The sequence below is a fragment of the Spea bombifrons genome, chromosome 2, assembly GCF_027358695.1.
Source record: "Spea bombifrons isolate aSpeBom1 chromosome 2, aSpeBom1.2.pri, whole genome shotgun sequence".
NCBI classification, from domain to species: Eukaryota; Metazoa; Chordata; class Amphibia; order Anura; family Pelobatidae; genus Spea; species Spea bombifrons.
The window spans coordinates 116,811,607-116,883,695 of record NC_071088.1 but is presented as its reverse complement, the minus strand read 5'-3'; the positions used below and the strand labels follow the sequence as shown (position 1 = coordinate 116,883,695).

The 72,089-nt window shown below is 39.4% G+C and overlaps 2 protein-coding genes across 2 annotated transcripts in view; both read right to left on the bottom strand.

Moving 5' to 3' along the window:
- Positions 1-2,886, bottom strand: part of SLC48A1 (solute carrier family 48 member 1) — a 15,112-nt gene extending 12,226 nt beyond the window's left edge. Inside the window, exon 1 of the mRNA XM_053455910.1 lies at positions 2,667-2,886. Within this exon, the coding sequence (XP_053311885.1) occupies positions 2,667-2,799 (133 nt within the window). The 5' untranslated portion in view covers positions 2,800-2,886. The remainder of the gene's footprint in view (positions 1-2,666) is intronic.
- Positions 2,887-43,779: 40,893 nt separating this feature from the next.
- LOC128473654 (twist-related protein 2-like) lies at positions 43,780-71,583 on the bottom strand. The gene is made up of 2 exons (XM_053455906.1): positions 70,825-71,583; positions 43,780-44,666 (listed from the first exon to the last, which is right to left on the bottom strand). Exon 1 carries the CDS (start codon positions 71,348-71,350, stop codon positions 70,862-70,864), a length of 489 nt encoding a protein of 162 aa, XP_053311881.1. The 5' UTR covers positions 71,351-71,583; the 3' UTR covers positions 43,780-44,666; positions 70,825-70,861.
- Positions 71,584-72,089: the final 506 nt, after the last annotated feature.

Below are 72,089 nucleotides of genomic sequence, written 5' to 3'. Positions count from 1 at the left end.
AGATTTCTCAATCACTTATGTAATATACAGGGCCAACTCACCCCTACTCGCAGGATACGTCTGCCATTGTAGGCCCTTCATAACAAATAATATGAGAGAGTTAAAACCACCTACCACTTTATTGAATAGACCTCAATGCGCTCTCTCCTCAAAAGCAGACTTTGTACCCAGTAAGTAACATTTAAAAAGGGACCACTCCGCATGTGCTGGCATGTGTGTCCTCTTAAAGTACTGAAATGTGTATTCATGACTTAAAAAATGCCAACTTCCTGAAGATGCTGTATCTCCAAAGTGGCACTGTTTATACCCTCTCTTTTCTCTGCAGGTTATGCCAGTTTTGGTACCTAACAGCAACAAATCATTCACAAAAAGTCATTCAATTGAAATGAATGACCATGCTTGCTAAGCATTCTCACAGGGGGTCCCACTAGACACCTTGGTACTCTCTCATGAGCCAAGGGTGGAGCTGGCTGAAGAGAAGTTTGATAGAACACAAGTCCAAAATGGCAAATAGCTGGGGCTTGGGAAAGATAGAAACTGTATAGAAGGGGATTACAATGAATCTATCTATCTATGCATGAAAAAAAAAACAGTTCATGTAAAGATTAAACTAAATTTATTATATGCATTAAAGTGCATATGCGTTCTTGTGTACTTTCCCAGTGGAACATTAATCACAGTCTCTCTGGAAGATTAAAGGGCAAAGGCAGAAAGTTCTAACAAGAGATGCAAAACTTGGTTATCCCGAAAAAAGACATAATTAAAGCATTGGGATTTGTTTAAATTCACCCTAGTGATTAAACAGTGTTTTATTGGGGTCCATCCCAGCCTTTCTTGCAAGACTAATTTGCCAGGGGTGGCTCTTCATAATTATAAGCTGTAAAATTACTATGGAATCTGCAGGTGCCATACAAATGAATGTAAAGTTCAAACCACAACTCTCATGCCAAGGCATGCTTTTTTATGAGAAAGATTAAATGACACAATACTTTTAGGGTGTTATTTTATTGTGCTAAGTTTACAAGCAGTTTAGGGCAGTACTAGTAATCAGGTACGCTGAGATTACTCCTTTAACTTAATGGAGCATTTCATTCTCTTGAGATTTTAGCAGACAGAACAAGAAATACCATCACAGAGCTAGAATCAAATACCATAGCACAGAAAAAAATTGCCAAATCTAGATTGATTTCAATTCATTTAAAAACATCAGTTAGAAACACAGGACTTGACGGCAGATCAGAACCATTTGGCCCATCTAGTCTGCCCATTTTTTCTTATGGGAAGACTTAAACCTTAATTAGTCCTCAATCTTTATGCCGATCTCATGCACATTTAAACTGCCTTACTGTTTTAGCCTCTACCACATCTGCTGAGAGACTGTCGCATTTATACACCACTCCTTACATTGTATCTAAGTCTTTGGACCTCTATTTTCAGATTATGACCTTATATTCTGACATTTCCCCACACATTATATTGAGAGAACTGTCATCACCCGTCTTTAACGTTGTGTAGGGCAGTTTGGAGTATCCGTATTAGTCCAGTTTATAAGAACGCAAAAAAACAAACAAACTGAATGTTGCAGAATCTTGTAATACCTTTTTATCGGACTAACAGTATTTAAAATAATGGACGAGCTTTCGGGAAATGCTTTCAACTTGATAACGGGAGGACTCTCGAAAGCTTGTCTATTATTTTAAATACAGTTAGTCCGATAAAAAAGGTATTACAAGATTCGGCAACATTCAGGGTTTTTTTGCATGTTGTGTAGGGTAAACCAGCGCCTACATAAGCCTGTAACTTGCTTACTTTATAAGTGGGGCATGAGTGACATTCACAATACTGCTTTAATTTGCCTAGCTGCTATAGTGCCAGTCTTTGCAGCAGCAACAATACCTCTAGAATGTTAAACAGATATCATAAAAACAAGCAACTTTGTATAGGAATCAATTAGATGTACGGTACTTCCAGGATGCGTGTATTATATACACATATCACAGGGCGATTTCTTGCACTACAGTCTTACAATCTTGTATGTCATAAAATACTTTACAGCTGCACTTATTCGGTTATCAGGCGCCCTTAAGCCCCATGGTTTTTCACAGGAAAAAAAAAAGGTTAACGGCCATTGTTTATTAATGTTAAATATTTGTTAATACCAAATACTTGTGCTGTTTAGCAACATGTGAAACTTACATAATAAGATCCAGCTTGGCACCTAAAAGTACTGCAAAAAAAGGTACATTTTGTGATACCAATCTCTCTCCAGACATAAATTTGTTTACAGATACACACCAAAAAATGCCATGTATATATACACACACACATATATATATATATATATATATATATTATATGTGTACACACACACACACACACACACAGTAAGGCTGTACATTGGCACAGGGTCTGCTTGCTCTCTGTTTACACACATCCACTTACTTATCAATATCGTCTCTCCCCCCCCATGTATTGAATAGTTCACCCCACCGCTACTTCTTCCACCATCTTTCTCCCCCTCTAATTGATATCCACCCCCACCACAGCACCATAAACACCTAAACATACTAAACATCACCGGTCCTCTGTGGATGACGTAAGAATGTTTACTCGCCATCATAGCACACCTGCAAGTAATCATGTAACAGGTTAACACTGGCCTTTACCTGATAAACCCCCCATAGCCGCAGTCCATGGCTGCACGAAAGCGATATTCCACACCAGGAAGGCAGACAAGCCGAAAATGGTCCCCATGGCTGCATAGGCGACGCGAATCCAGAGCCTTGTAGTGACCGCCATGGTTAAACCCAACCAAACCGGAGGACTGTGAAAAACATACACCCGCCCAGCCAGTCACGAAGTCGGTTTACAAGTCCGCCAGCTATGCTCGGGCAGACCAATCAGCGCACGCGTAGTGGGATGGGCTACAAGGCGCAGCCAATAAGCGATCACAAAACGCTGACCTCAAGAATGACGACCGCCATACTTCTGTTACTAAGCGAGAGCCTGTACGCGTTGGGCAGGCTGGTGTCAGGTTGGGAGAGTGTGAGGGACCACCTGTATCTCTGAGCTGTAGCTACAGGGACTCGTGATTTATATGAGGAGAAGTCTATCTTTGGCGGTTGAGGGCGAAAATGTATAAATAAAGTATTTAATGGTGAATTCCTTATATGTATTGGTGAGAGATTGGGGAAGCTCAGCATTAGACGTTAAATTGTTCAACGGGCAAAGTCTGAGGTAACACCACAGGGCTGTAAATTCCTTCAGAGGTAGTAGGGAAATTGCTTTGTGAGAAAAGGCAATCGTGAAACCATTGGAAGCAATGGTTTGTTGTGGATTTTCATGAAATGGTCAAGCATGCAGATTATTTTAAATTGTATATTTCTAGTGGGAGGGATGTTGGGTTAGGATCTCATACATTCGATGGGGTGGAGGAGGTTTCTAGGCCCCAGAGCTGTTAGTATGGGTAATAGGTTCAGGGAGGCTAGGTCAGGGGTTTTTCAAACCAACATGTTTGTGTGAGGATGGCGGGAAGGTCACTTCAGATCTGGCAGTACTGGATCAGACCGATTCACCAAGCACCTGATGAGGGAGTGCTGTACTGGGGGGGGGGATTGGGGAGTGTTGAAGTAGATTTTAAGAAAGGATGTAGGGAGGAGGGAAGAGATAGAGTTAAAGGAGTAGCTGGTGTAGACTCATGGCAGGACTTAACTTTGGGAAATTGTGAAAGGAATGGTGGGTTCAGCATAGATTAGGAAATTGCTAAACCGTACCATGTTAAAAGTTTAACTAAAAGCAGATTAAAAAAGACTTGTGGTAACCTGGCATGCTAGGAAATGCAAGAGGCTTATCAAACAAAATGTGGAAATGTAAGTAACTGGCAAGTGATGAACAGCACGGCCTAATTTGTATCACAGACAAGAAGTGTATAAATTATACCTTTGCGACAATGGCTGATTTTATTTTTTGTACCCTTTGTGTCAATGACAATTCTCTTTAACATTTCTGCGGTGCTTGTGTTTAGCTGTAATTTTCTTTTTCGTCATTTACTCAACACACACAAGTTTTTATATATTTTGACAAGTAGGGCTTTCTTTAGATACCATTACTTTGATCGTATCATAATCTAAAAAAAGAAAAAACTTTGACTTTTACTTGAAAAATCTTTTAGTAATCTACAAAAGCTAATGAAAACTTTGTCCTCATTTTAGGAATGTTTTTTTTATAGGGATGCACCGAAATGAAAATGTAGCCTGCACTTGTCTAAAACTGAAAATCACTCCCCACCACCATCTTAAAAAAAAAAAAAATTGTCATCAGAAATCACACTCCTATCATGAGCAGCCAGTACATGCTGGAATCTGGGTTTGCCTGGGCATGATAGAAGTGTGATTGCTGTTGGCAGCTGATGCAAGCTAAAACCTGACTGGCTGCCCCCCCTTGGGTATCGATGCTGCCAGAACAGATAAAATGCTGCCTTACAGGATGGAGTCTGCACATCACTTACAGCCTCCCTGTGCCATGATTCCCCCCTTACACATCCATGCTATCACACACATATTCATTAATTTATTCATTCACCAACATTCATTCCCTCAATAACACATACTCATTCATACCTCCTCCCTGCAGATTTCCCAGTGCCGCTTGCAGACTTCCGCAGAGGCCGCTGCTTCCCTCTGTGTTCCTCACACTCTTGATAGATCCCTTTTAATAAAGAAGAAGATATACACTGTGTGCACAATTATTAGGCAAGTATTTTTACCATTTAACTTATGCATATTCTCCAACTCCAAGCTGTATAAACTTAAATACTTATTGTATGTAAGCATTTCAGGTGATGTGTATTTGTGTAATGAGGGAGGGTGTGGCCTAAGGAAATGAACACCCTGTGTCAAGGTGTGCCAAATTATTAGGCCGCTTCATTTTTTCTGGCAAAATGGGTAGAAAAACAGATTTAGCTGACTGAAAGGTCAAAAATTGTAAAAAGTCTTTCAGAGGGATGTAGCACTCTTGAAATTGCCAAGATATTGGAACTTGATCACAGAACCATCAAACGTTTTGTTGCAAATATTTAATAGTGTCGCAAGAAATGTGTTGAATAAGGCACAAATTAACTGCCAGAGATTTGAGAAGAATCAAACTGGAACTCATTATTCTTCACTGCTGTGCTTTTCCAGAACTAAATTTTACCTGCAGTATCCAGAAGTACACGGTGTTCAGTGCTCAGAGACATGGCCACGGTACAGAAGGCTGAAGCCCAAACACAACTGAACGCATAAATTGAAATGTCAAGACCGAGCCAAGACAGATTTTTCAACGGTTTTATGGACTGATGAGATGAATAACTCTTGACGATCCAGATGGATGGGCCCGTGGCTGGATCAGCAATGGGCATAGAGCTCTACTTCGAACCCCAGCAAGGTGGAGGAGGAACTGGTATGGGCTGGTATTATCAAAGATGGGCTAGTTGGACCTTTTCGGGTTGAAAATGAACTCAAACTCACAAACCCACAGTTTTTAACCCATTCACAACAATGTCCGTACATGTACTGGCTCACGATGTAATGCATTTGCGACAACGCCTGTGCATGTGCGGTTAAATACCTGCATCGCAGGTGGCTTTGCGGCATCCATGGAAGCCTCACAAGTGTATATTTTCCTGGCATATAGTGGCAGTACAGATGGGTGTTGCTCTTGCGTAGGGACAAGGTTCTGAAATACAAAAAGTTAAAACCCTTCCCTAACTCCTCCTTACCCATAAGAGCACACCGGACCAAACACAGACAATTCTTCCTTGTCCTTTGTCGGGGATGGATGTGTAGTTTGATGGGGGGCACACGGGTTGTGTCCAGGGGGATCCCTCCTTCGATTGCTCCCTGGGTGGTGAGCAGAGTGAGGTAGGAACATCCGCGTCGGCGGATTTTACGGAACAGAGTGAGAGTTTGCTTTTCAAGCCGGCAAGGAAATGAGCATGAGCGCAGCGGTGGAACGCACACCCAGGAGGTGTTGCGTTCCACCGAAGATCTGAAAGTGTTACAGAGCATGTGCGGATCCGATCTTCAGGACACAACTTTAAACGTTATTTAAGCTGTGCAGTCCAGTCTGACAACAGTGAGGCTTGTCAATACTGGATATCATGTGCCAACCTTCTAAAAGAATCAATCCCAATTGTCAGAAGTTTTCAGAGTGTTCCTGGTCGCGAACCAGATGGATCCTTCAGTCCACTTTAAAGATGGTCTAGGCCTGTATTCTATACAAGCATTTTAGAATAGAAACTATCCTCACAGTCACCCAACTACTGAACAAGGAGATTACATGATGAACATGGACCTGAGAGATGCTTATCTGCAGTTGCATCCAGTAAATTCCTCAAATTCACTATAAGGAACAGGGTGAGAGTTCTCCATTTCCAGTTTGGGGCTCTCAACTTTCAGAGAATAAGGTATCAGGGTCATCCCATACCTGGACGGCTGGCTTGTTGAAGCCATTTCAGCTCCGACCTTCGTTCTCATGAAGACAGCATTGTTTCCCCATTGGCAGAACTCATCGAGCACATGTCTAATGCAAGAGTGCGCTTCCCCAGGATAAGACGACCAGATAGAACAGGGGGTGCCCATATAAAACACCAGGCCTTTTCAGCATTTTTATAAGGCGCAGAATTTTTGTAGACAAAATGTTTCAGGAACACCCTAAGAAACAAGAACCTAGGCTAATTCTGATGGAATTGGTGGTCGGCTGCAATGGTTCATACAGACATGTCTTGATCATAAACTGAAAAGTCCAACCTTATTTTCCTGTCATACAGTGGCAGTACGACTGGGTAGTGTTCTCTCCTGTGGACAAGATGCTTAAAAGAATAGAAAGGGTTAAGTCACGGAGAACTCCTCTTAGTTTTCTTCTTGTCCTTTACAGGGACGGACTTGATGCTGTGCTGGGAAATTTTCCCCAAAGATCAGAAGTCTGGTGAGGCACACGGGTTGTTGCCTGGGGGTTTGCAGCCTCCGATTGCTCCCCGGGTGGTGAGCAGAGCGAGGTCCCCTCCGTAGCAATGGATGTTTCGGAGGGTTGTGTTGGAGTTTTCTTTTCTTCACGGCTGGAAGAGGAGCCTGCACAGTAGGTGGAACACACGCCCGGGTGGCGTTGCGTTCCACCGAAGATCCGATCGCGCTACTGAGCATGCGCGAATCGGATCTTCTGGAGGGCGCCAAATTCAAACCTATAAGGTTGTTTTTCGTTCCTGTCTGTCTGCATGGGCATTTCTCAGCACAGGATACCGTGTCACCAGCCCCCCCACACGGTTCTGAGGATTTGGAGGTAAGATTATTTTATCTTTTCCTTCAATATTCTCTTCCTCCAGAAGATATATATATATAAAAAAAAAAAAAAAAATTATATATTTTTTATTTACGCTTGTATTTTGTCTTTAACCAGATGTCTAGTCTGGTTTCACCTGGATGTAAAGACAAGAAATCTGCTCCCATTCCTAGAAGTCCACTTTTAAATCAAAGCATGTGGCTTGCTCTGAGTGTGCTACTCCTCTGCCAGATGGATGCAGAAAAAAGATGTGTAATGCCTGCTGGGCAGAGCAACTCACTAAAGACAAACAAAAGGACTTGCAATCCTTCCTGGGATGGTTTCAGGAAAACCTAGCATCCAGGTCTCTACGGCTCAAGCTCAGTCGAGGGTTCCGGGTAAATCTGCCCGTAAACGCAGGAGATCCCGGTCTTCCTCCAGATCTCTCACCAGGAGTAATTTTGCAATCTTCATACTCCTCTACCTCGTTCAGTTCACGGAGCAGTGGAAATATCCTGACAGGAGATTCTTCACATCCTCCAGAATCAAGAAGCTTTTTCCTTTTGATAATAAGGATTCAGATGCCTGGGAAGTTCCGAAGGTGGACGCCGCAGTAGGCCGCGAAAAAAACAGCCATTCCTTTGGAGGACGCGTCCCATTTCAGGGATCCCATGGACAGGAGGGCTGAAAATGCCTCCAAAAGATCATTTGAAGCCGCGGCAGCGAACTTTCGTCCAGCTATTGCTATGGCGTCAACTTCTAGAGCAATCAAAGTCTGGCTCCAACAGGCGGTGGAAGACCTGGCAGCTATTCCAGGGACCGAGCAGGTTGCAAGTCTGATGCCTCTATTGAATCAGTTCGTGCTTCTGCTAAAGCCACCGCGCTATCGGCGGTTTCTAGACGAGCTCTCTGGCTTAAGTCGTGGGCTGCAGATAATGCCTCAAAACATAAGCTGTGCAGCATTCCGTTCCAGGGGAACCACCTCTTCGGCAGCGATCTCGACACGATTCTGGAATCCACTACGGGGGACAAGTACTGGTTACCTCAGAGAAGAGGACCACCTCGTTTCCGGTCAAATTATTACAGAGCTCCAAGAGACCTACAGGCCCTCATCCTCCAATCAAGACTACCAGTCCTTTCGGGGTAAACCTTATGCAAGAGGTAGATTCCAGAGAGGTAGAGGAAGAGGCAAGGATGGTAAAGCAGGAAGGTTCTGATGCCAGCCGGCTTCAGGTAGGGGGCAGGTTAACCTGTTTCATTCATGCCTGGGAAGAGATAACCTCAGACCCCTGGGTCCTTCGCATCATCGAGCAAGGCTATGCATTGGAGCTTACTCACCTACCTGCCCAGAAATTCCTGCTGTCCATGCCCCCTGCAGATGCTTGGAAAAGATCGGGGTTCTTCTCCACGTCTTCATTCACAAGAGGGCTCTGGTCCCGGTTGCTCATCAAGAAATAGGAGAGGGAACCTACTCCCACGTTTTTGTTGTGCCAAAGCCATTGGGGAAATTCAGGCTGAGCATCAACCTACAGTCGGAACACCTGTATCGGATACAACAGGTTTTGGATGGAATCCCTGAAGTCCGCTACAGAGATTATTTCTTTGGGGGACTTCATGGTCACCATAGACCTTCGGGATGCCTATTTACATGTTCCCATCAGAAGAGACCATCAAAGATTCCGCCGTCTGGCCGTTCCATTTCCTCAGGGTATTTGACATTTCCAGGCTTTTCCTTTTGGAATTGCTTCAGCACCACGGAATTTAATGAAGCTCATGTCGGTGGTCGTGGCCTTCCTGAGGCAGAAGGGCATAAAGGTGGTTCCATACCTGGACGATTTGCTCCTCATAGCGGCCTCGGCAACACTGCTCCAGTCCCATCTAGAGGGATCTCTCAGGATCCTCCACAGCCTAGGATGGCTAGTAAACCTACAAAAGTCACAGTTACTCCCAAACAGACGTCTTACCTTTCTGGGGATGATTCTCGACTCACACGTACAGAAGACGTTTCTCCCTCGGCACAAGATCCTAAGATTAAGGGAATTCACACACGCGGTCCTAAAGAACAAGTTGGTGTCCATCAGATCCATCATGTCATTGCTCGGCCTAATGACCTCCTCCATTTCAGCAGTTCCCTGGGCACTCGCTCATGCAAGACCTCTTCAACAGTTCTTCTGGATCACTGAGATCGCTCTATGACGTTCTTATACAAGAAGGTCCGGCTCCCCCCCTTCGTTCTGGCATCGCTCCGATGGTGGCTGACAGCCAGGAATCTTTTGCAGGGATTCTCTTGGCAGACGAGAGACTGGGTAGTAATTTCTACCAACGCCAGTTTGAGAGGCTGGGGTGCAGTTATGGAAAGCAATATAACCCAGGGAACTTGTCCTCCTCAAGAATCAAAGCTGCACATCAATCTTCTAGAACTGTTGGCAGTCTGGAGGGCTCTAAGGTTCTGGTCTCCAATCCTGCACCACAAGTCCATCAGGATCCTTTCGGACAATGTCACAGTTGTGGCCTACCTCTCCAAACAAGGTGGCACCAGAAGCAGGTGCCTGCAGACCCTGACCTCTCAGATCTGCCGATGGGCGGAGTTCAGTCACTGCACCCTCTCCTCGGTTCATCTCAAGGGTTCGCTGAATCAGGAAGCGGACTACCTCAGCAGAAACTCGGTGCTTCCGGGAGAATGGTACTTAAACAAAGGGGTCTTCGCCTTTATCGAAAGGAAATGGGGTACTCCTCGGATAGACCTGATGGCCACGCATCTGAACAAACAGGTAGAGGAGTTTTTCTCTCTTTCACCAGTCGGTCGACCCCGATCCCTGGAAGCACTCTCGCAGACCTGGGACTTTGATCTCGCATTTATTTTTCCTCCACTTCCCCTTATCTCCAGAGTTCTCCGGAAGATTCAGGAAAACCCTCAAAAAGTCGTCCTGATTGTTCCTTTCTGGCCCCGAAGAATCTGGTTTTCGGACCTTACCAACCTGGCCATAGACGAGCCATTGCTTCTTCCTCAGGTGAAGGATATTCTCGTTCAAGCCCTTGTTCTCCACCCAGATCCCTCCCGGTTCAACCTCTCAGCATGGCTTCTGAAAGGGAGATCCTGACCTCGAAGGGCTTATCTTCATCAGTGGTGGAGACTATTCTCTCCAGCTCCAAGAAGACTACTGCTGCTAAATACCAGAAGGTTTGGGAAACGTTCGTTACCTGGTGCAACGTGCACGAAGTGTCCTCTCCATCCATCCATGAGGTGCTGCGTTTTGTTTTTTTTTAGGACGGCTTCGATAAAGGGTTACAACCTGCTACTATCAGAGTACAGATTTCGGCCCTGAGCAACTTTTTGGACTTCAATCTGGCTACCCATCCCTGGATCTCCAGGTTTTCTAAAAGGATGTGCAGACTTCGTCCCAGGCTCCGTCCGTCGGTTCCACCTTGAGACCTTAATCTCGTGTTACAGCAACTCACCATGTCTCCTTTTGAGTCTCTAGAGGATACCTCGCTGAAGCTGCTCACCTACAAAGTTGTCCTCCTAGTGGCCCTCGCTTCTGCTAGGAGGGTGAGTGAGCTCCAGAGTGGAACCTTTTCTCAGGATTCTGCCTGACTGCATTATCCTCAGTTTACACCAGAGTTTCTCCCTAAAGTGGTCTCAACTTTCCATTCGGATCAGGATATCGTCCTACCTACTTTATGTCCGGATCCCAAGGATCCCAAAGAGCTGGAACTCCACTCACTAGACCTGCGGAGGTGTATCCTGACTTATCTCTCGCGTACGTATGCTTGGAGAAAATCTAACTCTCTCTTTCTGTCTTTTGCGGAGACCCGCAAGGGCAGATCAGTGTCCAGGGCTTCCATTAGTCGCTGGCTTAAGGATGCAATCACCATATGCTACATCTCCGCGGGAAGAGTACCTCCCTCCGGCTTGAAGGCGCACTCGACCAGATCTGTCTCGACTTCCTGGGCTGAACTCTCCGGGGTGAATCCATCTCTCATTTGCAAGGCAGCGACCTGGAGGTCGATACATACATTTGTAAGGCACTACAGGCTGAATCTTCGTCTCTCTGACGAGTCTCAATTTGGTCGTCGTGTCCTACAGACTGGAATCCTTCCCTCCCTATCTTGCTAAATCTTCACCTGTGCCACCTGGAATGGCAAGGAAAGTGAGAATTCTTACATGAGAATTCCTTTTCCTTGTCCATTTCCAAGGTGGCACACTTTTACTCCCACCCATTAAATTTGCTTTTGCTTGTCTATTATTTGTCTGAGTCTATCTTTTTAACCACACTGGGGAGGAAGGGGGAGGTCTGGTAGGCGGAGCCTTCTTCACCTGTGCCACCTTGGAAATGGACAAGGAAAAGGAATTCCCAGGTAAAAATTCTCACTTTTTTCCAAGAACAAGAAGTATGCAGTTCTTGGGGCTGATAGTGGACTCCTTATGGCTCTTTATTCCATGATCATAAAAGTAAGAAGGGTTGTGTCCGCTTTGCAATTAAACCTGGTCCTTCAGAAAAGCCATGAGCATCTTGAGCATTCTGACGACTTGTATCTCTGCAGTACGCTGCAGCACATAGGAGGCCACTTTAATGAGACATCCAACCAAGAGGATTTGTCAGCCACGCGTTTCAGGGAAAGGAACAATTGTATTGCAGATGACCTCAGCAGATCGAATTGGTTCCTAGACAAAAGAATCTTCCAAATTTGGCCTTCCAGGAATCGACCTTGTGGTAACCAGAGACAACAGCAAACTTCTGGGTTTTAGCCTCTCTGTATTCATGGGTCAACCCTCTGGTGCTAGGCAGTATGTCAGTAATTATGGAGACTCAGGATGGCTTACATTTTTCCTCCGGTGGCGATGATCCCACGTGTCCTCCTCAAGATTCGAACAGACTAGGCCAGGGTCATAACATCTATCCCATATTGGCCAATACAGACTTAGGTCTCAGAGCTAAACAATATTGCCTCAAGATTTTGGGACCTGCCAATTTCGGCCCAGCTGGTGGAGAACAGAATTCCTTCAGATAATCATATTGACAGCCTAGCTTTAGCAAGGATTATCCTTAGAGATAATGGACTTTCCCATGACATGGCTGATGTCCTTCTTATTCGGTACGAAGATCCACTTGGACAAAAGAAAAAAATTCGGGTTTGGGGAAAATTCCTCTCCTGGTATGCAGGGTTTTTGATTTCTACTAGTGATTTCACAACCTCAAAAGTATCGGCCCTCAGTCTTTTTCTCCTTTCAGATTTTTCCTTGTATGTTCATCAGGCATTTCTTTAAGGCAACAACTATTCGGCAACACCCCAGACAGTCTCATTTTCCTTCCTGGGATTTGACCTTGATTTTACTAGCTCTCTATTCTGTACCCTTCGAACCTCTGGAAGAAGTCTCAGGTTTTTGTCACTTCAACAAGGCAACTGGGTAACTACTAGCTCTGTACTCGGCTGTTAAATTCACAATTCCGGAGGAGACAATGGCACAGATGGGATGTCCGAAGAGCTCTAAGACATTTCTACAGATCGCACCGCTGCTTTCCGCAATACAGATCAATTTGTGGTTTTTCGGTAGATCTTAAGATCAAGCATGCCATCTCGAGGTGGCTTACAGAGACCATTCAACTAGCTCACTCAAGTAGCAGGCAAGTCCTCTCGTCCCATATTTTGGCTTGCTCCACAAGAGCTATGTCTGGGTCTAGGGTTGAAAAGGCGGCCTCATCTCCTGAAGAAACATATGTAAGCCAGCTACCCGGTCTTCCTTCGTTACATTTGTCCAGCATTGCTGACTAGACATCTTCTCCTCCTCTGTGGCGGTATTGTTATTGTATTGTTAATCCCGTTACTGCCCCTGTTGTCTCTGGGAGGCAGATTAAGGGGGCGGTTTGTATCCCACTATCTTGTTTTTTGTTAATGTGTGTTTTCCTGGTTAATGCAGTCTTCGTTTGGTTTTACGCTACACTGAGTCTCGGCTAGTGACTGGGGAACCGGGGAAAGTGTGTTGTCCCAGGCTAAGGGAGCACAAGTCAGCGGAGGTAGTCGGTCAGACTAGCCAGCTCCGTGACATCCCCTCTGTACTGCCACTATATGCCAGGAAAAACAGAAATTGTGTACTCGCTGTATATTCTTTTTTCCTTAATATAGTGGCGGTACATATTTCCCTCCCTCATGTTGTCTACCAGTCTCCGGTGTTCTCTTATGGGTAAGGAGGAGGGTTTTAACTATTTCAGATCCTTGTTCCTAAGGAAGAGCAACACGCCTCTGTACTGCCACTATATTAAGAAAAAAAGAATTTACGGTGAGTATAAAATTTCTGTTTTTGCAAAAAAAACAGAAACATGTTGTTTATGCTCGCATCACCGCCGCCGGTGAACGTCTGCGCGATGTACCTTATTTGCTCAATTATAAGACGAGGTTTTTTCCAGAGCAAATGCTCTGAAAAATACCCCTTGTCTTATAATCGGGGTCTTATAATCAGACCTCAAATAGCGATGCAGGGGACCTGGATCCTCCTGTGTTATTCCCCCCTCCCACTTACCAGTGAAATGCCTTTTAACCCCCTTAATGCCACTCTGCCTCCAGAAATGCCTTTTAACCCTCTATACGCCACTCTGCCTCCTGAAATGCCTTATACCTCCCTATATGCCACTCTGCCCATAATATGCCTTTTAACCCCCTAAATGCCAGAGTGGCATATAGGGGTATAAGGCAATTCTGGAGGCAGAGTGGCAAGCCTGGGGGCAGATGTGCATAACTGGGGGGGCAGGTTGTAAGAAAAGGAAATAGAAACAAAATATTTTTCTCAATCATAGCTTTTATTAACAAACAATTGTTTACATAGTTTACATGAATTAACATTTACTGGTAAAACTTTTTTCCTATAGGGTCATCTTATATTCAGGCTTTTTCTTTTTTTCCTAGATTAATATTCAGATTTTGGGGGGTCGTTTTATAATCAGGGTCGTCTTATAAATCGAGCAAATACGGTAAGTTAACAGTCTTCCTTGCCGGCACCAGAAGTTGCCCACACGTATCGCACAGATGTCCCCGCTAGACACCAGGGAGACTGCATTGGTAAGTCTAGGGGGGGGCATATCGAGGGAGCAGAGTGGCAGCATATCTGGGGGGGCAGAGTGATATATCTTGGGGAGCAGGGTGGCAGCATATCTTGCGGAGCAAAGTGGCAGCATATCTTGCGGAGCAAAGTGGCAGCATATCGGGGGGGCAGAGCAGTGTTCCCTCTAAACTGTGCGCTTGTGCCCGCGCACATAGCTTTCAGAGGGAGCGCACACGAACAAAAATTGTGCGCACAACCAGTAGCGTACCGAAGGGGGGTGGTCCGCTACCGGTTGTGTGCACAGCACCCCTCCAGAGACTGACAGTAATGTCCGCCGCTAGAGGAGCAAGCTCGGTTGGGGAGATCAAGGATCTCCCTCCAACCGGCTTAAAATCAATCAAGTGAGCGGGAGGTCTGTTAATACAGACCTCCGATCCTGCTCCCTTGCGATGCGCACGGCAACTGATGCTGTGCGTCGGGATTTGTTGTCAGATCCCGGCGCACAGCACTGAAGCCACGCCCACCATCTTTACTGCCCTGGAAGGAGAGGACACAGAAGAGGAACAACGAAGAGGAGGAAAAGTGACAGAGAAAAGGTAGGAAAACACTCTGTGAGAGTGATTTAGTAAGTGTGTGAGAGTGATGGGTGTTATGTTGTAGTTTAAACTGAATGTTTGTGAATGAGTGTGTGTGTGTGTGTGATAGCATGGATGTGTAAGTGTGTGGGGGGGATAGCATGGCATAGGGAGGCTGTAATCATATTCCTATCATGCTCAGGTTCCAGCATGTACTGGCTGCCTTTACATGATAGGAGTGAGATTGCTGGTAGCAATTATATATTTTTTTTGTTCAATTTTGGTGTGTTAACCACACCTTTATTAAAAGTAAGTAACACACCAAAATTGGACAGAAAAATTTGATAACAATATTAATATATATATATATATATATATATATATATATATATATATATATATATATATATATATATATATGATAGATACATACTAGGCCAGACACTAAAGTGGTAGGCCTACACCACATCAATGTTTGGCTTAGTATATAGTGATTGGGGTTATGCTGCATTATTGTCAATGTCTGGCTCAATGTATAGTGATAGGTGTTATGTTGTACCACGGTCAATGTGTGCCTCACTATATAGTGATAGGTGTTATGCTGTACCACCGTCAGTGCGTGCCTCAGTATATAGTGATGGATGTTCTGCTGTACCACCATCAGTGTTTTCCTCAGTATATAACGATAGCAGTTATGCTGTACCACCGTCAATGTTTGCCTCAGTATATAGTGATAGCAGTTATGCTGTACCACTGTCAATGTTTGCCTCACTATATAATGTTAGCAGTTATGCTGTACCACCGTTAATGTTTGCCTCAGTATATAATGATAGCAGTTATGTTTTTTTTTTTTATTCTTTTATTTTTATTAGTTTTATATAGCTACAAAAATAGACTCATACATAATAAATACACATAGATATACATACAGTTTCACAAAGAAAATTCACATACAAACATATTGCACATTACATAGGAATAAATTATATGTGATATCCCTTTCTCATGTTATTCAGACATGATCTTTTCGATTACGGGAAGAATTTATATATTAATTAAATTGTTACAGATTCCTAATAGCACTCAGTATATATTGATAGGTGTTATGTTGTACCGCCGTCAATGTCTGCCTTTGTAAATAATGATAACAGTTATGCTGTACCCCTGTCGATGTTTGCCTAACGATAGAAGCTATGCAGTTTCAAAGTGTGTGTGGGGGTCCCACGTACAGGATCCGCCCCAGGTGCCAAATACTCTAGGTACGCCCCTGCGCACAACAGTTTTTCCCAATTTTTTTTTATCCTTTATGCGGCCTGGAGCCTCCGCTCGTGATCCGCTCATAATTTACTTATTCAGTGAGAATTTCACCTTTTAAAAAAACATTACAGTAAGTAATACTGTTGTGTAACTAATACTACATTATCACACTATATTGTAGTGTTATTAACCATGAGCGAGCTGTACCAAAAATATAGAATAACAATTTAAATTGAACATTTGCAGAAGCATATTGTGCGTACAAAATTTTGGCTCTGGGAAAATTTTTGCACAAGAGAAAGAAAGAGGGAACATTGGGGCAGAGTGGCATATATGGGGGCAGAGTGGCATATATGGGGGCAGAGGGGCATATCTTTAAGTAAGGTGCATTAAAATGGCTATTGGTTTTCTGTTTATATGTAACATATGTTGACTAACTGCATAATAGATACCAAAAATGTTAAAATACAGTGTGTTAGAATACTGTTTTTCATTAAAAAAGCACCTAACTTTTAGGGTGTGGCCTATAATCGAGACAATACGGTATAACTTGTGTGGGTTCAGTAAATGGGAAAGAAGAAAATTACAGCTAAACACAAGCGCCGCAGAAATTTTAAAACAGCCATTGTCACGAAGGGGTTGACTGCAGCCAGCAAGGAGGGGTGGTCAGAAGTCTCAGCATTTCTTGCAGGTCCTGTGTAGTTGCCAAGCCCATTACCAGGGAGCACATAAACTGGTCAACTGTGTCACCAGTCTGTTACCATGTTTTTACTGCTATTTGTACCCAACACCTATACACACAGGTGGTATAAAAGAAAAGGATTAGCAAGGACCTTTGCATTTGATACTGGAGACCTTGGTTAAATGGACAAAATAGTGCAAGACAGTAGACACAAAGCAAAGAGTAGCGTTGGGTGTGCGTGTGGTATCAAAAACTTGATTACCAGCCATATAAATAAGTTGTTTTTTTTTTATTATTCTTTTATTTTTATTAGTTTTATATAGCTACAAAAATAGACTCATACATAATAAATACACATAGATATACATACAGTTTCACAAAGAAAATTCACATACAAACATATTGCACATTACATAGGAATAAATTATATGTGATATCCCTTTCTCATGTTATTCAGGCATGATCTTTTCGATTACAGGAAGAATTTATATATTAATTAAATTGTTACAGATTCCTAATAGCACTCATTCATTATACGAATATGTAGGTATCTCTTTATTAATTATTATAATTTTTGTTTGTTTGTTTTTTATTTTTTAACGCCATATTAATTATGCGCGGATTATCCAAGGTTTCCAGATATCTCTGTGTTTATTGTTTTTAGCTATACTTCCGTTATAGCCTTTCTCCATTTTACATTGAAAATGGATCTGAGCTTGGATCTCGTCCCAGGATATTTCCCCAGTCTTTTTCCAATTCCTTGCAATAACTAGTTTGCAGGCTAATATTAGTTGTATTATAAGGTTTCTCTGTATTTTATGAAATTTCATAAAGTCCATATGTAGAATAAAAATTTGAGGTGAAGGCTCAATGTTACAACCAACTAATTCATTAATTACTTTAAAGAGAGTTTCTACTATTTTTCTCACTTCTTCACATCCCCACCACATATGAAAAATTGTACTATTTTCTTTACCGCACCTCCAACAAAGTTTAGAGGTTTGTTTGTCATATTTAGAGATTTGAACCGGTGTTCTGTACCATCTATGAATGATTTTATAGTGGAGTTCGTGCATCCCTAAACAGTGTGAATATTTCTTGATTTCTGTATAAGCATGTAGCCATTTTTCTTTTGAGTAAATATCTCCAATATCCTGTTCCCATTTTTCTTTAATGGAGATACGATTAATCTAGTTTTATTATGTTTATTTAAAAATTCTTCAAGTATTGGGAGATTTATAATATCTACTGTTTTAAGGAAATGCTTTATCCTGATGTAATTAAATATTTCTGTATTAGGGAGCTCCCCTTTCGATTGAATTGAGGACCAAGATAAAGGGGATCCTATATTATATAAATCGGAAATACATTTAATATTTGTATATTTCCATTTAGTTAAGTCCAAATCGCTTATATAATTTATTAAGATCTCAATTGGTGTAGTGGACAATAATCCTTTTGTTATGTTCATTATTTTTTTTCATTTTGTCTATTGTTATAATTAAATCCTTAATGATTGAGCTATCGCTCTTAATATGTGTATTTGTTTCATGTACCATCCAAATAATATCTGAAAATCTTAAAAGATTTATAGTTCCTTTTTCAATTATAAACCATGCAGTTTTATCATGCTCAGGTCTGTCCACAAGGAGTAGATGATACATCATACAAATTTCATGAAGATCTTTAATATTAGGAATCGAAAGACCTCCTGCTTGAATTTTTTTAGTTAAACTATTAAAGGGGATTCTCGGGAGCTTATTTTGCCAGATATAATTTAATATCAACTTTTGAATTTGTGAGAGCATGGAGTAGGGGACTCTTAAAGGAATCGCTCTTAATAAATATAATATTTTTGGTAGATAATATGCATTGAAGGCGTTTATTCTCCCTAACCAGGAGATTTCAAGATCTTTCCATTTTTTTCAGTTTTATTTCCATTTTCTTTATTAATATATTATAATTTTCTCTTACCATTTCTTTGAGGTTAAATTTAATTTTTATTCCTAGGTAATCTAATGTATCGAAATTCCAAGCTACATTTATATATGATCTCATCAATGCTGCTTGTTCTTTAGTTTGGTTAATAGAAATGATTTGAGTTTTATTGATGTTTAATTTATAGTTGGAAAATTTGCCATATTTTTCTATTGTTTCCAACACATATTTTATAGATTTATCCGGATTTGATAATGTTAAAATGATGTCATCTGCAAATAATGTAATTTTAAATTCATATTGATTTATTTTAATGCCTGTTATCCCACTAGAATTTCTTATGGATTGAGCTAAGGGCTCAATTGAGAGAGCATAAAGTAATGGTGCCAAAGGGCATCCTTGCCTTGTTCCATTGTTTATTTTAAAGCTATCTGATGTTGTCATTAATCCTGTAATTTGAGCAGTAGTGTTTTTATATAGTGCTAAAATCTGTCTATTAAATTCACTAGGTAAGCCAAAAATCTCTAAGGTTTCGGACAAAAATTTCCAGGCCACTCGGTCGAAAGCTTTTTCTGCATCTAATGCAAGAAAAGCTGTGTATGTTGATCTTTTGTTAACTATATCCATCAGGTTTATTATCTTACGAGTGTTATCAGATAAATTTCTGCCTATAATAAACCCTGCTTGATCCGAGTGGATTAATTCTGGAAGATAGATCTTCAATCTTTCTGCTAAAATTTTTGAGTAGATTTTAATATCTATATTGATTAATGAGATACATTACTTGCATCTTTATTGGGTTTCAGTATTGGACATATAGAGGCTAATATAATAAGTTGTTTTTTATACTCTGAAATATGAGATTCAAACAAGCATTACCATGTTTTTCCTACCAAACATATGCATAGATAATAGCGTAATTGTTTACTTGACTGTTCAGTTGGTTTGTTTTATGATAAACTTTTTTTTTACTCCTAAATAAGAATAGCCAAACATTTGTAAACAGTTTTGTATTTTGTGTTGATTTTTTTCCCTCGTTGTATATGAAGCAGACTTAACATATGCATTAGTATTGAAAGCCTTGTAATTGTGCACAATATTTTCCTGTCATACAGTGGCAGTACAAGTGGGTAGTATTCTTTCTCGGGACAAGTAGAACCTAAAGGTAATTAAATGGTTAACACATCCGAAGCCCCTCCTCCTTACCCATAAAACCCGGCACCTCTCCACAGATGGCAGTTTTTTTCTTGTCCCTTTCAGGGACGGACAGTAGATCCTCGATTCCGGACGGACTTCGCTGGTGAGGCGCACGGGTTGCTGCCTGGGGGTTCCTCTTCCTCCGATTGCTCCCCGGGTGGTGAGCAGAGAGAGGCTTTTCCTTCCGTAGCGGTTCGCGTTACGGAAGAGGTCTGTTGTGCATCCTTTTGTGGATAGGATGCGGGAGCATGCGCATTAGGGTGGAACGCATGCCCGGGTGTCTTTGCTTTCCACCAAAGATCTGATCGCGCTACTGAGCATGCGCGAATCGGATCTTCCGGAGGGCGGCATTTTTGAATGCTTTAAAAGGCGCTTTTTCCTGTCTGACTGCAGGAGCATTTGCCAGTACAGGATAACCGTGTCACCAGCCCCCCCCACACGGTTCAGAGGAGTTTAGGGTAAGATTTTGTTTTATCTTTGCTCTATACTTTCTCTGCCCTCAAAAAAAAAAAAAATTATTATTTTTATATTAACCTCTGCTTTCTTTTGTCAGATGTCTAGTCCGGTTCCTATAGAAATTCCGGAGAAAGATAAAAAGCCACCGGCTCCCAGAAAAGCTACTTCTAAATCCAAGCATGTGGCTTGTTCAGAGTGTGCTACCCCTCTCCCGGATGGTTGTCGTAAGAAAATGTGTAATTCATGCTCGGCAGAACAACTTGCTACTGAAAAGCAAAGAGATTTGCATTCCTTCCTGTGTTGGTTCCAGGAGAATTTGGCCCAGACCTTTGAGGCTTTTCAAGTTTCTGCTGCTCATTCCCAAGAGAAAGGGAAGGAAAGTTCGCATAAACGCAAGAGGTCCAGATCATCATCTAGGTCAGACCTTTCCTCCGGTGAAATCTCTCACTCATCTCTTTCTACTACAAGTGATAGTTCAGAAGATGAGGTTTTTTTCCCTCCTCAGGAGCTTCGTAAGTTTTTTAAGAAGATATCACGTCTGTTGCTGGAGGAGAATTCGGAAAAGGTTAAAGGTTTTCCTGTTTTACAGAACTTATGGAGAGGGAATGGAAGCACCCAGGTAAAAGAGCCTTTATTTCGAAACCGTTCAGACAGCTGTTTAAACTTCAAGGGGAAGACACATGGGATGATCCCCCTAAAGTGGATTTCCAAATTGCACAGCTTTCCAAAAAGACAACCATTCCAATTGGAGGAGTGTCAGGTCTTAAAGACCCCATGGATAGAAGGGCAGAGACTTCTTGCAGGCGCATATTTCAGGCTGCAGGTTCGCAGTGTAAGGCAGCGGTGGCCAGCGCAGCGGTGGCTAGAGCCCAGAATATTTGGATTCACACCTTGGGAGAATGTCTCTCCGATGACTCAGATTCTGAGATTTCCAGACTCCTTAACAGGTTAAAACTCTCCAATAGTTTTTTGTTGGATTCATCTCACGAATCTCTTAAATTGTCAGCCAAGACTATGGGATTATCCTCGGTGGCACGGAGAGCCCTGTGGTTAAGATCCTGGACAGCGGATTCGGCATCCAAGGCCTCTTTATGTGATTTACCTTTTGAGAGAAAGAAACTATTTGGAGCTCCGCTAGAAGACCTGATCAGACAGATGTCGGATACCAAAAGAGCTCTCCCTCAGGATAGAAGGATCAAGTGGAATCGTAAATACCCTTATAGGAATGCCAGACCTTTCCAGTCTTCCCGCTCACAAAATTTTCGTAGCCTCTACGGAGATAGAAAATGCCAAGAACGTCCTAGAAAGCAAGAAAAGAGGAAGTTCTGACAAAGTAGGAGGAAGATTGCAATGGTTCAGAGACACCTGGGGAGGGATACAGAATCAAGTTTTTTCAACCTCCCTTGAGCCAGTTTCTCATTTCCTCATATCCTGCGGAAAACAAAAATGTAGCCCTATATTCAGTATGCCTCACACTGCTACAGAAAGGAGTCATAGAGAAGGTCCCAGTTCATCACAGATTCCAGGGTGTCTACTCTCGTCTCTTTCTGGTTCCAAAGCCGGACGGCTCCTTCCGTCCGGTTTTGGGTCTGAAGAGGGTCAACAGTTGTATCCGCTATCAACATTTCCGCATGGAAAACCTCACTTCTGTCACACAGATTCTGCAGAGAGGAGATTTTATGGTTACACTGGATTTAAAAGACGCCTATCTTCATGTGCCTATAGCCGACGCATCCAGAAAGTTCCTCAGGTTCTCTGTTCGGGTAAATAAGAGAATTCATCACTTTCAGTTCAAAGCCCTCCCATTCGGTCTGTCATCGGCTCCAAGGGTTTTTACCAAGATCCTGTGCCCATTGACGTCAAGCCTAAGACTACGGGGTGTCGCTATCGTACCATATTTGGACGACTGGCTCATCAAGGCCGACTCTACACAAAAACTGCTGGCAGACTTGGACACCACGATTCGTTTTCTAGAAAGACATGGCTGGATCATCAACAAGGAGAAATCCAATCTCCTTCCCTCCACCAGGATCCAGTTCCTGGGGTTGATAGTGGACTCAGTTTCCCAGTGCATCTTTCTCCCGCAATCAAAGATCAGGAAGATAAGACAGGAAATTTATTTTCTTCAAAGGAATCCTACCTGCTCTTTCAGAAGGGCTATGAGTGTCCTGGGTATTCTTACAGCGTCCATCCCTGCGGTCCGTTGGGCAAAGTCTCAACTGCGTCCCTTACAATGGCAGATCCTTTCGAATTGGTCAAGAAGGGAAGAAGACCTAGACTCAAACTTCACAATATCACGCCAAGTCCTATCTCATCTGAATTGGTGGAAGAAGTCAACCCCTTTCCAGGGGTCTCTCGTTCCAACCCCGACATTGGATGACTGTAACCACGGATGCCTCAAGAATCGGTTGGGGGGCGCATTTAGGTTGCCTCTTCAGACAGGGAATTTGGTCTCCAGACGATTCTCATCAGTCTTCAAATTACAGAGAATTAAAGGCAGTCCTTCTAGCCCTCATGGCTTTCAGGCCCCAGATAGAGGGTCATCTTGTAAGAATTCAGTCAGACAACGCTACAACAGTTGCTTACATAAACAAGCAAGGAGGAACACGAACACGAAAGCTTCAGATGCTATGCTCTGTGTTAATGAAGTGGTCCCAACAACATCTGCAGGATATCTCAGCAACCCACATCAGAGGCTGCTACAATCTTATTGCGGACGACCTCAGCCGGGCAAGGTGGTCTCAGGCAGAGTGATCCCTGACCACGCAGACCTTCTCCATCTTGGTGGCAAGATTTGGCCTCCCAGAGATAGACTTGATGGCTACCAGAAGAAACAGGAAAGTGCCGGTTTTTGCGTCCCTCAACAGGCTGGACTCTCCTCATGTTCTGGACGGCCTTTCAATTCAATGGAATTTCTGTTTGGCCTACATATTTCCTCCTGTAGCCTTGATTCCGCGAATTCTCCAAAAGATTTGTTCGGACAGAGCCAGGGTCTTGGCCATCATACCTTACTGGCCAAGTCGAAGTTGGTTTGCCCTTCTCAGGCAGCTTACCTTGGCATCCTGGGAACTTCCGACTTCGGAGCCTTTGTTGGACAACAGGGAGCTTCATCCAGACCTCCTTCGGATGTTTCAGTTGACGGCCTGGCTGTTGCAAGGATGATTCTGCGGAACCAAGGTGTTGACGGAGACCTTTCTGACCTTCTGTTGAATTCTGTAAGACGCTCTACATCCAGGATATATTTTCAAATTTGGAAAAAATTTCTTCTGTGGTGCTCTGCTAGAGGTTTGAATATCTTCCCTCAGAATATCTGCTCTATTCTTCAGTTTTTGCAAGACGGGTTGGATTCAGGTCTCAGTGTTTCTACCCTAAAGGGTCAGATCTCGGCGCTTAATCATTTTTTTCTTTCAGACTTGGCCTCTCACCTTCTGCTCAGACGTTTCTTTAAAGCCGCTACCATTCGACGTCCCCCGTCAAGATCTCCTTTTCCTACCTGGGACCTTATTCTCGTCCTGCAAGCTCTTTGTTCGGCTCCTTTCGAACCATTGGAGGAAGTTTCCTTGAAGATCCTTTCCCTCAAGACGATTTTTTTGGTAGCAATTACTTCAGCCAAGAGAGTGGGGGAACTTCAAGCCTTTCTTCTTCGGCAGATTTCACTGTTTTCCATCAGGACAAGGTTGTTCTGCATTTAAAACCCTCGTTTCTTCCAAAGGTCATCTCCAGGGCAAGTATCAATCAGCCCTTGGTGCTTCCCTCATTTTTTCCATCTCCTTCCTCCCCGGAAGAATGTAAATGGCACTCCTTGGATGTTAAAAGGGCTCTGGACATATATCTCAAGCGTACTTCATCCTTCCGTACCACCGACCACCTTTTTGTCAATTTTTTTGGTCATTCTGCTGGTAAGGCGGCTTCAAAGGCTACCATTTCTCGATGGCTTGTTGATACCATTCGTATGGCCTACCAGGCCAAGGGCAAGTTGCTTCAATGTCCCGTCAGGGCTCACTCCACTAGAGCCATGTCTGTTTCATGGGCTGAAAAGGCTTCAGCTTCTCCTGAAGAAATCTGCAAGGCGGCTTCCTGGTCCTCGTTCAAAACATTACCGACTAGACGTCTTCTCCTCCTCTGCGGCGGATTTCGGGCGTAAGGTGCTCCAAGCTGTTGTCTCCTAGGCACTTTCCCCCCCTTCTCCGGGATCTTGGTACATCCCACTTGTACTGCCACTGTATGACAGGAAAAACGGAAATTTTTTACTTACTGTAAATTCCTTTTTCCTTAATACAGTGGCAGTATAGATTTCCCTCCCTTCGTTGAGAATAAACTTTATTTTTTTGCATCCATTTCTGTGTGTTCTTGTTACTAACTGCCATCTGTGGAGAGGTGCCGGGTTTTATGGGTAAGGAGGAGGGGCTTCGGATGTGTTTAATTACCTTTAGGTTCTACTTGTCCCGAGAAAGAATACTACCCACTTGTACTGCCACTGTATTAAGGAAAAAGGAATTTACGGTAAGTAAAAAATTTGTTTTTTGTTTTCAGGTCTATTCAATAAAGAGGTGATTTGTAACATTTTGACTGATATTATTCGTTATGAAGTAGTAAGCCTCTGTCACTGGGAAGGCAAGCTAATGCCTCCCAATGAGGCTTATGTGGAATATGTGCATATGTCTAAAGTATCCTTCCAAACTTCTTTCTTAAATAATAGATCTCAATATGAAGTCAGTTTAAAAAAAAAAAAAAGAAAATTATAAAAATAGTGGTCAGCGTTAGTCAACCCTTGAAGCTGTTGTCAATGTTTCTTTATCAACACTGTAACTATTTTATAATGAACCCCTTAAGGACAATAGGGGTTATTACTCGTAGTATATTGTGGGACAAAGGCTATTTTAACATTTTTCAGTGATGCTGTTTAGCTGTGATTTTCTTCTTTCTCATTTCGTGCTCCCACACATATTATATATTGTTTTTTTCAGGACAAACAGGGCTTTCTTTAGATACCATTAATTTTATCATATCATCTAATTTACTCTAAAAAAATGATAAAATATGGAGATTTTTGGTTAAAAAATTACTTATTCTCACTTTTTAAACAAAAAACTTTTACTCATCTGCAAAAACGAATGAAACAACCTGCTAAATAGATTCTACTATTTGTCCTGAGTTTAGAAATACCCAATGTTTTTATGTTTTTTTGCTGTTTTCTGCACGTTATGGGGCAATAAGTACAGGTAGTGTTTTGTTATTTCAAAACCTTTTTTTCCAAATCTGGTTATTCTTCCCCCCATGTGCCATTTCTGGTATCTTTGAAGCCGGCCAATGCAATTTACCCCATCAAATCATATATTTTTAAAAACTAGACACCCCAAGGTATTTGAAATGCTGGTACTTTAACCCTTTCCATGCACTAATTTTACCACCAGTCTTTGTGAAACTTTATGGTAGTACATTTTTTTTTGTATTTTTTTCACACATGTTGTACTTCAGGTATAAATTTATCGCTCCTGGTATATGTCCGTGTCAAACACCACAATATGTGTTCAGTAACATCTCCTGAGCGCAGTGATACCCCCCATGCATGGGTTTGTAGGGTTATTTGGGAGGTAAAAGGCCGCCTTTGTGAGGTGTGTATTTTTATGCCATTTAGACATCTGATCCTACTGCCCCCATGTCCCATATTTGGGACATCTTTGAACCCGGCCAATTTAATTTACCCTATCCACTCATGCATTTTTTAATACGAGACACCCTATGGGCATTTGTAATGCCAATATTTTAACTCTTTCCATGCTGGAATTTTTGTAAAGATAAGGAATTTTAGGACTTGCTTATTAATTTTTTTTTTTTTGTTGACAGTGGGGATTCTTACATGTTACCATATTATTTTTATTTTTTTAAACATTTTTTAACAATTTTTTATTTTTACTAATCACTCAAATTGAGAAAAAAATCCCACTTTTATGACTTTTTTTTCCTGATCTACATAAACTAATGAAAAAAAGAGATGCTAATATTTGTCCATAGTTAGAGATATACCCAATGCTTTTTTTGCAAGTATAGGGCAATAAGTGCAAGAAGCATTTTTGCCATTTCAAAACCATTAAAAAAAAAAAAAATCTGGTATAAATTTACAGCACCTGGTATATGTCACTTCCAAACACCCCAATATGTGTTCAGTAACATCTCCTGAGTACAGCAATACCACCCATACACAGGTTTGTGGTAGTTGCTCAATTACACAAAAAATACTACCTCAAACTTTTACAAAGGCTGGTGGTAATTTGCGTGTATTGGTGATGTTTAAATGCCACCATTTTCTTGACCAGGAAATAAGTGACTGCAGAAAACAACCGCAATATCCGCCAAGTTTAGCTGCCCCAATTCACATTACCCCATATTTTTTCTTATAACAGTAGTGAACAAAGTTTTTTTTTTTTTTTTTTACACATCTGTTAGAGAGCAGTGCTCAATGTATAGATATCCACTTTAGGGTCTTTCATGACATCACCTAGGGGTTAGGGTTCCCTATAGGGAGCTCTGATCGCTGTGTTTAGCCCTGTGACAACTCTGTCATAGGACTTCAGCATTCATTGTGCAATCAGTTTATGACTTGGTGCCACTGAACCTGATCAGGGTCTCTACAGAGTGATTAGATTTGAATCCCTATTGAATGTAATGGAACTCTCACACCACCATTATATTTGGTCTGACAACTTAACACTCCTATATTACATAATATGTTCTCAAAAACAGGGCCAAGATGACCCTAAGAATGTATATGTATGTCTAAAGACAGCCTGGACTCTCCCCTGTCAGGAGGTGCCTGCTCCCCATGGGCACTCTTAAACTGTTACTGTGTGAATCTCCAATCACGCAATCAGACATTCCCTTCTGGTAGGTGTTAATGCTGACACCTGGCTGAATGTCTCAGGAGAACAGAACTAACCTGTTCTGTCTAGATATTGCTGCTGATTGCTCCTCAGATGGCCGTTCACACACATTGCGATCAGCAATTAAAGGCTATGAAGCCCTGCTTTCTGATCACAGTGTGATTTGTGCAAGGGGGTTCAGAGTAGGGCTGCAACAACTAATCGAAAAATACCCCTCATTATATAATCCGTTTGAGTGACTCACAGCAGCAGCTCCTACTTACCAGTCCCTCCCTGTAATCACTGTGACAACTGACCCCGCCCCTTCCTTCTCCCAGAAGGCCAGAACCACATGGCTGTGACACTCATCTAACTGTAAGTATAAAATTAATATTTGGGCTACTGAAAGTTAGGGGAGGTGGGGGTTAATTTAGGGGCAGTTATGGTTAATGGGGTGTTTAGGGATAATTTAGGGGCAGTTATGGTTAATGGGGTGTTTAGGGGCAGCTATGGCTAATGGGGTGTTTAGGGGCAGCTATGGTTAATGGGGTGTTTAGGGTTAATTTAGGGGCAGCTATGGTTAATGGGGTGTTTAGGGTTAATTTAGGAGCAGCTGTGGTTAATGGGGTGTTTGGGGTTAATTTGAGGCAGTTGTGGTTAATGGTGTGTTTAGGGTTAATTTAGGGGCTGTTGTGGTTGACAGGGTCTTTAGGGTTTATTTAGGGGATGCTGTGGTTAATGGGGTGTTTAGGGTTAATTTAGGGGCAGTTATGGTTAATGGGGTGTTTAGGGTTAATTTAGGGTAGCTGTTTTGATGGAGTATTTAGAGTTAATTTAGGGGTAGTTATGGTTAATGGGGTGTTTAGGGTTAATTTAATGATGAGGACTGAGGGTTAATTTGATTTAATAAAGTTAACTTAAGGTGCAGTTAGAGATAAAGGGGGGCAGACTAAAGGGAATCTAAATCCTGGGGGCCATGAAGATTAACCCAGTACTTATTTATAAAAGTATGGTGTCAGTGTGCTGTGAACGGGTCTGTGACTAAGAGGGGACTATGAGATATCGGGCATATCTGGGGAGGACAGAGTGACATATCTGGGGGTATAAGGCATATACATTATATAAGGCATATGTGGGGAGGGCAGTGTGGCATGTCTGGGGAGGACGGAGTGGTGTATCAGGATGTATAAGGCATATCTGGGGCCACAGTGGCATATCTGGGGGTAGAGTGGAGTGGCATATGTGGGGAGGGCAGCGTGGCATGTCTGGGAGGCAATGTGGCATGTCTGGGGAGGGAGTGGTATATCAGGGGGTATAAGGCGTATTAGGGCGTATCAGGCACAGTGGCATATGTGGGGGTGGAGTGGTATATGTGGGAGGCAGCGTGGAGTGGCATATGTGGGAGGCAGCGTGGAGTGGCATATGTGGGAGGCAGCGTGGAGTGGCATATGTGGGAGGCAGTGTGGAGTGGTATATGTGGAGTGGCATATGTGGGAGGCAGCGTGGAGTGGCATATGTGGGAGGCAGCGTGGAGTGGCATATGTGGGAGGCAGCGTGGAGTGGCATATGTGGGAGGCAGCGTGGAGTGGCATATGTGGGAGGCAGCGTGGAGTGGCATATGTGGGAGGCAGCGTGGAGTGGTATACCGTATTGGCTCGAATATAGGCCGCACTTTTTTCCCCCACTTTAAGTCTTTAAAGTGGGGGTGCGGCCTATATTCGGGGTCTAGCGCCCGACGCCCGGGACATGCAGTCCCGGGCGCCGGGCAGGCAGCGGGGTTAGGATACAGATCCCCCGCAGCGGTGCAGGGGACCTGCATCCTACTGTCTGATACGCTCAGACAGCCTCCCCTGTCGGCACTTTCCACGGGGGGAGTACCGGCACGGGAGGTTGTCTAAGCGCATCGCACGGACGTTCACCGGCAGCGGCGATGCGCCGTTGCCGGTGATCGTGCGCACGATGCATTCTAACCCCCCCCCCGACATACCAGGGCAGACTCCCGGGTGTCTTGCAGGGCCGGCGGAAGACATCTACGCAATACGCGTATACAACTTCCGGTGCCGGTACTTCCGCTGAGTGCCGGCACCGGGAGTTGTATACACGATGTGCATAAATGTCCCCCTCCGGCCCCGTAAGACACCCGGGAGTCTGCTCTGGTAAGTCGGGGGGGAGGACAGAGTGGCAGCGTATCTCGCGGGGAGGACAGAGTGGCAGCGTATCTCGAGGGGGGGGCAGAGTGGCAGCGTATCTCGAGGGGGGGGAGGACAGAGTGGCAGCATATCTCGGGGAGGGGGAGAGGACAGAGTGGCAGCATATCTCGGGGAGAGGACAGAGTGGCAGCATATCTCGGGGAGAGGACAGAGTGGCAGCATATCTCGGAGGGGGAGGACAGAGTGGCAGCATATCTCGGGGGGGGGAGACAGAGTGGCAGCATATCTCGGGGGGGGACAGTGGTAGCATATCTCGGAGGGGGAGGACAGAGTGGCAGCATATCTCGGGGGGGGACAGTGGCAGCATGTTTTTTGGTGCTTTTTTAAAGAAAAAAACTTTTTCTTTAAAAAAGCACCAAACTTTTAGGGTGCGGCCTATATACGGGGGCGGCCTATATCCGAGCCAATACGGTATGTGGGAGGCAGCGTGGAGTGGTATATGTGGGAGGCAGCGTGGAATGGTATATGTGGGAGGCAGCGTGGAATGGTATATGTGGGAGGCAGCGTGGAGCGGTATATGTGGGAGGCAGCGTGGAGTGGCATATGTGGGAGGCAGCGTGGCATGTCTGGGAGGCAGCGTGGCAAGCCTAGGCTCAAATGTGCATCAATTGGGGGGGCTGGTTGGGAAATAAAGACAAGAAATGCATTTTATCAGTTTTTTTTTATTCTGCTGTTTGTATTTAACATCATTTGTTTATTAAATTATTTTAAATAAATGAAAAATTTACATTCATTTTTTTTATCCGATTAATCGACCAAATAATCGGCCAACTAATCGATTATGAAAATAATCGTTAGTTGCAGCCCTAGTTCAGAGTGAGAACTAAGGGTTTTTTTTGGGGGGGTCCCCTTTTTTCCCAAAGATAAAAAGGAAATATAATTTAAAACAGGAAAATATAAAATATAGGGTGCCTAGTAATGTCACCATGACATCAGTGATGCACCCAAGAATAGCTCTATCCGTATTGCACTGGGAAGAGTGCATACATACTATATACGGTAATATGTAAGGGTTGACGTGGCCCTCTGGAACATAAGAGGACGTTATATGTTGGATATTTCAGGAAACATTCCCAAACCTAAATTGGGTTATAATTAACCAGTGGCACCATGTGGCGAAAACTTAAAATAGATTTTTAGGGGTTTTGAAATATTAATATATTAATAATTATGTTTTATGTATTTCTGGGATTTCAAAAGAAGGCCAGACTGAAGGCCATATCAGAAAAAAACAATGCCTAATCTGTGTGGGTACAGTAAATATGGGAAAGGGGAATCATTGTTTAACAAATATGACAAAAAAAAATTAAGCCAGACTGACAAGGGTTCTAAACGCAGGTTCAGAACTGCAGTTCATTATTCCTTTTTTACTTGTGGTTGCATCTGGGGACACTTTATGATCATGGGAACATTACCAGCCCCTGAAAATGCCACATAAGAATGTTATGTTGGATGTGAAGACACAGTGCCAAATCACTAACTTTAATCTTTAGTAATCTAATGGTTCAAATTAGAGGCTATAAATATGTATATATTTGGAATTAACAATCTGATGCACAGTAAGGTATGCTTAAGGGTAGAACAGTTGCTTTAGTATTGCTAGATCTGGAGAAACTCAGACCAATATACAATTTCAAAAATCTGAAATGACAAAATAATAATTAACGCTAAATAACCACATTATATATATATATATATATATATATATATATATTTATTTTTTTTATTTTACATTCCAAGAGTTCATGTTTATGATTACTTGTCATTAAATGTTAGGATTTTGAATAATAATGTGGCTCCCAGGTCAGCTAATAAGCTGCTGTCATGGCAAAAAAAAAAGTAGACGCGTGAATGAAAAGACACACAATGCCACATAAAATGATGCGTCGCATGTGTTTGTGCACAAAACTCCTTGGCAAAAAGTTTACATTTTTACATAAAACCTGTAGAGGGCAGCAAAGTCCACAGCTGTAGAAATAAGTTGTTTCACTGCATTTTTTTCAAATGGGCTATATATTAACAAAATAGTTACTGAAATAGTCTCATAATTTACTCGCCTATGTCCAACCAATTATCTATGCATTATTGTTGCGACAATACATAGGGTAGTCACAGATGTAACTGGGAATCACTGCCCCTTTACCATATTTTGTTTTCAGGGATCAAAGAAGTAAAGTATGTTCGCAAACTGCACATGAGTCCCTAGCACCAGGAATTTTTTAGAAATGTGCAATTCTCCTGTTATTATATTACGACAAATATCTTAAAGCAAAGCCACAATTTAAAACGTGATACGGCAGCAAAATGGTTGCTTACGTATAAGCCGAAAAGTAACTAGGGTTATTTTTAAATTATTAGGGAACATCAACAAAACACAATACGTTGTTTTTATAGATGTGAAAATTTGTATTGGAAAAAATATGGTGGCGAGAATCCCACTTTAATACGGTTTTGTATTTGTGCTAATGTTTCTGGTTAAATGCTTCTATGTTCAATTGTATATTAAACATAGATATTTAAATATTGCTTTTCCTATGTTCTCATGTTGTGTATGTATGTATATATATTTATATGTGTGTGTGTGTGTGTGTGTGTGTATATATAATCTCATCCAGTCATTGAAAATATTTTGGATATTTGAATTGGCTATACTATGAAGCCAGAAAGCTATAGCAAAAAAAAAAAAACGATTGATATGCTACATTATCTGCTATGATTAGCTCATGATAAATACATTGCATTGTGTTTGAAATATATATGAAAGGGCACCTATAAAATGAAATAATTGAAATTAGTTAAAACATAAGAAATCAGAAACCATCATCATCACATTTTATAGGCTTATTTATATGTATTTTTGTAATTTATGTACCTCTACAAAATGTTTTCAATGAGGAAAATTCCATACTTGGAACTGAAAATGTCCCAAAGACTATGGGAGACAAAAATTACCCTATCTGCGTTGAAATACAAAAAAAAAATGTTTATATTTCTTTTTTTTTTTTTTTTTAGCATTTTAGAAATGTTCATGCTGGGACCTGCAACTATCATTTGTTCTGGGTTATTAAGTTATTTGCCAACCATATTTGTGTCATCTGTCTTAACTTACTTTCCTTTACTCCATAAATCCATGATCATAAGCCTTTCACCTTTGCTTTAATGGCTTGGTATCAAAAACTGACAGTGGGGTATCAAATATATGACAAGACACATCTAGAAAGTGTCCATATGGTCACATAAAATGCACCTGGGGGAAAAAATTATACTGGGGCAAAAAAATAATGGTCGCCATTAAGCATAATAATAAATTGAATGGACATTCCTTTGCCTGATTTACCTCCACAACCATAGAATTCATATTAAAATATTTAGTAAGTATTTTAAAAAAATATTTTAGCTGAACGAAAACCATAATGAAAATTAACTACCTTCAGGAGAATCTGCAGCTAAGTATTCAATGGGAGTGCTTTCTGTGCAAGCGGATGGGGGTCTTCTTAGTACTCTTTGGAATGGTTTTGTGAGCTAAGCAGCTAGTATAAGGCACATGCACACCAGCAGGCAGGAGATGTGTCTGGAAGAGAGCAAATGCATATGTGGGATTCTAATTAATCTCTCCATCGCTTCACAAAGAAATAAATGAAATAATCCCAAACCAATGTTTTCGCGCCACATAGGAAAAAAAACTATTACGACCAGTCCTTTGACTATATGTAGTGTATTTTAACATGATAATAAAATATGGACATTCTTAATACAGCTCATAAAAAAAAAAAAAAAAAAACTTCTATTCACATCCATAAAACTTTCCATGCCTCCTAGTGCCACTAAATTATATATAAATATCCATATGTAAATATCATTGTCAAATTGATTGCTAAAAAAATCCTATTTATTTCTTGTATATTTGTTGACATCTATTTTTATCGCATTTGGTTTTAAACTCTATTAAGACGATGACAAATACTTATCGAACCGAGCTGCATATGTCTTAAATAGACTGATATTTTATGTCTACTTTGGAAATGGAACAGTCTAATTGATTACAGTCACACCTTACGTTGCCATCGGGCACACCATGAAAGTCTCCAACCCTGCCAGCCCAAGACAATGACCACTAATCTGTTCACATAAAAAACGAACAAACCTGACAGAAGTGGAGCATTTCAGATATAGGATTTGAGTGTAATATTTGTCAGTTGTAGATATGAATGAGCTTGCTGGAAAGTAGTTAGTACTGGGGAAAATAAAGCATAATAAAGGACGTTTAGACTTAATGCAAATTTGTTAAGTATAGGGTTTAATTTCCCATACTGTGATTCAAATTGGATTGTATCATCTGCACATGGTTGGAAACGTGTCCAATTGTGCATATCTAACATGTACTCTAAAAACAATATAGCATTGCAAAGCTGTGCTGCTGCAAAATGGTTAAAACGGCACATTCTCCAAAATGTCATAGGGTCAAAATAAGGTTCGGTTTTGAACAATGCAGGGCTTTATTCAGCTTGATTGGGAGTTAAATGTATCTGTGGTTAAAACCGAGCAAACAATTTGGAAGTTGTATAAAAATAACTTGTTTCCTTTTGATTAACATTGGGAATGTTGACGTAAGTGAAATATATACGGCATATGTATATGGGATCATTATACACTGATGCTGAATGTCTGTATTGCAAAATCATATTTTTAAAATATATTTTTAATACCTAAAATATTAGAAGTAAATGAATACAAATTGTACTCAATTATAGGGTGCACATCCCTTTGCAAATTTGGGTTCCAGGGACTGTGTTTTTAATAGTACTCAGATTCCCCAAAAACATCTTATCCGGTTTTACTGAAAACCAGACAATTTATTTCACAAAAGTCTAAATACTACATTTCATGCAGCCATTTCTCCACCAACATCTCCTAAGTATCAAGCAACAAATAAAAATTTTAGTTTGTATTTTCAATTAATTTTGCTAATTTCTTCAACAAAATCATCCCTTGAACAAAGTCATAACCCACATTCATAGTTTTTGTTTTGTAAGGGATTAAATGGGTCAGAATGATCCAGTTTACATGACGCTATACTATACAAAAGTCTTATTTCTATTTTTGCTTAATTTTGAGAGGTGGGGCAGTGTTTTTTTTGTTTTGTTTACTTTTCTACTGGATACATTGTATTTTTAGGCTTGTTAACATTTTAATTGATTCAAGTCTGAGTCTTTACATCGGAAAAAAATGGGCAGATGGAATGAGAGATGGAATGGTTCTCACCTTGCATCAAATTCTAGGTTTCACAATAGACAAGCAATATTCTTCCACTAATAACACAAACAATGCCACCATAAAATGTATAAACATTTGCAGTGCAGGGTGCAGAAGGTATGGCAACTCTTGGATTTCATAGCTTGTTGACCCTTTGCAAGCAATAACCTCAACCAATCATTTCCTGTATTTGTGGATCAGACCCACATCATGATCAGGAAGAATTTTGGACGATTCCCCTTACAAACACAGCAATATTCTTGGGATGTCTGATGTGAATCTCAATTGGGTTGACCCCCCCCCCACAAGTATGTGCCCTCTGGAACATACTGCCCCTGGAGAATATGCCACTGTTGGTGAATTAACACAAAACATTTAAAAATAGTGGGCACGTTGCCTGATTTACCAACAGTCACACTGCTTGTGGTGGTAAATGTTAACCCTGTCTATACATTCTGGGGCTCTTGTTTGAAACAGCGATGTAGATAAATCTTGGTGGTGGATGGAGTTATACTGGAGTGAACTCTTTACAAGAGGGAGTTAAACTGCAGGGAATAGCAACACAATCTCCATGCCATCACCAGGTGCTTCATTTACTTATCTCATTTCACACCCTCAAACTTTCATCATAGTTTCATATTTGTTATTCTCTCTCCTCCTTCTCCCACATAGTCCTTAAATGTATTGCTTCTCCCTCCCCTCATAATAACCTACGGTAATTGTAATCTGCTTCTAATCTTTCCCTTTCTCTTATCACTCCAGCTCACATCACATGAACATCTCTCCCTTCTTAAAACCTTCCTTACCAGTAATCAAACTCAAGTGAGGCAGCACATCCTAACGAATCCCAATCCTACCAAATGTTGGTCTTCCTCCTTCTATGTTCAGGTCAAACCTAACCTTGTTCATCCTATTCCTAACTGGCTGCAAAAAATTGCAGTGCCTCCAACCCTGCAACAGTTCATCGTAACTCCGTGCCAAACTCACTGCAGTTAATTTCTCCTTCTTTCTGACCGTCTCAGCCTCCTTGCTATCACTGAAACCTGGCTCATGTCTTCTGACTTTCCTCATTTTCTTACAATGGCCTACACTTCAGCGTTACTGCTAGATCCGGGTTCAAGGAAGGAAGTGGTGTTTGAATCCTTTATGTTATCTTCATATTAATCTTGGGTAACTTAAATATACTCATCGATTAATCATCTTTCCCTGCTCCTGCTAAAATGTTTTTTTTTTTCACCATTATTACTTCTTCCGACGTGTGTATTCCCTAGAAACCTAACAGATTATAAGATTGCAAGGGCCCCTTTCTCCGTCTTTACCAGCGGGTCTTAATGTGTGTCAGTTTTAATGTTACTCTTAATTTTCACATTCCCCTATTTCAAATGCACAATGGAATCTGTTGACGCTCTATAAATGTAATGTAGTGGAACATTCATCCATGCCCTACTAATGAATCTTGACTGGATGAATATCATGACACTTGTATTTCAGTGTTAAGACGTTTGTAACTTTGTTCTTCAGACATCCAGATTAGATTGGTAAGCAAGTGGATTGTCTGATGTACTTGCACATAGTGACATATGGTAGAGCAGGAAGGCCCAAGTCCCGGCTCACTTTATAACTGTGACTTTGAAAGGCATTTTACATTACACCAACTGTTACGGTGTAAACACTTTTTTTCTGTAGCTGTCCAACTGACATTTCAAGGGCTGTATCAGCACACATCTTGGACCACGGGATACTCAGATACAGTAGAGGGGATCTACTTAAGCTCTAGCTAAAACATCTTCTCGCCCACTGTAGAACCTGGGAGTATCGTTCTGTGACTGGACCACTGTGTGCAAGCAGGCAATGCCAGTAGCTCTGAGAAAACCACTTGTAAAATATAAGCTAATGTCTTAAAATGGTTGGGGCAACGATGACTTTGGCTTCTTTTGAAGAAGAAGCTGCTACAAATATTTTTAAAGTTTACTGGTGCTTTTAAGGAGTGCAGGTGCTGCAATGAAGCTGTAGTCTACAGTTGCTGCGGTGACATAAACATGCCTTCCTATCCATAAGTATATTATTAGTAAATGCTGACATGGTAATGTTCCTACCAGTTAAGGGTGGTGGACTGTGATACCCTTAAAAGATAAACAGTGCTCAACTAAAAACCATCTTGAAGCTTTTAAGGAAGGAAGCACTGATTACAGAACTGCTAATTAGGAAATGAATGAACATAGTGAGGCTAGCCTTTGTTTACATCTCCCACCATTACACTCAGATTACTTTTAACCCAATATGTGCTAAAGATCTGTTACTATAAATACGGATATCAGGGCTAACACAGGAAGAGGGAACAGAAAAAGACTTAAAGGGACACTAGCCATTATATGCACTTTAAATCACATGCGAACTTAGATGTACCTTTAAATTAACATATTCCTCCCCTTGCAAATGTATGGGGGGGGATCCCCCATATACATGTATCCCTGTTTTTTGCTCCCCTATTTTTCTATGCATTTAATAAACTGTCCTTTTAATGAATCAAACGACATGTAACAATACGACCTTAATCTATTAAATATACATATGACAGCCCATATATTATCACAATGCAGAATATTTTATATAGATTTCTCTCTTCTTCCAGTAGAGAGCGATACATATTTTTCATTACATGTATGGTAAGTAATAGATGTCAAGACACTGGGCTTGTAAAGTATTAATATTAATAGTTTTGTTGAAAATAATAAATGCTATGTAGACTATATGACCTACTAAGTTTTTACTTTCTATATTGCATCCTTTTGATCTTGATCTGGAGCCTCTTTTTAGATCAGGGTGATCCAATGACCTCTGCACTTTAAAAAATGCCCTGCTCATGGCAGCAATAATCTTCACGGTGCGTTGCAGGATACAATTTCTATAGCCATGCCTAGCTAAATGTGAAATGCTGTCATCCAGCGTAGAGAGGTGGGTAGAGCATTGGCAAAAGCAGAATTAAATAGACTATTCAATTGTAGCTAGAGTAACAATTCATGGATGTATCTCCCGTGACACCCATTATGAAGTTACACGCTAGACAAATGTTGAGCATGTGTGGTTATTGTAAAAGCTCCAACTTTTTTACTGGCTCTTTATTTGTGATATTTACTCCTTTAAACCCAAGTGAGCAAGTGTATTATCTATAATTTCAATTTGTGCTAATGACATTTCCAAGGCAGTTTGACATCTTTTCATTACCTTAACAGGTATTTTAAGCTTTTTGGAAGATTCCTGAATTTACTAACTGGCACTCTAATGCTAAACATTTTAGAGGTTATATATAAAAAAAAGTAATTCTAGCGCAAAGTTTTAAAAGGGGTTTTATCCTCACGGCAACCAATGGAATTGCTAAGTGGACCATTCCACTTGTTGCTATGGTGATAAGACCACGTTTCAAATTTGGCACCATAATTATTGCTGTTTCGATAAGTTATGTCTTTAAAAATCCAAAGGGTGTAGTGAAGTTAATTTATGTAACACATATGTTATATTCAGTTGAATACATCTACTTAATTAGTCGGATGTTTGAAAATGAAATATTGAAATGTCATGCTCTTTTAATGTCATCATACTTTAACCAAAAATAGATTGACATGAAACAGACACTTCATACCTCAAATGATTGAGACAGTAAATGAAAACCCTCAACTAAATAACAAACAAAAAAAGCAATCTAGAAAGAAAAAACACTTTTTTGTGTAAAAGATATTTTAAAAACAGAAAACGAAAAATGTAGAAATATCAAAAATTGTATAATTACCTTAAATAGAAACCAGCAAAACATATGATTTTCATTACAGAACAATGTTAAAAATAAGGAATCCCCCTACAGCAGCCAAAGTTAGATGATGAATTTTCCACTTTTTTGCAGTAATCACAAGAACGGTGATATAACTAGGAGAATATAATTCTTTGTTTGTTTATTGTTTTAAATTGTTGTACAATTTTGGAATATATACATATTATTACAGCATTTCTATGTGTTTTCTTTGTTTAGGTTACTAACATTTTATGTGTGTGCAAATGTTCCTAGTTTAACCCTTTCAATGGCAGGTGTGCCACCCATTGCAATTCCATTAGCATTTTTAAAGTCACGCATACACAGGGTAGAGGAAAGAGCAAAGCGGGTTAATAGATTGGTATTCCCACCCGCAATGCCTGGCTCTTTTCTATTTCACAAGTCTTTCACGACAGGAGAGGCCTGCAAATTGTGCAACCAAAGTAACGGCAAACCGCCCCGACAATTACTTCCTTCCTGAGATGAAATGCAGAACAGCCCCTGTTATTAACTTTTTTTTTTTCTCCTCCTTTTTTTGAGCCTGGTTTTGTTTATCTAAAGATGTTTGAAAAGCCTCCAACACAAGAGGCAAACAGAGTGGGGGTAGGCCAAAACTAAAGGTCCATAGTATGGGGATTTGTTGTGACAGTGCCACGGTCACTGCACAAAAGTGTCAAAACTGATATTTTTCAGCTTCCTAAGTTTATATGTTTCAATAGCAAGTTTCCATCATTGTTCAGATTAAAACATCAGTAAACCATATCTCCACATTCATAGATAATGTTAGAGCTTGGATTGCGGAAAATAAAAGTTTTGTTCGAAACATTTAAAAAGGACATAACAATATCATATTATTAATATATATTTAGGTACCTCTAAGCAAGATATTTTGTGTGACCAATGAATAGGGTACACAGAATGATAATATCTTAATACAACTTTGTTGTATACCTTTAATTGTACAATAAATGCTTATAGTTTTTCGTTACTAACAAAAATTTAAATGAGTAATTTTTCTGGTGACAGAAACAGAGGTTAGGGGACACAAAGATACCATAACGCCAGTTATATTTGTATGCTGTTTTATTTTAATTTTTTAATGTTATTTGCAATATCTAATACTACTGTAGTTGTATTATCTTGGATTTACTCAGCTATATGAATTACACATGTTTCTAGTTTACACGCTAGCCTTCCTAGAATTTAGAGGTATCCTGTTTGAAATATATGTTACACAACCCAAAATGCTGAAGGGGGTGAAATGGCAAGGCTTTTACCTGTTCCGCAAGCCATTATTATTATTTATCTAATTGTTTTATCAACTACCAAACGTTAGGACAATTCAGTATCCCATTTATTAAAGGATAGTATTTTTAATATTTTTAGATTTACATGTCCGAGTCAGGAAATTACATGAGCTCTTAATCAAGTATGGCATAACATCAGGCCATATGTATGTGTGGTTTGCTTTCATAAGAGCAAGGCATACACATACCTGGGAACTTCTGGGCTCCGGCTACCCGGAGCCTTCCTTTGCGGGACGCAGCCAGGACTGCGCACTGACTGTCGGTGGGCGGTCCTGCTGGCGTTAATGGGAGTTCCCCATGACGTCAGGGGCGTTCCCGCTGACGGCAGCGGGAAACACTCCCATTTAATGGAAGAATGGGTGGGGAGCGGGGCGTATCAAGACCCCGCGACCCGGAGGATTCAGGTCTTGACCCGGAGAACCGGAAGAGTGACGCTTACCCGGCAATCTCCAGGTCAAACCCGGAGAGTTCCTAGGTATGGACATACATAACTTTAGAGGTAAGCCTTACATGATGAAATGCCAGCTATATGAACCATCTTTTAACCCCTTAAGGACAATGGGCGGTCCCTAAACCCATTGAAAACAATGCATTTTGAGCCCGTACATGTACGGGCTTTGTCATTAAGGGGTTAAAAAAGAATAGTGGCAAGTGAATATTAAAATGATAGACACAGTTGTAGTCAGGTTAATGTCATCAGTGCACTTACCACTAATTCCTTTCAAAATATGAATCTTAATAATGGCACACACCCTTTTATCACGTAAAGGGTTAAAAGCTAGCTGACAGCATGTACCATAACGGGCCACCATGGTTGTTCAGGGTAGGGGAGAGAGGAAGGCTGTTTTAGCCAATCTGCCTCATGGCCATTTATGTAACTCTCCACTAATTCCCAAACTAAATGATGAATCATTCTGCGCGTTACAGCCAGACATCTGGCCCACAGTTTACTTAATTCCAAATTCCTTAAATTACATCAAACAAATGTTTCACAGTTATCTATGAGGCTTTATTAAAAATTACATTTACAATTGATTTTCTCTACCACTTTCCAACAAGACTATTATTGACTTCACCCTGAGTTTTGGCTCTGTTTGGTCGCAGCTCTGCCGAACTCAGCAAATCTTTTTTGGGTGAGTTCACTATCTGTCAGGTTGCCCAAAAACCCCAATTAATGTCACATATACATAGGTAGCAGCTTAGGTTTATAACTGAACTCTCTTTTAAAACTTGGTAGTCCCCTTGCCGGGTATACCTAACACCAACCCCGCTTTTTGAACAGATACCCATACCAGGGAAAACCAGCTGTTGTGCAATTCCAATGATTCTCAGCTAGCCATAGGCACACTGCTTTTAGAATTGCAGAACATGGGTGTTTTAGTTGCACAAAATCAAAAGGTTCTCTGTTGGTTATGTCTACATTAAGATGTGTTTCTCATCTTTTAAAATGTAATGCTGCCATAATGGTAGCACGATGATGTCAAAAAGAAACATCAATGTAAGGTATACATGCACATGGGCTGGAGCAAGCAGGACCCTCTCTCTTATCCTCACGCTTTTTGCAGATGTCTGTATCTCTGCGCTCCATTTCATTCAGACCTGCAGAAATCAGAAGCGCGAAAAAAGAGCTTCCTACAGACAAAGGTGCCCTGGATAGCCGTACTGTCGCAGGCTATGAAAAGCCTGAGGGTGGCCCTGTGCATCAGTAGCCCACAGGGTACGCATACCTCTGCTGAAAACTTTATGGTAAAGCAGAGATTGCCAGACCCTAGCAGTCTTAACTTTGTGCCTCCCCCAACATTTCAGATGTCCAACTCATGACACCTACGGTGTGTGGCTAGAGGAGGGAGAGACATAGCTGCACATGGAAGAGGAGTGACCTGCCCTCCATACCTGAAGAGCCACCTCACTGTACTTGGCTTCAGAGAGTCAGGGTGGACGTAAGGTATGCACAGACCTGAGAACTCTACAAGTTTTAAGACAAGCCCTAGTCTACTCTCACTCTTACCTATTCTACTCTTACCCATCAGTTTTTCTGCTACGGCAGCGCACCACCCGCCTACCCATATCCTGTGAAGGGAGGGCTCTAGGTAGCCAGAGCCGGAAAGTTCCCAGGTATGGAAATGCAGTGGAGATCTGTGCTACAACAGCACAGGCCTCCGTTGATTTTACAGCTGCCTGGGCTTGTCATGATAGCGAAGTATATTTCATTATTAACCCAGAAAATAGCAGACGAGTTTGTGAATATATAACGTGTTAGCAGGGTTTTTTTTTATTTGACAGTGTTCCCTTTCAGATAAGCAAACGGAAAGAAGACAAAAAGCTTTTTTTTTTTTTTTTTAAAGCAAACTACAGGTGGATTGATAATATTCTTTTCGCCGTCTCATTGCTAAAATGATGTTCTGTAAAGTAACAGTCTGGGAGCTTAATACAAATGCTTACACAGGAAACATTACCACCACAAGGCTCCCATTACGCTCGGATATACAATTATCAGCAATGTATTTCTATTTGCATTGAAAGTGTTAAATTTACTTGTTCTATAAGAAAAATCTTTATGCATCCATACGGCTATAAATGTTCTTTTAAGGTCACACAGTTAAGCAGTTCTTTTTAAGCCGGTTTTCTATGCATTGGAAAGAAATGTTCAAAAATTCCACATTTTATGTACAATTAGTGTAACCAAACCAGCACTCCAAGGAGTGTACACAATCCTTCAATACATTAAGCATGTCCTTTCTGTCTGTGGCTGTACAGTATATCACAGTCTTGATGTATGGTAGATAGGATCCTTCCACAAAATGAAGATAAAACCAACATACTTATTTAAAGGTCTTATGCTAACCCATGGTCTGTTCACAGATAGAAAAAAATAGCCACTTCTGTAGAATTTCACATTGCAGTATAAGGGAACGACGGTCCTCGTTCTTTTGAAAGGTCCCTTGTGGTAGGATTTTAGGGCTGTTACTATATCATGATTTATTGAAAAAAGGATTTAAAGGTTTGTATCTCACTGAAAGTTCTAAACTGATAGATTGTACTGGGCATTGCTGATCGGCATGTACATAGAAGCAAAGCAAATGACAAACACAGAATTATGATGCATTGGAACAATGTGTACGGAATTAATCTTGCACCTAACCTTAGAAAAAAAAATTGGTAAATGGGACTTGGCTTCTTGAACATCTGAACTGCTGAGGGAGTGATCTATCCCAAGGGTTATTATCCATAATAAAGCTGGAAGATATGCAACATGTATTGTATTCAAGTCCAATTTCAAAGACAATGAGAATGCATGCTCCACATGAACTATAAAACAAAATGCGTGGAAATGTTAATGTCAATAAGCCTGGAGGGGTGTGATTTTTATCAGTATACACCATACTCTTTTAACTGCCATAGCTCTCCATTTTGAAATAACTCATTTTTAATGAGTTAACATTAAATATGTGTATATTACGTGCATGGTGATGGATTTCTAAATCCCAGTGAAAAATGCTGATAAAACAGGTGATATAATATTTTGGTGTTTGACATAATGGCAAGTTAATGGCCCAAGGTTGTGACCCAGCATTGGCCAATAACCTTTTTTAGATATCACTGGGCATTCAGGCAAGCCTGTTCTTTTGGGTCCAGTGATGAATGTCGAAACCCAATGGCTACAGCGCAGGGTTTTAAAAGGAGCAAAGTCCAATGTCATACTATGAAGATTCATTCATGAGGCCGTGTGTAGACCTACACCAGGAGGGTATTAATCAAGCTTTTGCGTCATAGGGCTGGTTAGGCATCATGGATATATAGTTCCGCAAGAGCTAAAACGATACCTGTAGAATACCTCTAAGATAATGTGACGCTTCCACTTTAACTTTAACTGGATGCATATGGACAATATAGTAGGTATGGTAGATTCCATCTGCTAACATTTCCCCTTTTACTTGATCTAACTCAGAATTTGTGTTGCATGTAATAGCAACGCTAAAATAAAAATATATTACAGCTTTTTAAATTATTGACAGTAATTTAATTACAATTACTGAATTACTATACTGCACTGTTTATACAGTGTTGTAAATTTTCAGGTTATGTTAATGTAAAGTATTATTTGTTATGCACAGACAATTGGTTCAATCACCAAAATAAATGTGTTATAGAAAATATGTATTTAATACCAAAAAGCAAAGCTGCAAAGTGCGAAGCCTGAAATATATGTGATGCAAAGCAAAAAAAAATTCATTTAATAAAAACAGGGTGGGTGGGTCGCTAGCATGCAAGTATTTAACTCTTTACATGCCCAAAGTGGTAGGGAATATAGGTTATCCATAGGTTAATGTGCAGCAAGGGTGCATGTACTGAGCACTGCTCTGGCACCCAAGGGGTTAGCATTGCTTAGCAAGCTATTAAAAAAAAAATACAAGCTCTGAATTGTTTTCCCGAAAACGATTTAAAAGGGAAACAAAAAGCGACAAAGAATAAAACATGAATGTTCATCTTATTCTTCTTGTGTTCTGAATAAATAATCTCCACAGGATTTTTTTTTTTACAAGTAGATGAATGTCCAGCCTTGGTTTTACAGTCCTGGTGATTTTTTATTTTTTGCGCCATCTTCTGTTATGAAGCTGAAATCAAGGCTGGTTAAGTCACAGCGTTCTTATGGTTAAAGTTATGGCGTATCCCAGCTTGTAGATTCACATCAATTCACAAATGGCTGCTGGAGCAGATAATATTTTGGAGGCATCTGATAAAGTTGACCTTTTTTTCAGCAGTCTATTTGAACATCCAGTCTTGAAAAGCCTGTTAAGATAAAATTGAAAAGAAGGTTTACTTACTGTTCTAATTTAATCAAAGTAACAAAAACATGTTTCATACTACTGTAAATTATCCATACCAATACAGTTATCGTTTTTATATAGCCCCATCGTCATACCTGGGAACTTTCTAGGTTTCACAAGACCCGAATCCTTGCCAGGCCCCGCTCCCCGCCCATTTTTCCTTTAAAGGCCCCGACGTCAGCAGGAACTCCCATTAACGTCAGCGGGACTGCCCAACAAAATCAGCGGGACCTCCCACCGCAAGGGAAGGCTCCGGACAGCCGTAGCCCAGAAGTTCCCAGGTATGCCCATTGGATTCTACAGTATTGTGCAATGGGTAAACAAAACATAACAAGTAGTGCATAACATAAGAATTTGAGTTTGCAAACTATGGGATAATGTAGATTTAATTAACAGAGATATATTTTTTTAGGAAACTGAATCAAGTTGTGACTGTCACAGGGTTTGAGAACTTTTCTGGGGTTTGTGTGCAGGAGATGGGGTTAAGGATCATAAGCATCCATATCCAGCTCACCCACATGATATATGTGAAATTATGAGCTATGGGATTTTAGTGGTCTATGACCGGGGGTTCTTGCTATTCTTATGACTAAGGAGTTTACTGTCTGCTATGAACATATGTGGGTGGAAGGCTAGGCCAGTAAATACAAAAGAGTTACCAAAAAGAATAGTCTGTTGCAACATTCCTAAAGCAATACTAATGACCCTTTCAAAATATTTAGAGCTTTTAGGACAATGTAATATTGCCTGGAATGAGTATTCCATATAAACTCATTCACCAGGAGTCACTGAAACATATACAAAGGCTATGGGGGTTATATATAAATGACGGCCCTTGTGCAATCACTTTGGCAACCAACAAAATGTTCCTGTTGAGTAGGTCCCCTTCAATTACTTTACACAAGAAGTGTTCTATTACCATTGCTTTGGTCAACAGTATTTGTCAGAATCCTCCAAAATGATCTATACCACTGATGTTTTTAAATAAAAACACAAGAAAATTAATGGACCTCATCAGTGTGGTGTTAAACATATTAAAATACTATTAAGAGTTTTAAGAGATGTCCCCACAGTATGTGACCATACCTGGGAATTCTATGGGTTTCACCCAGAGACACCGGAAGAAGTTTTGACACACACCATTTCCCCCTTAACCAGCGGTGTTTCCGCCCACTAACAGGGGGACTTCCTGCCCACATCCCGCAAGGGGGGATCTGGGTAGCTAGAGCCATAAAGTTCCTGGGTATGTTGGGTACTGCTGGATAGGGCCACAACACATATTCACATTTAACTCACTGCTCCTGTAGAAAGACTCAAACCTCTGTAACCGCAGAGAGTTAAATAGAGAAATACTTTTGAAAAATGGCGTACAGTATTATATATCAGATGGGAATGTATACAGTTTCAGTACATTAGGGTACATCATTTCTGTACATAAAAAACTGCAGAAATCGTGGCTGTCTTCAGAATATGACATCATATCTCAGTGCATTGCTTTACTCACAGCTAGAGAGAGACCAAGAGCGTGACAGAGAAGGAGGTGAGCTCTGCCATTGTGGGGCCTGCAGCAGGAGCCATGTTTTGCCCCTGCTTAAATGTAGAAGCTTTCAGGCCTGTGATTTTTTTTGATTTTTTTTTTAATAAGCTTATAGGACCTCAGAGGTCTCTTCAGATGGATACAAGAGAACTTTGAGGTCTTGAAAGCTTTTGTGCCTCTCCATATTTTACTGTGATAGCCCCATAAAAAGGTATCACCGTTGACTGAAAACTACATCTTCTCTTTTACCATTATGGGTTTATAGCCCTAGATCTGTCAGTTTGGCATCCAGGCTGTTCTGGAAATGCAGACTACAGATAAAGCACCCTCTCCAAGGTATGTGTTTGGAGGTCAGTTGGTGAATGAGGTGAAACATTTCACTTAACTCACCATGCATTATGAATGGCCAGACCAGGATTCTCGTGCAAGAAGGGCTGATCCTGGATAATGCATAGTTCAATATATGAAATCTCTTTATATTTCAGAGTGGTAGTGGGCTGGAAATTAACATCAATTCACATATAATTAACCCCTTAGATTAGTACAAGTGTTGTGTACATATACAGTATATGCCCAGTCCTTCAAATGTAAATCTGTTCATTTAATTATAGTGGAACTTTACAATTATTTCCTTATATCAATATGGCAAAAGTAGGAGTCAACATAATCCTAGCCTTATTTTCAGATAATATGTGTAACAGAAAGAGGCCCAACAGGGACCGATGCCAAAATTTCAATTCAACCATCAAACATGCCTGCTGTTATGTCATGCATGCTCCTATTTGTTCATCTTGTTATTGTGTTTGAAATTAAAATCAACTTCAGGAATATTGAAAGATTAATATGTTTCCTGACAGCGTGTGTTTTGGTGCGGCTGTGGATTATGTTAAGAGCAATCAGTGTGTTTGAGTTAATTTTGGATGAGAGTGATTAGTACAGGTTTATGGCAAACTGTGGTCAGTATAAATGTTCATCGGTGGGGCTAATGGGTCAGTCTTATAAAAGCGCATCATTCGTTAACCCAAGGGGGGTCTTCTGTAAAGGATGCTGAAGTAGATTTTACAGGTTAAATTTTAATACAATTTTAGAATTTGGGAAAATCTTTAAAATGAAGTATGTTAACTTTACCATCGTAACATGAGAATATTAAAACCTATATTTTAAATGACTAAATCCATAGTTCTGTAAAATACTAAACCAAATGTTGTATCATTTGTTTGATATACTAATGCTGTCCTGCAACAAATAGAAGGGTCCATGATACCAATAATCTTGGGCCCAATTGACATTTAAATCCATAAGGCACTTTTATCTACCTGATTTATCTGCATTTGTAGTCCAAGTGGTGAGATGAAATGTTATCTTGCCCTACCTACAATCCCCTATACGAATACAGTCTTCCAACCCAACAATAGATATATCCCAGCCCTTTTATTTTTTAATACACTATTGATCTGCTGGCATTGCATTGTCTTTGAAAATATGCTACACATGTGGGTTCATCTGTAAAATCTTTAGTTTAACTTTAAGTTGATAGCTTTCATTGGACTAACAAAGAAACAAATATTGCCTCTGAAGAAGAGACCTTTAAAGTCTTGTGTCTCTAAATCTATTGGCCCAACAAAAACATCTTCTCTTAGACCAATATCCATTTTTCTTTATCTGTACGACAAATAGCCAGGGTGTAAATAACAGTCTTCACTGCCATAGCTGGGTTTTAAACAGTCTTCGGCAAGGGAGGAAAAAAAACATGTTTTACGAATATCACCAAGGGCTAGAACCACAGTCTATTATTTCAAAGAAAGCAGAGCCATTCCTGCTGTAATGTATTATTAAGATATTGCGACTAATGTTGTTCGAAGGGTTCATTTGGGTCTGAGGAGTTATGTGAGATCTATGAGTTGATTTGAAGGTTCTGCAAGGTATTTACTTCAACTGTTAGATAGCTAGATCTCACCTCCACTCCATAAGATCCAGCCAGATGAATTTGCTTAAAATGTTATAGCCTGATCACATTATATTTTACTTCAAAACAGATGGCACTGAAAGGAATCCATCCAAGAAGAGGGAGCGTGCTAAACCCCCTGCCCTCTTTTCCTAAAAGGGATTTTGGTCATAAAGAAAGAGAAGTATGGAAGTAATTGAGGGCTGAGATTAGCTCTCCTTTCATCTTCCAAAACATCCTGTCCCCAGAGATGAAATACTGAGTGAGGGATATGGGAGCTTCACACGCTGCAAATAGCGGAAAAATCCCTTGCTCTGATTTAAAGAAGCTATATTCCCTGACATGCCACAGAATTCCGAATATGCAACTAGTACACAAATTGTATAGAACAGACGTATTAATTAATCCCACTGGAAATAACAAATACCTTTCATAAAAAAGCAAATAACTTCAAAATAGGGTAACATGCTAAATTTATGTTAAGTACACAATTTGTATTCATTCTACGCAGCCCATTCTATAAATGTAAGCACTTGTTTGTAATTGAATAAATATTATTTTATACTGTAGCTAAAAAAAATCAATTCTATACTTGGACAAATAAGAAAAAAGTACAACAAACAACTTAATTTCTTATGAGAAAATACCAACTTATTGTGAAATATCAACCCAGAGAGCAATTTCTGTAAATGCAACTGATGAGGATAATTAATATGAAGACAGCTGTATTATAAAGACTTGTATATGATAACCATGTTACTGGTAATCATGTATTCACATGAATAGAAACAAAACCCGTTATAGCATAGAAATGAAGACATTATAAGTAAGCACAGAAATGTACAAATCTTAATATATCAGAACTGCCACATAAAGATGGTATGGTAAGCCACTATTAAGTGAAATTACTCCTAATTTAGATATAAAACCACACATTTCAGTCTTTTTTTAGTTATTATTTTAGTTATTATTCTTGTTATTGTTGATAATGATATAATAATACCAGGATGCTGGCATTATTTGAATTCTTGGAGGTTTGTTGGCTCGCTGTCCCCATTTTTGCCAGTTCCGCAATTCCAACTCCATTCTGTATTATTCATGTTTAACGATCTAATATAAGCACATTTCACCGATTCTTGGACATCATACTAAATAAAGAGAAATCAGTGGTAACATTCCACTGGTTTCAATGATGATGCTCTACAATTACAACTTTGATCATAATTACTCTTTATAAATCTGACCTGGTCTAAGTTAAATCAGCATTAAACATTTTAACGTCACCCTGTCTCTAAACATGTACCTGTTACATTTAGTACTCCAACCTCAAATCTGAAAATGAGTCTTATATTTTCGTATCTTATCTATTTTTTAGGTGCCTAAAATACTGGCTATATATAGAGATGTACTGTTTATAAGAGTTATTTCCCAAATGATTAATCTCTGTTTAAAAGCTACTCAAATGCGTTCTTTTTCTTTAACCTTCTTTTGAATTTTCTGTACGGAAACCTTTTAAAAACAAATTGATTTACAGCGGAGCAGCAGGCAGTGGGCATGATTAGTAAGAAAGCAAAAAGATATTATATTTTGGTGACAAATAAGAGCCCATTTGATGTGCCTGATTTTTCCCAAAGTAGAGACATTAATCAGCCATTGCCGTACCTGGGAAGTCTCCGGTTTCACCCACCAGTTCTCCGGATCGACACCTGAATCCTCCGGGTCGGGGGAGCGGTGTCCCGGCATGCCCCACTCCCTGCCCATTTCCCCCTTAAATTGGGGTGTGTCCGGTGGGACCACCCACTGACGTCAGCGGGTAGTCCTAGCCACATCTCGCAAAGAGGCTCTGGGTAAACGGAGCCTAAAAGTTCCCTGGTATTGTCATTGCTCTTGTTTTGGATTCAGAATAACTTTATGGCTATCCCATGCATGTTTATACCCACTCACTGTATTAACCCCTACCACGTCTAATGAGAGGCCATTCCATTTATCTACCACCCTCTTTGTAAAATAAAAGTTCCTACAATCCATCTAATGTACCTCTGACCCCCAGTTTAGAAAATGGGAAAAACAAGTCTTACTGTAAATTTCAAAATATTTAAATACATAAAAAAACTTTTAAAAAATATTTTTGAAAGGTTTATTGTTCACTTTTTGCTAACACAGAGGCTAAAAAATTTGCAGACTATTTTACTAATGGTTACTAAATTGTAATTTTTCATTTTGGTAAAAAAAATTAAGCTTTGGGATATTTGTGGATTTTGTGGACAAACTTCGATAATATTTTTTATATGTGTTAGAAGCCTTTTTCTGAAGCCATACACGGTGTCAGAGAGGTTTGCGTTTGTTTTTTATCGTGTGAACGGCATGCCTGCTTCTCCTTCGTTGTACAAATTCCATTTTTTGGGAGCGATTTCTGGCGTTGGCTTGTATGTTGCAGTGAATAAATTTCAATTTGATTTAAGATTCCAGCATCACCTCTTCCATCTTACTAAATGAAACTAAGTCTAAAAGAAAGTGACAAAATACTTTACAAACTGACTCTAACTTGGCATTTTTAATCCTTGTTCAAATATCCACTGCATAATCTGTCAGCAAAATCTTTGTTTTTACTGTGGTTTTCTTAAATTCTGCTTTATGACTCAACCATGATTACCAAAGACCTTGGAATGGCTGTGGCATTCTTTCCTTAGCGTGAAGCCCAAAACAAGCCCCAAACCATAACTGTATCCTTCACATCCTACATGGCATACATCCTGAGATAAATACGTAAATCGTTTAACCGTCGAGTATGGTAAATTTAATGAAGAAATCACAATAAAATGGGGTAGAAGAGATATTTCATTACAGATGGAGCATAAATGGATCACTTTAAGATACTGAGAATGATGCCCATAGGTACACTGTGAAAATTATTTGATCAGTAACCCAATAAACTCAGGTTTCTTCTGCAAGTTTTTACATTTTTTAGGGTTACCAGGTGACATGACAATTTTTGCTGGATATTATGTGGAATCAAGTAGATAAACAAACACAGTATATATATCAACCTCCAAAATAGTTAAAAACTACTTTGGGAAAGATGTCACTTACTCGGGTCCATTGGGAACAAGTGCAACCCCGCAGAATGTATTTAATACAAGCTTAATTTAATCAAATCCATTTGGAGTGCAAACAGCAATGCTTACTGCCAACTTTATAATAGGGCAGGCTGTTCCAAAATCACAGGTTTAAGCTGGAATGTCTATAAATGAATGATGTTTACACAGGAGTTAATACGTACCCCCCAACAATTTTTGGGTGTGTGGGTGGAGTACATGTGAATATCACCCAAATAGCACGGACCTCCATCAATTTTAGAGGTACCTGAGTCGTTAGGGAGAAATCAAAGGATCCCACCAACCGGCCCATGTGGGGAAGCTTGGTAGGACAGTGCCCTAAAATCAGGACTGTCCCATGGAAAATGGGACAGTTGGGAGGTATAGTTAATATACAAAGTTAATATATTGGCAGGGGGGGGTTACATATAAACACCAACAAGTAAAGAGGAAAGATATTAAAAACCTAGAATGTCAGTCACTGGGAGTTGGACTATATACCCTTTTATCTACCATAAGCTGCATAGTGTTCTAATTTGGTACCTTGATAAATAAAGACTACATTTTTATATATACTATTTATATAAGTCAAGAATCACGGTTCCCATTGCGTGTGTCTCAGAAAACTACAGTTAAAAATGATTGCTGTACTCGGTTACCTTTTTCACACAGAGGGGTCATTAATCAAGGCAATATTATGTTTTAAACAATGTTTATATTCTGTACAGGCACTGAGAGAAAGCCAATACTAATTATGTTATGGCATTCAATAGCTGCTGAAATGATGAGCTGTAAAAATGTATAAAACGTATGTATCAGAACAAGCCACAACCAAGATGTTTAGTTTAATAGCAGGAGGGAGAGACAGCTATTTATTTTACCCAAGGCCCGGCTGGGCTTCCCAAGAGCTGAACATTAAAGGGACAGCTTAATGTCCTTGACACGACCGTTAAAGAAGAATGCATATTATGCATGCTTTAATATGCATTTGTCAAAGCAATAAAAAATAAATAAAACACCTGTCCTAAAAGTTGCAGCCCTGGTGCTGCCCCCCTACCTCTGTGATGCCCTTAAAATTAAAGGGAGTGTTCACTCCACAAGAGCGTGGGGGTCTGAACAGACCCCCCACCCACAGCGTTCTCCGACCCAGCTCTAGAGCTGAGTGGCAGTAAGTATGTAATTTGCAGGAAGATACGTTCGGCCAAACACATCTCCTGCACAAAAAATAACTGGGGGGCCGAGGAAGGGGCATATGAGGGTATTCTGCAGAATCCCAGCATGCATTGGCAAAAGACGCACCATGAAAAACTTTGGCTTCAGCATGGGGGAAACACTTATAATTTAAGGCATGAGTAAATGGAATGTATTAAACAATCAGTGAACATAATTCATGTTACATCCAGCCAATATCTGTGATATTGTTATCTGGAGAGAGTGCTTTTGCTAGAACACTCTAATGTGTAATGCTTGAGGTTATAGAAAGCCAGTCAGCCATGGAGAGCTACAGGGTGTTGGGACAGTGAGTTGTTGCATGCTTTTCAACAGTCCTGTTTTTCTCGCATTGTCCTGCTGCCCCAGGTAGTTGTCCCCCAGCGGTGGGCATGGGCCAATTGGAGAGATTTCTCCGGAACAGCCCTAGCTTTAATTCTAGAATGAGGGATGTGGGTTCTACTCAATCATTGTAATCCTTCTTTACCTATTACCGGTATGAAGTTATTGAGAAAATGACTTAATAAAAAATGTATAGGGCTTGACAGCCGAGTAATACTGATGGGTGTAGCTGCAGCTGTGGAATGCACAAAGAAGCCTTAGTTATTGCAACTCCTAAAAGTTTTGAGTTTTTCTCTATCTGTCAACACAGTTCTTGGCTGCTAAAAAATATATATGTTTGTGCCTCTTGAATAGGCTTTTAACCAGCATCTATTACCAAAGTAGTTACTGTACATGCCAAAGGAGTTTATTCACTAGCAGGGGACTTTTGCATTAGACAACACTGTTCTTCTGTATAAGCATACCTGGGAGCTCTTCGGGTTTGACCTGGAGCCTAGGGTGTCTTCTCTCTTTATCCATCTGTTTAGCCCTGCCCTATGTGTGGCTAGCCCTTGCCAAAGAAGGGCTAGTCCTGCCTACACTCCCACTAGTCCTAGTCCCACTCGCTCTCAAAGGCTCTCCCCCAGAATAAGAAGCGGTTAGCCTGCCCTGGAAGGTTCCCATGTATACTCATAAGCATAATGTAAGTGAGCTGAAGCTGCAACCCGACTGCAGGCTCCTACATTCGTGAATAAGCTAAACAAAGTCCCTATAAATTTGCCAAAACGGTCATGGGAAAATATAATTCAAGAAAAAAAAAAGTTGTTTCTCTACTTGGTTTGCTGGAATCCAGCAATAAATCTCAAGGTTTTCTTTTTATAACGTTTTTTTTCTAAGGTTTTTAAGATAATCTACTAAAGAGAGACAATGGTGGCTTCATCTGCCTCCCCTTCAAGATCGATAAAATACTTTCTTCCTGCGAAACGGAAATTGATGCATTATTGTACTATAAGCAACAAAATGGTTAATCTCTTCTGTGCTATAAATAATGTACATTTATTACTGGAGACCAACCAGGCAGTGAAAGGGTGAACTCTATAACACATCCCTGCGTGTTTATTTTATTTCCCACAACCCATTGTTTCCCAGATGTATTTTTATTTATAATGGAAAATACGAGGTTTAATTGACAAGCCTTGAAAGAGAGAAAGGAGGAAAAAAAATCTGGCAATGTATTTTAATTGGAAATAGCTATGTTTAACTTCAAAGGAAATTACCCTGGGGTTTTAAGGGAATGTTTAAAGGGAAAAGGGTAATGAAGGTAAAGGGGTGTAAAATTCGAACTAATTTCGCAACTACTGCAAACAAAATTTGGGGGAATCAAGTTAACATTTAAGTACAAACAAGAACACGATAATGGAAGCCTTAATTAGGGGATCCAGGGCCAACGGCTTAGACATGGTGTAAGGAAGTTTTACATTACTGAAAGCGTAGGCGATAATGGAAACCTCCCAACAGGAGTAATAGACATACATAGGATAGGCATAAAACTGTCTTGAATCTAAGACAAGAACAAGGACTGATTAGGGTCTAAGTCTTTAAATCAGGAAATATGGATGACCAAGATGGGCCAAATGGTTCTTATCTGCCATCAAATTCTGTTTCTATTTTTATGGGGTGGGTGACCACCTACTGCCTAAGAACCAATACATGGCTATTTATGGTTTTATGATTGTGTTCCCGAATGTGAACATATCCAGCCTTGTGTATTTTTATAGCGTTTTACATCCCCCCCCCCCCCCGTTATCTCAAAAAGTTATTTCGGGTGGTGTGGCGGAGCTGTGGGGTCAAAAGGACGACAGGATAGTTCTAGATGCGTGATTTCAAAACCAGAAATTCCTACTATTTTAATATATAAAAATTCTAGTGTGTTTTATTACATCAATTTCTGTAATATATCTGGTGCTGTTATGTCCCTGGGAATCAAATACCAATAGTAAAAAATAAAGCCTTGTTCAGGTCTCCATATAGACTTTAAGCTATTTCATTTAATTTAAATGAACGTATAGAATTTACTTGCAATAGAAGATAAGTATATCATGCTGGTGTATGAAGATATCAGCTCACGCACAGTATGGCAGTTAAGTTAGAAACAAAACGCTATACAGCACAAAGACTTATATTAAAAAAGACAACTACGCATTTCTGTTAGCATTGCATTGTAAATCATACAGCGAAAAGACAGTTTTAATAATTTTGAATAACAAACATTAAGGGAAGTATAAGTGATGTATTGCTGTAAATACCTTGCAGACTTTTAATATATTATATAAATTATAATATTCCAGAAGAGAGTTTAAGATTTTTCGGTGTAATCACACAAGTGAGTTGTGATGATGATTTTGCTCTATGAGGCTTGTTCTGACCCAAATGTTTTTTTAGAAGATTGCTTGGGACTTGATGCTCTCTAGATCATATATTAAAAAGGTTTGGGGCTCCCAAAGGTCCTCTATCTTTCCCCCTCCCATTGTTTTCATTTATTCTAGAATGGAGATACTAGAATGGAGATACATCTGCACCACGTCTCTTTTTAGGTCTGGTGGCTCTGATGCAGGACTCTGATGGTCCTCTAGGTTCTAGAGTCTAGTAGTTGATGTACCCCCATTACATTTTATAATTAAGCCACTGCTACGTAGGCTATATGAGAGAACAGAAACAATTCAGAACATTTCCAGAGTGAAACAGCGACAAAGGAGACTTTCCATACAAAACTGCGCTTTATAGTGAAATCAGAAATGAAAATCTAAGAATTTGTACTATGTTAAAAACAACATCTGGGAGTGTAATGCAATGTTGGCCTCAGCTAATAAGCCCCCCAAAACTGTTACCATCAGAGATCAGTCACAATTAGGTATAGTATAAACTACAGTGTTACAGGGAACACATCTAAAACAATGTTTTGTCTAACATGTTCCTATGTGATTCTCTACTATTTCCCAAACTAATATTCCAGTTTTAGCTTCTGAGTTGGGTAATTAAGAAACAGAGCAAGTGAGATCCAGCTCAAGTGCACATAAGTAGGTATGAGCTCACAACATGACATCAACAGGGTACCACCAACTTTAACAGAGAGTCAGGAACATCTCACAGCTGGGGAAGTCCTGACCAATATTCCAATAAATGGCTGGCAGGGTAATTTGATTTGATTTCTGGGAAGTTAACGTACTAATTTCCAACTGAGTGTATCTGCTGAGTTTGGCCTTTAGTACTCTGGAATGCCATATGGTAATTGTTATTAGTTTTTCTTTTTCTTTTTACAAATTTATAATATATTGGGTGAATACACATGTCAGTGTCCCACTTGAACATAGATTTAAGCTAGATATGGATAAGTTATTATTTTTAAAACTACTAGGTTCTCTACTGTGTTCTCTGTTTCTTTGACATTGTCCCTTTTCCTTCAGAGCCTCATTTGACATAGATGAAGGTCAATTATCGTAAACTTTGGGATTAAAGGGAAAAATTAGGAATTGTATTGCACGCCTAAAGAATAAACATCTTACATCAGAGCTGTATATGGACAGCATTCCATGACCACTGCATAGTAAATCATTTCCCTTTATATAATGGCTCTTTGTAATCAAAGGAAAACAATCCAAGCTGCACTGGGCTTGAAGTTTGCATGATTTGTTAAACTGCCTTTGGCAAAACTACATTGGTAACAGCCTCGTAAAATGAAATATAAAAGTGTTTGAATTCATAAGAGCAAAATCTATTAACACCTTCACCACCAATGTGGTGGTGGTACACTCCTTGTACTGAATAGGGTTTATGAAATAATGTGTTGTACAATGTCTTTATGCCAGTGTATTAAAATAAGTAATCTACCCCCAAATCCCCTGTATATTGAACATGCAAACATGTATTTAAAAAAAATATATTTTACCTACAGTACATGTCCTGAATGTACTCAATTTCCAATGTCAGAACCAGGCCATTTCATTGGGTTTGGCTTTTTCTTTGTGAAAAAAAAAATATTAAATGGTTCTTGGAACGTTGTATTTTCTCCCACTCATTGGTTCTGAAAATCTACTAAATGAAAGTTTGCAGGGATTGGCAACATCATTTGAAGGAAAAAAATATCATATTTTTCTGTTCACTGATTTCCAAAGTCAGAAGCCAGTGAAAAGTTGATCGTTATCATAACTGATATTTGCATTATAGTTTGGCTAGCTTTGAGCCTGTGTCCAGGCAGGTTGGATTTTTATGATACATTATTTAGAAAAAGTACACTAAAACTAAACTCAAAAAAATAAAAATGTTTCATTTGTAAAACTGTACATTAGTTACTGTACTTTTGTTTTTAATAGTGCTAAATGTAAATAATTCAGTAAATAGATAGAACATAGAAACAAAACATTTCAGCACATATAGTCTGTCCGTTTGTCTCCATATAAAGACTCAAACCTTAATCAGTCCTTGGTTTTGTCTTAGACTCTGGGTTATCTTTATGCCTGACCCATGCATGGTTAAATTTCATTATCTTATTAGCCAAAATCACTTCCTTACATGACATATAAACCCCCCGACCCTCAGTGGTGGACACCAACACCGCTAAATTTGCCTGACAAATCCCAAACGTATATCAAAGATAGAAACAACTATCACATTGTTCATGACATTAAAATTACAGCAAACATGTATCCACACATAAGCCAATTTATGCTAAAACACAGTCAACGTTTCGACCCAAGCAGGTCTTTATTGACATAACAATATTAATGGCATAGTAACGTGAAAGTATTAACTTTACAAACGTTTGCCTTTGCACTGTTAATTCGAGAGTGTGCATAGGCATCTACTGCAGCCTCTTATTTCGATGACGAGTCCCCTATTTATATACTACATAGTGTTAGAAAATGTGGCATTGCTGCTATGTGCTCAGTTTACTGCTTTTATGTATGCTCTTATATAACTTATACCCTTGTGCAGATTAACACATCCTAAAATTCTTCCCTTTTGGCTTTTATGAAGCATTGTTAACTATTCTTCTTTAATCTTAAACTGTTCATATAGTTCTTAGGTGTGTTGCTTCGACATATAAATAGCAGTGTAAGTGAGAACAGGTGCTGTACTTTATGTGCAGGATATGCACGGAGAAAACAGACAAGAAAGCTGCAATATTCTTGCTTTTCCCCTTTCATCTACTTAAAAAAAAGTTAATAGTGATCTGGTTTTCACTGTATTAATAAAAATATTAAAAACTGGGATTTTTCCCTGCAGTTATATCATCAACATCAAAAACACACCAGAATAGAAGAGTTTTCCATTTTCTTTGCCCTATTTTGGAAGTAGATAATGGGAATATTGCAGTGAACGGGTAGAGAAGTCAACAAATTGACCTGGAAGTTAGGCAACCATACTCAAAGCCTCAACGACAAATCCATTGAGCTTCTAGGTATACATACCTCCCTATAGAACCTTCCCTGAGTGCCCTATATTTACGGGTGTCATGGGCTGGAAAAGGGATGGGGCTTATGATAACCCCACCCATTCTTGTGTAATCCACCTATCGGTGCATGTCCATTCAACAGAGCCTTTTTTAATTGCTTGAATCCTGCCATCTATAGTATTCACCATCATTGTATTTTTGTCCTTACATTGTATGGGCCCAGGTTGAAGCTAGAGCCACCATTGTCACAAATCAAGTTTATCAATCAAGGCACATACATTTTGTAATATATGGAGGCAGAGTGCGCTCACACGGCAGAGATCTTAGCTCCGTATTCTAAGGGACCACACCGCCCTTCAGTAAGCACTTAAATGTCCCCATACAATGCAGATACAAGACATTTTGGAACTCACATGTCTTAAAAATTAACCATATACATGATATTTTCTTAACATCAAGAAGAATTGGAACTCATGTAACCAAGTCTAATCATAGAAACATACAATTTGACAAACCTTTCGGCCCATCTAGTCGGCCCATTTTCCATAAAAAGAAAATCAGTCCTTGGTGTTGGCTTAGACTCATGAAAGCCTTCTACCTATCCCATGCTTCTTTAAATTCCCTTACTGTGTTAACCTCCACCACTTCTGCTGGAAGGTTGTCACAACTATCTACCACCCTCTGAGTAAAACTTCCCTACATTATACAAGTATCTAAAAATTCTAATCATTAAGTATAAAACCCAATAAGCAGTTAGGTATTGCTGAAATCACGTTATTTATGAGGCACATGTTGAGTTTTTGATTTAGTTTCTGTACATGTGACACGTGATCACGGTGTATACTTTTTAACTGATCCAGAGAAAATAACCCATTTTCAATAGATGATGTCCATAAGAAAGATAGGGAATGGGTCAAAGTAGACTTTAAAACCCATCTCCCCCAAGTACCACTAGGCATATTGTCAAATCTGTGCAAACTAATGCAAACTGGAATTTTTGCTCTGCTTGTCTCTCATTGGTTACACGCGATGCTCCAATTAAGAAAGTAACAGACTGTTCCATGGCGTCCATCCTACTCACACACAATGTGAGTCCAGAACGTTATGTGACTTTTCGTGCAGAGGCGTTAGCAATTTTTTTTAAACATACCTAATTGAGACATACAAGTTCAGTACTTAATCATGTATCGCTGGATCTCACAATCAAAGCGGCTTTAGCGTTAGAGAAATATCTCAAGGGACATGTTGTCAAAATTTTACTAAAAATCCCATGTTTTTCAATTGGCATCTTCTAGTACATGCAATTCTATTTTGGTGAAAATATCAGATATTTCTGGCACTCTGCTTTTTAACATTAATCTTAAAACTATAACGTTCTGAGAAAAATATTGCGGGTATGTTTGATGTCCTCAAAATGCTTAGACATTTTGGACAGATTTAATTTATGAGCAAAGTTCTGTCTTTTGAGATCAAAGTTGTGTTTACTCAGTCTTTTTGCATTAGGAATAGACAGCACAATAGATGCCACGAACGTTTGTTTCAGAATTTTTTTTTAGTATTAGAGTAAAACCATATGCAATACATTCTTTTTAGAGACATACAAATATATGTCACCATGGAAAGAAACAGCAACTTTTAAAGGCGGGTCGGTGTTTTGGAGCAACATCTAAATGTAGTAAGCTGGGAATAAATGTAATGTGCATTGTCAGAAGTGAGTAAAGGATTAAACAAAACATTACATGAAATGTAAAAAAATTGCAAACTGTATTTTTTTTCTGTATTAGCTACCAGAAGTATTTTCTCTACAGTAGAGATTGTGTTTCAGCTCCTTTACTTCATTGTGTATTATAAAGGGCCAACTCCTCTTAGCTTCTTCTTCAGGAAGAGCTTGGCTGTCCCTGGATAATGTTTAGTTATTTCAGTGAGATTTCTCCAAAGTCTCATCACCCATTGATTTATGCATTATACAGGGCCAGCTCAGAACCCTGCTGGAGAAACCAACAAGGGTAGGAGAAAACCCCAGCTCTCCTATCAACTTTCCCTTTAGTGAATAAACTCCAGAGATCCACAATCTATGACATCTCACACATCAACAGAAGAAGCCACAGCAAGCATAACCCTGATAATTGTGAGGTTTCATCCAGGCACCCATCACACGTCCCATCCGATGAAGAATGTTCTAGTAACCGACTTGCTGCTTCAAGTTTAAAACAAAAAATAGATTGCAATAGTTGTTGATATACATGTTGGATGGACAGGAACAGTGTTACCTTGAGAAGATTTCCATCGTATTAATTAAGAGCACAATTGTTCTGAACACAACTCCATTTCAAAATGTTCTAGGTGTTGAAAGACCATGAAGCACAGCTCATTTTTATTTATTAAAAACAAAATATATTTTTATTATTTTTACTGCGGAGCTGGTAAAAAAAAAAAAAAAGTTGTCACTGTACTACAAAAAATAGACAAAATGAAGCTTAAATGAGAAAAAGATTCCCAGTGTCTAACACATGCTTGTAATAACAAAGGAGCGTTAGGGGTATGATTGTTAAGGGCAGGCTTGCTCTCGTACACTACAGCTGAGCATCACTGGAGTTGAAGACAGCAATATCTACATCATTTATTGCCATACAGTTTATACCTTCTTCAATACATGCTGCCCTCGGCTACTGTAGACTATGCAAAGCCTTTATAAATTAGTAATGAAATCAATGCTTTACATATCAATTTAAAACTTTGTAGTTTTTTTGTCCAAAGCAAATTGTGATGTCAGACTGTATTCTATTAACACATAAGCAATCCGGGAAAAAAGAGACAAATCAGGGTATTCCAGACAAAATATTGAAATGTAAGCAAAAAAAAAAAAAGTATCATTTTAATTATCCTGCGTTTCAAGAATTTCATTTGCACTCTTAAAGGCATATGGATTCTGTTTTAAGTGGCCACATCACCTGCCACAATTGTTTTAAACACGGGTTAATAAAAATGCCTGCGTTCCTCTGCAGTCTCCGGGGACCCGCTTTAATCTAAGGCTTCAACAACCTTTGCTGTTTGAAGTTCAAGTCCTGCACTGAATCAGTTTCACTTGTGGAAATTGCACGAGAAGCCTTGTTATGCTCTGTCTTGGTGAATATGTTTGCACCTGTTCAAAAAGCATAATGGCGGCCTCATAGCATGCTACAAGCATATAGAACGAAAAAAGAATAGAAATAAACAGTTTGTGTAAACCATGGTGTTGTTAGGGGTTCTAAAATTAATAATAAATCATCTCAGTATAAGAGGCCATTCATCAGACAACCTTATGCACAAATGTTCTGTCCAGTCGCTTAAAATATGAATGCAAAGTGGCTTAAATTACCTTCCCAGATCGCCACTCTGCTAATAGTGATTTATAGGAAAAAAGGGTTCCCGTTATTTTGGTTTAATAGACCCCCAAATAAGACGTTCATGTCCGAGGGGGAAATATTTAAGGAAATTGCCATTGGTCCCCTGGCTAATAACAGTTATGGTTAAAGGTGACTATTAACACATTAGCAGCATAATGAGAGCAGTTAAAATACAATAGTTATCACTGATAAACATGTGGGACAAAACCTTTTTTTGGTAATTTAATCATGTTTTGAAATACTCATATATATGTCCAAGTATTTGTAATAAGAATAAACATTTTACTTAAAGGGTGTCATATTTACAATTTGAAATAATTCTATATTTTATACCTCTCCACTACTGTGTGAGAATGTTGGCTTACCTTGGATGACCTTAGACAGACATCGCAATCTGGACAAGGGCAGTGTTGGCTATTATGTGCAAAACTGTTCACTAGATATTGGGCTAAATTACTGAAAGCAGTAGCCTTACATTCGGTGTCTCTGACTGGCTGATGGGCCTTGTAGTCCAATAAAGTACAGATGCCTTGATCAGGCCAAATTACCCCAAAAATAAAGCAAAGCTTATGCCAAAAGGTAATAGAAGTTGTTAATTACTATATTTTTGTTTCATTTGTAAAAGGTCTCTGACATCCTGTACACCAAGTGTTTCTGCAGGGAAATTATATGGATTTACCACATGAAAAGAAATCTGGATTCTTTTATGTTTTATTTATTTTTCCCATACTCTCTGCTTACTTATCAATTTTATTTATTTTTACAATTCACGGGGGTATTTAGGACTGCATGCTCTAAGGAGAGACATGTCTGTCTAAACTAAGACAACTCTCTAGCTCCTTTGCTTTTCTATCAACTCTGTGATCAAAGAATATGGAAAAAAAGACGATTTATAGAATAGTTTGGGGATACTTAAGCCCGTCCTTGTAATTTAATTTATTTAGGCCTTGGTTTAAGGAATGAGATCCCCACATTTTGTAGATTACTCTTGAGATCTTTCTATTTTATAGAGGCAAGGCGTTGGTGCTGAAAGAGTTAATATTTAATTGTGAGCCCGCCTCTGACATTATTTAGTCCTTAAAAAGCTCTTTTTCACTCAAAATGCTAGAAGGTATATAAGGCTTAGTAGTTCATAAGACTATTAAACCTAAGGGTAAGTAGGTAAAAGAATAGCTGAATATATATATATATATATATATATATCACATAAAGCCTTCCGAGCGGTAAACATCTGGCTATGGTGGCACAAAACACCTGGCTACTCCTAAAATGCATTTCATAATACAGGGTGACAGAAAAAACATTACGTTTTGAATACATATTCCAGGTGCTTTGGGTTTATCAAAGCAAGCACTGCGCTCCGCATCTCCACGTATGTTTGTAATACTGTATTCATGTTAGCGTTCTCACATCCTCAATAAGAAAGCTAAGTAGAGAACTGAACACAACTGGATGTGTTAAAAATGTCCAATTTGTTATATATAAAATGCAGAGAAGTCTATGCTTGTTGACAGTACTTTTCGCATAAAAGTGTAATCATTAGAATATGATCACTAGAACATTTTATTTGTATTGCATTCTGTATAACAATCTTAGACATCAATTTTTATCTAATAGAAAATATATTAAAGAAACAAATATATGAATGTTCGCTCATACACCAGAGCTCGAGACCTCCTGCTTAACAAGCATCTGATTGTTTTCTATATTCTTATTGCGTATTTGGGATATTGATGATTTTTTTGTTGCAGAATAAAATTTAACATTTATATTCCTGATTAATTTTACAAATTTTTTTTTCCGTTCCTTTCAGACTTTTTTTGCCAAGCTTGTCCCTTTACAGTATTTTTACCCTCTCTCACAATCAGTATGTTTGTCTTCTATCTTGCCCCCTCTTCCTGACAGCTTTGCTCCTCCCTTTCTACCATCCACCTCCTCCATCATTCTACGTCTTCTATGCCCCACTTTTTCTTTCCTCCAACCTGGTTCTGCCGTTATAATCTCTTACTCTCTCCAATCCTCCATTTATCTTTCTCCATTCAGACCCTATCCTAATGCAAAATTATAGATGGCGCCCCTTTTTTCTTGTCTTGTATCCTCTTTGATACCACTATTGTCTTTCCCACCCCATATCAATGCCCTAACTTTAATTTTTCATATCTCTGATCTCTTCCCCGCCCTCTAACACTTTGTTCTTCATCACTTTATTGTATCTTAAATATTCTTCCTTCCCTACATTTCCCTCTCAGCATGAACACATTTATTTACTTACATCTTATATCTTTACTTCAGCTTTCAAGTACTATGTCTTCTATCACTTTTCTCTTTAAAAAAAAAAATCCAAAAGGAAACACTGCTATTTTGCATTAAATCAAAAGCGTTTTATTTGTTATGTATGCTTTTGCTGGACATGGCCGTAGAATGAAGGAAATGGATTATAGGCGTTCTAGCTATGTTGGTGACCCAAGCACCATACAATGCATATACACTTTATAACTTCTCATGGACTTGTTGAGTTTGTGATTTTAACTAAAGGCCCCAAGGTAATATGATTTTACTTCTAATAAAATAATATAATAACTGATGAATCAGTGAGACACAAGAGCCAGGATATTTAACTTAATACTATAGGTGTGGGATTAATTTTCTAGATTTGGTCACAGTGTAACCGTTTACATCTGTAGGACGCATAATTTAATTTCCTATAATCTAGTTAAGATTTTTGATCTGTTGAAAGTGAAACCATTGAATATTAAGCTGGGAATGCCATACTAATTTACTAATAATACTATTATGATATACAGTTTTTTCAGCAACGAGCAGCCATATGTTAGGTGTGCAGCGAACAGACCCCACGGGATATGCATTTTTTTGTCTGCTTAACGACTATATATGAAAGTTTAAATTTTTTGGGTTATTCGCGATTCACAGACCATTTCTTGGTTTTCACAGGTTTCTTCAAATCCAGAACCCAACTAAATAGGGGCAACTTGCAGGAATCTCTTGGTACCCCATTTGCCACAGGTTTCCTGGAAGTTATATAATTTCAAGGTAGGCCCGACGTGATCAATTGGACCTGGCAGTAGTTTCCTCTCTAATTAACAACCCCTTTTCCCCTTGAAACATTTTACAAAAATTCCCAGTTGCAAATTTTCATCTTGAGGCTATTCTTGGGCCATCTCAGCCCTTAGTGAAGTAAGCCACAAGACTATTTATCTATAGGGATGTTTCTTCTGGACACTGGTGAAGACTTACTAAACAAGAGGAGACCGTAACTTTAAAATATATGTAATAAAATGTACTCCCACTATATTTAAATTACAAAATCATTGTAACTGTCCCCAAAAATGCAAAAAAAAAGAATTAACGCTTCCTTACAGTATGTACTTCTTGCAACACACGCTATCATATGTATCTTATGTAGTATTTCGCTTCCATGATCTCCTTTAGATCTTCAACTGCGCTGACAGAAAGATGTTCTGTTATTAATTAGAGGGGTTTAGAACTAATCTGCTTTATTAATGACAAATAAAATAGCCTCTTAGGCAGTAAGTTCTCATGAGCAAAGCCATATTCCGTTATTATTTTACTTGGTATTTATATGATTTATTTTTTGGTGTTTGCGGCACAATGTCGTTCAATATGCTGACTCTTGACAAAAGTAATACTAGCTTTTTTTAAAAAAAGGGGTCTATTAATCTAGACTGTAAGCTCTTTGAGCAGGGTTTATTATACCACACTACAGACTATAAAGGCACTATACAAATCAATGGATAATAATAATAGCAGTATATAATAAGATATTAATAACAAAAAGCGTGATAAGAAATACTTTTATAATTGTTATACCCTACTTGATGTGTTAATGCAATGCCAATGAAAATGAGAAAATATTGTAGCGGGGGAGTTTTATACCATGCCTTTTATCAGATACTGATTTTAAATAGTTTTCCGATTACTGACAATAGATTTGAAGCACTTTGACCTTGTAATGTAAACCGAACTCCTGTATATCTCAATATAGACACTTTATAGACAGTTCAGTTTCTCAACAGGAAACACCTGTTACTTTTCTCGGGACAAAAGAAGTGCACACCTTGGATCTAGAAGGAAAATCTCGCTTTGATGCTGAAAAAGATTTCAGCGTTTATACACCAATAATAATGTCAATCAGACTGCGAGACTGCTGTGTTTTATCATAATGTGAAAAGTAATACTGAGCTACGAGAGGTACGGTAGAACGTATCCAAAGGATATGCATCATGGCTTATCCAATCATTTATTTCTCATAGCAATGTTAGAGAATGTAATCTATAAACTGTACTCATTAATAGACAGAGAGAGATTAGACAGCATGTTAACATAGTTTATACAATATTGCTGATAAGGAACCCATGGAGGTTTGGACAGTTAAGTCTTTAATGCTTGACAGATCCATTTTGTCGGTTACTATATCTGTCACAGCACAAGCCCAATTCATTTTGGTGGATTAATATTAAATATTATGGTTATAAATAAGATATGCCCCGGCGGTAGTGTTAATTGTTACAGTTTATATATATAAATATATATATATATATATATATATATAATTATTTATTTATGTTTATTTGTATTGATGATCTGCACCGTGCAACAATACCGGAAAAGATAAAACAGAGAAATGTTTTTGCTAGAACATTAGTTTGTATGATACGTGGCTTCTGCACATACAGAGAACTCTACAGTGGGTGATTTTTAACGGCATTGCCTTCACCGTGAGCTCCTTTACCTCCGCATGTCACTTTGGTTTAACCCTTCTTGGTCTTTATCAGTACAGAAAACCACAGTGTTAATATTAAGATCTACTCATTACCTCACTGTGTCTATGGTGTATTCTGTATGATGTATGTGAACCCAATATCATGAGCATATATATGTTTAGTGCAAAAGTGCACCTGGGGAGATCAAATATTGTGGTGCAATATTTGAATTTTGGAAGAAAAAAAAAGACAGATCTCTGCACAGAATGTTTTTGCCTTAATCGTATTGATTTTAGGCTATGATTGCTAAACAGTTGTGGGGTTCTTTGTAAACACTACCAGGCTATATCACTGCAGAGTCCAGGCTCGGTGGGCTTAGAAGACGTCCCCTCCAGGGCAGAACAACAACGGCGGCCAGATTACATAGCTCTTGCTTTTAATACTGACAGTACATTTTACTCAATACAGAAATAATAAATACAGAAACCGCCATTCACGAGACAGCCACTATATTAGTTATATAATTTCTAGTTTTCTACAAACACTTTTTAACCCTCTGTGCCAAGGGAAGTTGTGAAACATGTCACATATTTGCTGCCGCTCTAAGGGCTAATGCAAAATGTGATGTTTATTATCTGGAAAGTGAAAAAAGTCTTTATTTCTGCAATGTATTTATCAAAACCATGCTACATAACCCACCATGATATAGTTTTAAGGTTAATTTTTCTTTTCTTTTGGTTTTTGGCCATAATTTGAAATATTGCATGTGTGCAAAACCTTTGGAGTGCTTTCAAAGGCATGTTGGACTTTTTCTTCGATATTTTTATGCAACTATATACTTTTTCGGTCGGTATATTTACTATAAAGGATTTTTTTTAAAAAACATTTCTTAGAGTTAAAAAAAAAAAAATGCATAAAAAGAAAACCTACCAAAAACCTACAGATACTTTCTCTCTCTAGGTCAATGTTAGTAAAATGTCAGACCACATTGTCTTAAGTTATTTCTCAATCACAAAGAAAAAATATTATCAAGGAGTTCCCAAGTGTGAAACTCCTTGTACAATTGTGTATGTGTATAGATTGATTGATAGATAGATAGAGGAAGCATTCTATTTAAGTACTTGTTTGGGTCCATACTATTGATACATAATAATAATAGTCTTTCTAATCACAGAGAATGCTGATGGAAGTAAAGTACTAGTGGGAGACATCGTTAAATGGGAGATGTATTTTCCGTGACCATAAACATTTAGCTTGCTCTCTGCCCAGTTCTGCCCTGGCGTGTATACTATACATTACAGCCACTGCTTTCCGACAGTTGACATTTGGCGTCTCTTTGATTTGTTAAAGGTCCTTCCTGGAGCAGAGAGGTCAAGTGTTAATGAAACAAACATGATTTTGACATTTGTCTCTGAAAATTGACTTGTCTAATAAAACTTTTTTTCACCCTGTGGAGGGCTCGAAAAAATATCACCTTAATTGTGTCCTGCTACTGGTAACGTGATATGTTTTGACAGCTATTTCATGGGCAGAAGCACAACAATCCCTTTAATTTATCTTTATTTAAAAAAAAAATCACCTTGCTCCGCAGGTCCTTTGGAGACAAAATCAGTTCTCCAGTCATACATTACATACAATTTTACATTTAACTGTACTTAAAAAAGATAATCGTATAAGGGAATGTCAGCAACGGGTGAACGCATTTGTTCGTGTATACACAGCTGTCATTGTTTTTGGGTATTATGTTTCCGGGATAATTCAATTAAACATACCATTTCACATTATCTACCGATGTTTCGGAATACAAGTTTAAAATCCAGGACATCTTTAAACAATACCGATGGGTTTTGGTAACCATGCATGCTTGTGAACCAGCTAATGACGCTCATATTCTTTTTTAACGAAAACTTCTACAAAGCAGTGATTTTTCATTTAATTTTCTTATACTTAGTTTAGTTTCTCTTAAACTTGAATGACAAGGGGAGCGAGACTGTGGCCGAAGAGTAATTGTCACGGGAAGGCAATGCCAACGATAGTTCTGGAAACCAATCAAGGTTATTCACCTCTGCCCTTTGGTGATGTGAGCGTATAACGTGAGGTCAGTACACCTAAATAACTCTGCTAGACAATGCGTCTATATAAAAATTCATTAAGCTACAACTATAACTATTATTATCTTTTATTTATATAGCACCAACAGTTTACGCAGCGCTTATTACAATACATATATTCGTATGACAAGAATATTATCGACAGACTAATACAAACCAGTACATTAGGTGGAGAGAGCTCTGCTCGCAAGCTTACAATCTTGAGGGAACAATAACTAACACATGTCCATCGCTATGCTAACTACACCTGATATAGGTCAAACACACCGTAAAGGGAAAAGAAGCACATTTTGGAGATCGGGCTACATAACATATCACGATATTGAGACGTTTAAAGGATTTTCTTTAGAGTTTATATCAGACGATCTAGGTACCACAAAACAGGACAGAGCGGGGGCTACCGAACAGCTGTATGGGCTGTAACGATGTAGCGTTCAGAAAACCGACAATAACAAACGTTACTTTACAAGTGTCTGTCTCTAAGGTATAACCCATTGGCTGTTTCCCAAACAAAATACGTAATCTGTCCAAAGTAGACGATATACAGCAAAAAAAAAAAAAAATTAATATATAGGATGATGAAAAACTGTCATTTCTCTTCATAACAGACTGTATTTTATGCCACTGCGTATAATTCTGTGACATGTACATCATATATATTGCAAAATTACAATGTCATAATTTACAGTGGATTATGGACAAAGCAATGACAAGTGGAATAGATTTTTCTCTCTGGTGACAGAAACCTCTCCACATTTTTATGTTACATCATACAGTCAATATACTAAAGTAAGAGAAAAATCTGTATTTTCTTCAAGACACGCTTGCCTTTGAAAAGTGATAATTTAATGGAGGGAAAAAACATCTACTATAAGCTATAATGCTTGATTTGAAAAATAAGACGTACATTTTTATGTCTTTTTGAATGAAAAAAAGTCAGTCTAATTTTCGAGCAAAAGGAGTTTTAAGGTATTACTGTTGTTAACTATTTTTTTTTAAAATATTACTCCCCAGTACATATTTCTGGTAGATAACTCAAATAGTTAATCTTTATTGTATTGTTGCATGTTAACAAATAATTTCTGTATCTGGCGTTGCGCGCTGACTTAAGGCTATTAAGAAAAATACTTTATCTGATAAAGTCTTTATCTGATTCTTGCAGCATCGTATATATATTCAGCACCCTGGGAGATTTCAGAACATAAGAAGCAAACATGTTCTGCCGCAGGGGATCTTACAACAGATCCTGTGTGAATGTGTTAGCCGGCAGGGTTAAAATACTGTCCATGTGTGGCATTATAAAAAAAACAATGTGATGCTTTCCATGTAAATAAAGAGGATATAGTTCATACATAGTATACTGACTCCTATGACGTTGCACAAACTTTTCATAGAACGTGAATACATAACATGGTGATTCTATAGAGTGGGGTTAATGCCAACAGAAAATCAATTTGGCAGATCCTCCTTAGTACGTATGAAACATTGCAAATGAGAGCCTAGTTTGATCAGTTTGTATGAATAAGTATTCTGTGAAATGTAACCACTTCTGGCAAAAGAAGGCACAGTGTGGCAGAGAAGAACCTGTTCTCTGGTGATAATACGGCCTTGGCCAATGAAGACTCCGGTGTAAGAGTAATGTGCATAGGACTTGCCAAGAACTAATTTATTCGGAGGGAAATGACACATGCCACGCAAAGTGAATTTTGAAAATGGAAAATGCAATTTGTATAGTAGGATAAAATCCACTATTTATATATAAAAAAAAAATCAAAAGCACAATTTGAAACATGTTTTTAGAATGAAGAGAAGAATTCTGCTTCCAGTTGTAAGATAATGTAATAATTTTTATTTGACAGGCTAAAGAACCTTATTGGGTTTATAAAAACTATAACCAATAATAAACACACCAAAATTAACAGGTGTTACTGCGGGCAAGAGTTCTTGGTGTCACTATAGATGGAAACCTCAAAATGTAATGGGGTATGGCGTTTATAGAATTATAGCCATTCTTAACATCTATGTTTGATATACTTGTTGTATTCACCATTGCACTTGATTTTCAATTATGTTGATATTGACTAAATTCATATATATAGCCTTTATTGTATTTATCACCAATACACTGGGATGATTTTATAATGATTAAATAAATTATTCTGGAAGCACCAAATGGAAAAAAAATAAAATAAAAAAAAATATTTATATATATAATCATCCAAATTATGGGTCAAGACATTACATTCTTTGGACACGTGTAATTTAATGCAGACGTGACATAAGCATTCTGTGCCTGAGGAACGGGGCAGTATTTTCACATACCTTCTCAACATCAAGCAAAGGGGCATCACCTGAGAGCTCAGTGAGACGTTGACATAGACCAGGCACCTTCCATTCTCCACACGGAGAAGGCATAGCTGAGCCTTTCATGGGCAAGGTAGTTACAGCTGGCAATCTTGTGGTCCAGTTCATCGCTCTGCAAGACCTGGTAGAGGAAATCAATATAGCGTGAAGCCAGCTTCAGGGTCTGTATCTTGCTCAGTTTGTCAGATGGCAAAGTAGGGATGATCTTCCGCAGTTCTGCAAAGGCATCATTTAGAGACTGGGTGCGCTGTCGCTCCCTCACGTTGGCAATGATTCTCTGAGTGTGTACATCCTCATAGGTTTCAATATGCGGGCTCCTCTTATTACGCTTACAGGGTGGTGAAACGGGCTGCCTCCCATCAGCTTCCTTGCCTACCAGTACTGTGCGCTTACGCATGGCCTTCCTCTGCTGGCGTTCAGCCTCTTCCTCGCTGGTTACCAGGCTTCCTTCAGGGGAGTCAGGACATACTCCTTCTTCCTTCATGTCGGATGGACTGGCACTTGCTGTCTGAACTCTTGATAAGATTTTCCTCCAGGTGAATGCGAGAGGATGTGCTAGTAAGGTTGACAGGACCTTGAATGTGAGAGAAGATGTGGTTACCTAAAAAAGTGGGAGGCGAGGTAGCTATTGGGTATAGTCAGAAGAACTTCCCAGCAGACTCAAACAGAGAGTGTGTGCTCCTAAACTCAGCAGTCTTCCTGAGTAATGTTCCAATCCTTCCCTTTTTTCTTTCACTCCTCATTTTGGGATGTAAGGAGGGATCTCGCAAGAAATTGGCCTGGTGATTCTTCCGATTGGATCTCCCAAGCCGATGAACTGGGGAGGAGGGGTCCATAGCATCTCTCCCTCCTTCTTGATTCCAACTACCCCTTCCTCCCCCTTCTCTCCTTCACTTCAGTCAAAACCAATCCATCATGAAAAGGTAGAATAAATGTTGCCGGACGTTATGGGTTCCAGATTTAAGCCCTGAAGGCACAGATGCACAGTGAACGGAAGGCTGAAGCAGACTGCCCATCAACAGAAAAGTAACAAAAAGGCGGCATAAGACCCCTTAGGCGCCACTGATGGGGGTAGTGAGGCCTTCACCAAAAGATTATTGCTAACACTTACGTTTTTTTGGACATGCCATCATTTGTACATGTATAGTACATAGTATCAATAATTCATAGATAGGTTTCTAGCAACAAAGGTTGATGGTAGGCAGAATACTTTATTATTTTAT

Bases quoted from the DNA above. Each gene is read 5' to 3' on its own strand.
- LOC128473654 (XM_053455906.1), bottom strand. From the start codon at position 71,350: ATGAAGGAAGAAGGAGTATGTCCTGACTCCCCTGAAGGAAGCCTGGTA.